The sequence below is a fragment of the Lithobates pipiens genome, unplaced genomic scaffold (assembly GCF_037356315.1).
Source record: "Lithobates pipiens isolate NorthernLeopardFrog02 unplaced genomic scaffold, aLitPip1_a1.2 Scaffold_13, whole genome shotgun sequence".
In the NCBI taxonomy this organism is placed as follows: Eukaryota; Metazoa; Chordata; class Amphibia; order Anura; family Ranidae; genus Lithobates; species Lithobates pipiens.
Window position 1 is genome coordinate 544,006,669 of NW_027507718.1, and position 72,089 is coordinate 544,078,757.

At 45.7% G+C, this 72,089-nt stretch overlaps 2 protein-coding genes and 1 non-coding gene across 3 annotated transcripts; 2 read left to right on the forward strand and 1 right to left on the reverse strand.

Annotated features, from left to right (window-relative positions):
* Positions 1-22,140: 22,140 nt before the first annotated feature.
* LOC143979931 (U1 spliceosomal RNA) lies at positions 22,141-22,304 on the reverse strand. The gene has a single exon (XR_013274142.1). It is a non-coding gene; the product is annotated as a U1 spliceosomal RNA (small nuclear RNA).
* Positions 22,305-27,413: 5,109 nt separating this feature from the next.
* LOC143976247 (olfactory receptor 5AR1-like) lies at positions 27,414-29,706 on the forward strand. The gene has a single exon (XM_077478657.1). The coding sequence runs from the start codon at positions 27,429-27,431 to the stop codon at positions 28,434-28,436; it is 1,008 nt and encodes a 335-aa protein (XP_077334783.1). The 5' UTR covers positions 27,414-27,428; the 3' UTR covers positions 28,437-29,706.
* Positions 29,707-47,735: 18,029 nt separating this feature from the next.
* Positions 47,736-53,389, forward strand: LOC143976248 (olfactory receptor 5AR1-like). The gene is made up of 2 exons (XM_077478658.1): positions 47,736-47,837; positions 52,229-53,389. The coding sequence occupies exon 2, from the start codon at positions 52,263-52,265 to the stop codon at positions 53,265-53,267; it is 1,005 nt and encodes a 334-aa protein (XP_077334784.1). The 5' UTR covers positions 47,736-47,837; positions 52,229-52,262; the 3' UTR covers positions 53,268-53,389.
* Positions 53,390-72,089: the final 18,700 nt, after the last annotated feature.

Sequence of the window (72,089 nt, forward strand, 5' to 3'; positions counted from 1 at the left end):
CCCGAGGTGTCCTCCTGGAAGGATGCTGCACCTCCCGAGGTGTCCTCCTGGAAGGATGCTGCACCTCCCGAGGTGTCCTCCTAGAGGGATGCTGCACCTCCCGAGGTGTCCTGGAAGGATGCTGCACCTCCCGAGGTGTCCTCCTAGAGGGATGCTGCACCTCCAGAGGTGTCCTCCTGGAAGGATGCTGCACCTCCCGAGTTGTCCTCCTGGAAGGATGCTGCACCTCCCGAGGTGTCCTCCTGGAAGGATGCTGCACCTCCCGAGGTGTCCTCCTAGAGGGATGCTGCACCTCCCGAGGTGTCATGGAAGGATGCTGCACCTCCCGAGGTGTCCTCCTAGAGGGATGCTGCACCTCCCGAGGTGTCCTGGAAGGATGCTGCACCTCCCGAGGTGTCCTCCTAGAGGAATGCTGCACCTCCCGAGGTGTCCTCCTGGAAGGATGCTGCACCTCCCGAGGTGTCCTCCTGGCGCCTGACCATGAACTCGGTGTTGCCTCTATATAAAAGTACTTATGCTGATCGCAACTGCCCTGGCAACCTTGACAAAATATGGTCGGGATGCCTGGGGCACAGAACTGATGTACAATCACTAAAATCTTACTTCATTTACTTAAATTTACTTAAAAATTTAAATCAAATTGAATGAAATTTTACTTAAAATGTATTTAATTTGGACTTGCCCCCAAATAGTGCTCCACTGATATGCTCTATTGATTGTCTAATCACTGTTTGAACTGAGTGAACTTAGTAGAGTATGTGAGGTCCCTCCTTTGTTCCCGGTCCTCCTCCCCCCCTTTTTCTCCCCCCCCCCCTTTTTCTCCTCCCCCTCTTTTTCTCCTCCTCCCCCCCCTCTTTTTCTCCTCCCCCCCTCTTTTTCTCCTCCCCCCCTCTTTTTCTCCTCCCCCCTCCCCTCTTTTTCTCCTCCTCCCCTCTTTTTCTCCTCCCCTCCCCTCTTTTTCTCCTCCTCCCCCCCTCCCCTCTTTTTCTCCTTCTCCTCCCCCCTCTTTTTCTCCTTCTCCTCCCCCCTCTTTTTCTCCTTCTCCCCCCCCCCTCTTTTTCTCCTTCTCCCCCCCCCCCTCTTTTTCTCCTTCTCCTCCCCCCCCTCTTTTTCTCCTTCTCCTCCCCATGACCTGCTGTCCTCTTATAACAAACTGTGAAACATGATTATTATTTTTTTTTTTTTCAAAATTTACTAACTATATGTACTATATATAAACTATGAAACATGGGGGGTTTTTTTCTTCTAAATTTTCCATTTTTTTCTTTGTTTAGAAAAAAAAAAAAAAAAATTTAAATCCCGGCTGTGATTAAATACCACCAAAAGAAAGCTCCATTTGTGTCAAAATAAATTATAAAAATTGAATTTGGGTACAGTGTTGTATGACGGCGTAATTGTTATTCAAAGTGCATCAGCGCTGAAAGCTGAAAATTGGTCTGGGCAGGAGGGGGAGTTTAAGTGCCCCCCCGGTAAGCAAGAGGTTAATCAGAGAAGCAACCAAGAGGCCCATGGTGACTCTGGAGGAACTGCAGAGATCCACAGCTCAGGGGGGAGAATCTGTCCACAGGGCAACTATTAGTCGTCTCTCCACAAATCTGCCCTTTATGGAAGAGTGACAAGAAGAAAGACATTGGAGAAAGAAAGTCATAAGAAGTCCTGTTTGCAGTTTGTGAGAAGCCATGTGGAGGACACAGCAAACATGTGGAAGAAGGTGCTCTGGTCAGATGAGACCAACATTTTACTTTTTGGCCTAAAAGCAAAACGCTATGTGTGGGGGGAAAACTAACACTGCCCATCCCCCTGAACACACCATCCCCACTGTGAAACATGGTGGTGGCAGCATCATGTTGTGGGGATGCTTTTCTCCAGCAGGGACAGGGAAGCTGGTCAGAGTTGATGGGAAGATGGATGCACCCTCTAGATGTGCAAAGCTGGTAGAGACACCCACCAAAAAGTCTTGCAGATGTAATTGCAGAGAAAGAGGGTTCTACAAAGTATTGACTCCGGGGGGCGCCATAAAAATGCCCCCCCACACTTTTCACATATTTATTTGTAAAAAAAAAAAAAATGTTGAAAACCATTTATCATTTTCCTTCCACTTCACAATTATGTGCCACTTTGTGTTGGTCTATCACATAAAATCCCAATAAAATACATTTACGTTTTTTGGTTGTAACATGAGAAAATGTCGAGGGGTATGAATACATTTTCAAAGGACTTTATCTAAGACTGGCCATCAGTGTTCATTTTTTTTATTACTAAAATTGCATTTTTGTTTTAGTCCCATTTTAGTCTTCTGCAATTGTTTTAGTCAACTAAATCTCCAGTACATTTCAGTAATTGCAATTTAGTTGTAGTCATAGTCTTTTGACTAAAATGGCATTTTAGTTTTAGTCGTATTTTAGTCATCTCAGTTGTTTTAGTTTTAGTCGTATTTTAGTCATCTCAGTTGTTTTAGTCGTATTTTAGTCATCTCAGTTGTTTTAGTTTTAGTCGTATTTTAGTCATCTCAATTGTTTTAGTTGACTAAAATAGTATTCATTTAGTCGACTAAAATGTTTTCGTCATTTTAGTCGACTAAATTAACGCCGCTGGCCATACACTAGAGCTGCGCGATTCTGGGAAAAAATGAGAATCACGATTCTTTTGCTTAGAATGAAGATCACGATTCTCTCACGATTCTCAAAAACTGAGAATAAATAAGAAAAAAATAAGGCCCACTACAGGGCCATGCTGAGAGTTGTAGTCTTTCCATAACACAGAATCAGCCATGATGGGAGTTACACTGCTCAGGACTATACACTAAGCGCTAGAGGGCCCGACTAAGGGTTGTCGTCCCCCCACAAAATGATTGTGCTGGGAGCTGCAGTCCTCCAGCATGACTGATTTTGGCTTATCAGGGACTACAACCCCCCAGCATGATTCTTGTTTATGGGGGACTACAACCCTTAGCATGCCCCTATGTGGGGGAGGGGGGACATATAGCACTGAGGACTGCAACTCCCCAGCATGACTTATTCTCTATGGGGGGGCTACAATTCCCAGCAGGGACCTGTGTATAGTAGTGAGGACTCCTCATTATTATACACAGGTCCCTGCTGGGAATTGTAGTCCCCCACAGAGAATAAGTCATGGTGGGGAGTTGCAGTCCTCAGTGTTATATGTCCCCCCCACATAGGGGCATGCTAAGGGTTGTAGTCCCCCCCATAAACCAGAATCATGCTGGGGGGTTATAGTCCCCCATAAGCCAAAATCAGTCATGCTGGGAGTTATAGTCCTCAGTACACCACCTCTTATAGGGTTTTATGGCAGTCAGTCTTCAGGTAGTTTATATTGCCCCATATAAGGACATACAGTAATGCTGGGGGTTGCAGTGCCCCATAATATAGAATCAGCCATGCTGGGGGTTGTAGTCCTCTGTACACCAGCCTCATTATTTAACAACTCACCCTATAGGGCCATACTGTAGCCCACTCCAGTCCTCAGTACTCTGTCACCACCCCCCTAGAATCATCCATGCTGGGAGTTGTAGACCAACATCGCAGTGCGCACGCCGCTCTCACTGCTGTTTCCCGGCCACCCATGCCCAGGCAGCAGCGCGCCGCATCACGAGCTCCGATGACTGACGTCAGTTCCGATATCCGCCATTTGCGTTCCACGCTGGTTACGTGGAACCGGCAGCGCTAAATCGAAAATCGCAGGTCATCCAGACTTTAGATCGCATGGGGGGGTGAATCGAGATCGCGATCTTTTCACGATTAATCGCGCACCTCTACAATACACGATTCTTTTTTTTTTCTGTTCAACCAGCAGGTTAAAAAAAGAAAAAGGAAAAAAATTTGATTGGGAATCCCTCCTGCTGAGGTATTGTATTCTGTCAGTAGGGAGCTTTCCCCCCGCCATCAGAACACATTGATCAGCGTTGTTGGCTATAGCTGGCAGCACTGATCCATCAGGGAAAACCTGACCGGCTGCTTTGTACAGAAGTCAACCAATAGATTAACTTCTGTTCAACCAGCTAGCCCATATGAAATTCATCCAGTTTCTCCTTTACACTTGTAAGCTAATTTATTTTTTATTATTATTTTTTTTTTTAAGTTCAACTTTCAGAACAAATTATGCACTAAAATACTGTGCACATGTCATTTACTGAAAGTGGTTGTAACCCCTTCCATATACCCAGTGCAGTGACTGGCCTCAGGTAATTTAAAGCGGGAGTCCACCGGGACTCCGCGTTTTTTTTTTTTTTTTTTTTAAAAGCCAGCAGCTACAAATACTGCAGCTGCTGACTTTTAAAATAGTGACACTTACCTGTCCAGCGCGCCCGCGATGTCGGCACCCGAAGCCGATCTCTCGATCGTCTCTCGGGTGCTGCCGCCACCATCTTGGGTATGGGAATCAGGAAGTGGAGCCTTTCGGCTTCATTTCCCGGTTCCCTACTGCGCATGCGCGAGTCGCGCTGCGCAATAAGGACGGTCCCCGCTGCCTCTGGGATCTGTGTGTTTCCCAGCAGGCAGCGGGGGACTTTCGGAAAGGGGCGTAATCTACGCCCCTTTCCGCAGAGAGCTATCCCGGAAGTGGGTGCAGATACCTGTACTGTACAGGTACCTGCACCCCCCCTCCCCCCTGAAAGGTGCCAATTGTGGCGCCGGAGGGGGGGGGGGGGGGTTTCCGATGAGCGGAAGGTCCACTTTAGGGTGGACCTCCGCTTTAAAGAGATGAAGACAAATCCTCCTACGTAAGTTGTACCTGTCTATCTGCAGTCATCTATTCTCTACAGCCATTCAAAGTGCAGCATTTATACAGCTTGTCTGAGCTTTTAGAATGCAGGGGGCGGGGAGCTGAAATGACACACCGCAGAGCTCAGTGAGGACTGTGCTGAGAGCTGATTGGAGGGAAGGGACACGTGACTTTCACGGAGCCAGAAATTTTTTTTAAAAATGATTTCCCGTGTTTTCTTAATTTTTTTTTCTCCTCCCCCCCCCCCCTTTTTTTTTTATTCTTTTTTTATTTCATTTTTTTTTTTTTTTCTCTTCGAAATTCATAGAGGAAGTAGCGATGTCTTGGGAGCACACAGAGAATATTGTACTACTGCTAATAGATTAAAGGTGATTAGTCTCAAAGAGACCAATAAATTATTGTTTGCAAACAACCAATTTATGAAAGCAAAATAACAATCTCTTTATATAGTCAGGAAGTCATCCAATTATTTCTGAGCAAAATAATTACCGGCGCTGTGCTCTCCTTCTAATATTATTACATCTTCCTCTGAGAACCATCACACAGCATGTTCTTCAGGGAATCACAGATCTCATTTAAAGAAACGCGTTTACGGAAACAACAACTTACAACCCAAACAATGTACACTTTTAATAAATTAAAAACGTCACTGTGTCAAATTCTAAATTTCTATTCTTAGTCATGTTTCAAACAACCCAAGCAGACGTATTAGGAGGGCTGTATTATAGCTGGGACACTGAAGACGCTATGAGAAAAGCAGCGGTGCCGATCAGCAATAGCCAAGAAAACCTTAATCCAGGGCATGAAAACACAGACCGACTAACCCGCTGATTAGATGCTGGCCCAGTGCCCAGCAGTTTATTTAAACACTTCTAACTGAGGCAGGTGTGCACCCCAGAGACCTGAGCTGCACTGCTGAGTAACAAATTTCAGATGGCGAAGGCCCAAGGCTGATTTCTACGCTTTTAAAGTACAACCATGTAGGGCCTCTTCTTCCACAATGAGAGAAGCTCTCCTCCATTTCAAATTGAACACCTTCCTATGACTGCTGGGTACCCTCTCATTCCACATCCATGCAAAGCACAGCTACCAATCACTATTTGGCCAGCAGATGCCTCCTGCTACACATAGCCAACATATAGGACTGCCAGGTGCACCCCCTTATTCCACTGCTAGCATCCATTATTTAACCAGGTGCCCCCTTTATTCTACAACAAGCCTGAACCATGACTAGGACCTCATATATGGCAGCCATATGCACCCCTCATTAAAAGGTTAGTTGACACCACTGTGTACTGTAGCTTACTGCTAAGATACCATTCCTTTATATAATATGTCCGTGTCACCCCTGCCCCTCTTTACCCTCTCCACGGGAGTGTCCTTCTCTGCCCCATTTACCCCTTCCATAGGCGTGTCCTTCTCTGCCCCCCTTTACCCACTGTGCCCTCTTTAGCCCTCCTTTACATCACCTTCCCCACAGTAGTGTCCTCCTCTGCCCCCCTTTTACCCCCTCACACAGTCATGTCCATCTTTACCTCCAACAAGAGTGTCGTCCTCTGCCCCCTTTTACCCCTCCTCAAGCAGTGTCCTCCCTTGCCCCCCTTACTTCCCCACACACACAACAGTGTCCTCTGCCTCCCATTACCCCCCACAGCAGTGTCCTGCTCTGCCCCTTTAACCCCCTCCCCCCCACAGGAGTGTCCCCCTTTACCACCCACCACAGCAGTGTCCTATGCCCCCCTTTAACACCCCAAGCAGTGTCCTCCCCTGCCCTCCCTTTACCACCCCAAGCAGTGTCCTCCTCTGCCCCCTTTACCCCCACAGCAGTGTCTTATGCCCCCATTAACCACCCAAAGCAGTGTCCTCCTCTGCCCCCCTTAACCCCCTCCCCCCACAGCAGTCTTCTCTTCTGCTCCCCTTTTACCATCCCCCACTGCAGTGTCCTCCTTTACCCCCTCACACAGTGGTGTCCGTCTTTGCCCGCTTTACCTCCAACAACTATGTCGTCCTCTGCCCCCTTTTACCCCTCCTCAAGCAGTGTCATCCTCTGCCCCCCTTTACTCCCCCCCACACACACACACAACTATGTCCTCCTCTGCCTCCCTCTACCCCCCCACAGCAGTTTTCTTACTTTGCCCCCCATTATCCCCCCAGCAGTGTCCTCCCCTGCCCCCCTTTACTCCCCCACACTAGTGTCTTCCTCTGCCCCCCCCCCTTTACTCCCACAGCAGTATCCTCCTCTGTCCCTCTTTACCACCTACCATAGCAATGTTCTCTTTACCCCCCCCCCCCCTCCACAGTAATGTTCTCCTCTGCCCCCTTTACCCCCTCACACAGTGGTGTTCATCTCTGCCCCCTTTTACCCCTCAAGCAGTGTCCTCCTTTAGCTCCTCACACACACACACAACAGTGTCCTCCTCTGCCCCCCTTTACCCCCACAGCAGTGTCCCATGTTCCCCTTTACCGCTGTAAGCCGTGTCCTCTGTCCCCCTTAACCCCCCCACAGGAGTGTCCCCCTTTACCACCCTCCACAGCAGTGTCCCCCTTTACCACCCTCCACATCAGTGTTATCTTCTGCGCCCCTTTACCTTCCCCCACAGCAGTTTCCTCCTTTGCCCCCCTTTACCCCCTCATACAGTGGTATCCATCTTTACCCCCCTTTACCTCTTACAACAGTGTCGTCCTCTGCCCCTTTTATCCCCTTCACAAGCAGTGTCATCCTATGCCCCTTTACCCCCCCCCCCCCACACACACAACAATATCTTCCTCTACCCCCCCCCCCACAGCAGTGTCCTTCTTTGCCCCCCATTACCCCTCACAGTAGTGTCCTCCCCTGCCCCCCTTTACCACCCCAAGCAGCTTCCTCCTCTGCCCCCCTTTACCACCCACCACAGCAGTGTCGGCGGCAGAGGGTGAGGAGAAAAAGCCGGCTCCTTAGTCCAGGTGGGACAGTGACTCGGTCCAAATTTCCACTACGGTCCACCATTTAGTGATGCTTGCTCTGTCATACAAAGGCCCACATGTATGTGTTCTCCAAGATCTTAGTTCTAGAAGCCAAGTAATGCAGAACCTACTTTTTCTTCAGTTATAATTCTCCATTTGCTGCGGAGCTAGAAGAGCTCACTTTGCCTTCTTTATCAGCTGATCCCCGGCAAAGCAATGGAGGCTGTACCTGGACCTCCCTGTCAGGAAGACACTGGACCGGCCCTGTGACTTGTGGGTACTGGCTTCTGTTGTGGAGCTCTCCAGACACTGTGAGACAAACTTTTGAGGGAAATTGAGATTTGAAAATGTAGAAGTTGAATGGCTTCGCTCCCATTGAGACATTTTCTAAGTGTAGCAAGGTCTCGGATCACCTTTGGTCTAATGAGAAACTCCAGAATTAGGGACAGCTGACATCCTTCTGCATAGAGTGGGTTACAAGGCATGGTGGGTGTAATGCAAGATCATGGGAGCAGACACTTCTTGAATGCAAAGAGATTTATTTTTTGAACAGAGCTGTAGGGGAGAGGGTTTAGGGCCAGGACACCCTTTAGTAGTTGCAATGTTAATTAGCAGACTTCGAGACTTCTATGGATGGACAGCCAGGCAGGACACCACATCTGCATGTGTAGGACTGCTGTCTCCTATGGCAACAGTCTTATAATAGTTTCTAACACAAATTGTAACAAACTTTTGTAAGTCCTCTACAATCACTTCTTGTAGATCTTCACTCCACTGAGCTCCCAGTCTCTCTCATTAGACTTGTTGATCCACTTCCACTGGATCTCCCGAGCTCTTCCAACCTTCTCATTGAGTATCTTACTCAAGTGTCACCCCACTGGCCTGCTCGGTCCCCGGCTTGGCACACAAGTCTGCTCTGCAAGCATCACCTCCGCTGGCTGGGTCCCTGGCTTGACACCTGCTGAAGTTTCCCAATTCTTCACCGTCCCCGGGTGGTGAAAATACTGCTCTGGTACTTGCTTCAGCTACTCACTGTGGTCCCTGGTAAAAAGGTGGTTGGTCCTTTACTAATGACAGCTTCCCCTCTACCTCCGACCACGACAGGCTCTTTGGCCAGCAGAACCGCCACTTATGGCTGGACTGCAAGCCACAGTCCCAACCCTACGCTGCTCTCTTGCTTCTGGATAGGCCCTCAAACAGCATAGCAGCCAGATGTCCCCGGGATAGGCCTCAGACTCCGGCCTAGCAACCCGGGGCGGCACAACACACGTCCACCCAGACAGCTGTCCATGTGGCACAGAACCCCAATCACCTGACCCCACCCAAAAAAATAGGCTCTCCCAACAGGCCAAGGGACTCAAGAAAATCCCTGCCCATTGACTGAGATACCCCAACTATTTATCTGTCCTTGCAATGCCCTTGTCTTATCTAATGTCACCAGATACCCGGCCAAATGGTGACTGAAGAGAGAAGTGCAACAATTCCTGAATTAGAGTGGAATCAATTGATCTCCTATCAATTGGCCAAGGCAACTATACCTGGCAGGTAAATTTATGAGCAACCCTGCCTAACCATCAGGGTGCTACATTAGCTATAAAATGAAAGACAGAAGCTGACTTTTTGCCTTTAGGTACTGGCACTTGTTGAAGAACCGTTTGTCAAATAAAAGGTCCACAGTTGGTGGATGTGGTCTTCAGATGTACTCCTACGCTGGATTTGGGGTAACTAAGCATTTTCTTTTGGCTATCACCTCCTACAACAGATAACCTTGGTCAACTTGTTTCAGTCGGCGGCTGCAGCCAATCACAGGGTACCTGGGCCAATCACAGCACCCTGTACCATGTCATTAGCTGTAGCCCATCACAGCATGTCAACAGTAAGCAACTGTGATGAATAAAAAACATTCATCACAGCTAAAACATTTGCACAGTGACCTATCAGCGATCACATGATGCACCAGCGCCTGGGTACCTGGTTCCGTGATCCGCTGTGTCCAGGTCATGAGATGCCGCAGCTGTGTGAGCCAGCTCACATGTGCATCATGACATAGCAGCAAGTCATGGTGCCTGCAGCTGCCGCCAGCTTGCACTAGGTTTACTGAGCGGGTTGGCAAGTGGTTAAACTAACATTGTTCAAAACAAAAAACATTTTTTTTCAGGTTTCAATCTATAGATGCCATAGAAAATAAAATCATTTTTGCAGGAGGGCGTGTCCTGGCTGCTGCTGAAGATGGCCGCTCGGCTGTGATTCTCCTCTGACACTCGGCTCTCTATGGCGGCTCCCAGCACTTCAGCCACTCGCAACCTCCCCACAAGGGACCTTATCTCACAGGGACATAACCGGGTTATAATATCTCTGAGACATGGAGGAATCCTCTCACCAACCCTTCTCAGCCCCCACCAGCAGATTGGGGTAAGAGAGCTGCAGATTTCCCTGCACATTTCCCTCACAAACATCCTTCTGCAAAAAAGCACCATTGGGCTGACCCCTCAGGCACACAAGCAGTACTTCAGGCAGAACACACAACATCTCTAGCAGCCTTCCCTGCCTCTGAGAACACCAACACTTCTCTCCCTCCAAATAGGTTTTCAAAATGAGCTGCGTCCCTCACTATCCCAGCTCACAAACAGAATTGATTGCACTGAGTGCCTAGAAAACTAGATTACTGAAGTAGTCAAAGTGCATGATGAGATGGTCGATGCACACGAGGAACAAGCTGAACAGGTATGCAAACTCCCAACTAAAGGTGGCAGACCTCGAAGACCGCTCGCGACGCAATAACATTAAAATAAGGGGGATCCCTGAAGCAGTCAAACCAAGTGACTTGATCCCATACCTGCAACAACTTTTCTAAAGCTAATTCTTGACCTGACCCCCAGAGACCTCCTCGTGGATAGGGCACACAGGATCCCAAAACCTGTCCACCAACCAGACACAGTTCCTAGGAATTCGTGACCATCACAGCAACTTTAAGAGGCTGCAATATCATCTACCGCTGGGGCTTTCCCACAAAGCTCCTAGTCACCTACCAAAACCAACAAATCACTATAACCACACCAAAAGATGGATACAGGAAGTTGCAAAATTGGGGCCTCTCCCCACCTCCTTCGCCCAACCTGCCGCAGAACAACGCAACTTAGAAATCCTGAATTTGTCAGTAACTCCACTGAAACAAAAATGCAGCAAACAGCGGTTAGTTCTGTCTGCCACTTTGTCTATTACCTCGGGGAATCGGCTGGCTCACATTAGGCATGTTACATGAGAGTTTGGGAAGTAGTGAGTATTCTTTCTAGACGTTCTTACTAGACTTACAGTCGTGTTTAATTCACACACCCCTAGCATGAAGTGTGCTACACACACAGCTTTGCATAACCATAACTGTTATCTCTATATTCCATGCAAGTTAATTGTGTGTTTTTGCCTTTCTCTGTCATCACATACTACTGTTGTGTTTTCTCAGTGAAAGTAGCACAAGTAGAGGTATCATCTGTCCCTCCCTACTCCTACATACCTAGAAGCATCTTGAGACTGCTGTGGTGATCCTTCTCCACTTCCACATTTCATTGCCAGTAGCTCACAACCATGTCAATACGAATTCCTACCATTAATGCAAAAGGCCTTAATTCTCCCTTTAAATGATCCAGATTATGGCGAGAAGCCTTATCCCAGAGAACGGACATTCTGTGTGTGCAAGAGACACACTTGCTACTATGCACAGTAAAGCTCCCACGTTTTCATCGGTTATACCCTCACACCTTCCATGCACATGCAGCTAAAAAAGTGCAGGGGTTAATGATTGCCATTTGGAATTCCATCTCTTTCCAACTCCAACACCTTGATGTCGACCCATCTGGCAGATAAATCATCCTAGATGGCATCTTTGACAATACACCATTGGTGGTTTTCAATATCTATGCACCCAATACCCTTCACAAAAAAATTGTTAAACAAACTTTGAGCAAATTGTCCCATTATCCAAAAGAACGAATAATGCTATGTGAGGATTTTAATGATGTAGCTGACCAAACAATTGACTCCTCTGTTCACAGAGGAATCAAGCCGACGGCCCTCTCTTCCCTCATGTGTATGGAAGACTTATTCGACCCCTGGCTCTGTCTTCATGAAGTGGAGAGGGATTACACATTTTATTCAGCAGCCCAAAAATCTTACTCTAGGATTGATCTCTTCCTGACACACAAAACCACCCTGCAATCCATTCCGCATTCTTACAGGCCGATATCACTGATAAACACGGACATCAAACTCTTGGCCAGAGTCCTAGCCACGTGATTTGCAAAAGTGCTATCAGGACTGATGCACCTTGATCAGTTGGGCTTCATTCCTGCTCAGTCAACAGAATGAATGTTAGACGGCTATTTCTAAACATACAGCTGCCGGTAGATAACCCTGGCAATAGGGCAGTGTTCTCACTTGATGCTGCCAAAGCTTTTGACATCGTCAAGTGGAGATATCAATTGGCGGTCCTGTGCAAATTTAAAGTTGGGAAATCCATTCTTGCCTGTATTCAATTGCTATACATGGCTCCCAATGCACACATTTGCATTAATGGGGGGTGATATCCGAGGCTCTTTCATTGCACAGGGGGACTAGGCAGGGATGTCCACTATCCCCCTTGCTCTTCGCCCTGTCACTGGAAACTCTGGCGGCCATGGTGAGGGCATCCCCTGAGGTGGTGGGCTTCCATAGAGGGGAGAGGGTAGACAAACTCTCCCTCTATTCTGATGATACCCTGATATACCTTAGAGATACTGTGGGATCCCTTGCAGCTGTCATGCAACTTATTGAATTATTTGGGCGGTATTTAGGCTTTGCCATTAACTGGCATGTCTTTGCTATTGCCATTGGATCCATTACCTGGTCCTCGCCCTCAAATAGCTTCACAGGTGGACCTTAAACCCATCCTGCAAAAAATTGAAGCAAAAGTGCACCAGTTGGTGTAGATTGCCCCTTTCTGTTACGGGTAGGACCAACCTCATTAAAATGGTCTGGGCCCCCCAGTTGCTGTATGTTGTTCTACACAATGCCCCTGTATGGATTCCAAAATATTGGTTTGAATGCATAGACTCATAGTACAGGGAACTGCTGTGGAAATATGGTGTAGCAGGGATTAAACTGACTACCTTACAATTTCCCAAAGACCAGGGAGGAATGGCGGTACCTCACTCGCTCACATACTTTAAGGCCGCCCAGTTGCAATATGTGACCGGCTGGGACTTCCCTATGGTGACGAATCCCTGAGAACCTTACTGGTACAATCCTTAGTGGAGTTATCGGCCTTGTCTCAGCTGGAAATGGGCCTGCCAGAAATACCTTCACACTGTCCCACGGTACAGAGTAGGACATCTAGATTACAGGTAGAAGATTCTACATTCCTGCAGGATAGTTTCTCCACCTCTGATAAGAAAGGGATTATATCCAGGATATATGCCCTGTTGTTGCATATTCACGCCCCAGATCTGCTACCCTGTAGAGTAAAATGGGAGATGAATGCGGGCCCCTTGGATGAAGATACATGGGAACAGATCTTGGTAAATGGCCCCCTGGTGTCAGTGTCAGCAGTACACAAATGGTCTCCCCTATTCATCCTTCACCGGGCATACCGTACACCGGTTCAACAACATAAGTGGGGCAGACGCGATTCTCCCATATGCCCGAAGTGCCAAACACATCAAGGTACCCTAATCCATATGCTATGGCGATGCCCCAAACTGGTCAGATATTGGCAAGATGTGGTCCAAAGGATAAATAACATATATCAGGTTCAACTTGACTTCAACCCAGTTACGTGTCTGTTGGGTGGACTGACGGAGGAGCTCTGCCATCTGTCCACTCATACAGCGCTCCTCAGGCTGCTGTACTTGGCTAGGAATCTGATAGCGAGATACTAGCTGTCTCTACATACGCCTACCTGTAGGCAATGGATACAACAAGTAAATCATATTCTCATACGAGAAAAAAATGCATACCTTCATAGAAATGCCCCTCAGAAATTTCAAAACATATGGCAAGAATGGTTGGGTGCACCAAGAGTAGCTCCCTCTCAGCTCATACTTACCAGGTTACTTCAAACTTGAGGAGGCCCTGTATGGCTGTACAGAATGTGGAGAAGACAATGGGCAGACTAATGCCGCGTACACACGAGCGGACTTTTCAACATCAAAGGTCCGACGGAACAATTCCGGCAGACCATTCGATCGTGTGTGGGCTGCAACGGACTTTTGATTCACAAAAGTCTGACAGACTTTAGAAATGGAACATGCTTCAAATTTTTCCGCCAGAACTCTGCCGGACCCAGAAATCCGCTCGTGTGTGTGCTAGTCTGACGGACTAAAACCGACGCTAGGGCAGCTATTGGCTACTGGCTATGAACTTCTTTATTCTAGTCCAGTCGTACGTCATCACGTTCCAATCCATCGGACTTTGGTGTGATTGTGTGTGGCCAAGACCGTTCATTCGGAAAGTCCGTCAGAACTCTGTCAGAACTCCGTCGAAAGTCTGCCGGACTTAAGTCCTGTCGTGTGTACGCGGCATAAGGATGTACAGTGGTGTGAAAAAGTGTTTGCCCCCTTCCTCATTTCCTGTTCCTTTGCATGTTTGTCACACTTAAAGCGGGAGTCCACCGGGACTCCGCGTTTTTTTTTTTTTTTTTTTTAAAAGCCAGCAGCTACAAATACTGCAGCTGCTGACTTTTAAATAGTGACACTTACCTGTCCAGCGCGCCCGCGATGTCGGCACCCGAAGCCGATCGCTCGCTCGGCTGCCGGGTCCCGCCGCCATCTTGGGTATGGGAATCAGGAAATGGAGCCTTTCGGCTTCATTTCCCGGTTCCCTACTGCGCATGCGCGAGCCGCGCGGCGCAATCCGGACGGTCCCCGCTGCCTCTGGGAGCTGTGTGTTTCCCAGCAGGCAGCGGGGCACTTGCTGAAGGGGGCGGGCGCTTGCGGAACGGGGGCGTAACGTACGCCCGTTCCGCAGAGAGCTAGCCCGGAAGTGGGTGCAGTTACCTGGATTATCCAGGTAACTGCACCCCCCTCCCCCCTGAAAGGTGCCGATTGTGGCGCCGGAGGGGGGGGGGATTCCGATGAGCGGAGGTCCATTTTAGGGTGGACCTCCGCTTTAAGTGTTTCGGAACATCAAACCAATTTAAACAATAGTCAAGGACAACACAAGTAAACACAAAATGCAATTTGTAAATGAAGGTGTTTATTATTAAAGGTGAAAAAAAATCCAAACCATCATGGCCCTGTGTGAAAAAGTGATTGCCCCCTAAACCTAATAACTGGTTGGGCCACCCTTAGCAGCAACAACTGCAACCAAGTGTTTGCGATAACGTGCAATGAGGCTTTTACAGCGTCCTGGAGGAATTTTGGCCCACTCATCTTTGCAGAATTGTCCTAATTCAGTTACATTAGAGGGTTTTCGAGCATGAACGGCCTTTTTAAGGTCATACCACAACATCTCAATAGGATTCAGGTCAGGACTTTGGCTAGGCCACTCCAAAGTCTTCATTTTGTTTTTCTTCAGCCATTCGGTGGTGGACTTGCTGGTGTGTTTAGGATCATTGTCCTGCTGCAGAACCCAAGTTGGTTTCAGCTTGAGTACACGAACAGATGGTCGGACATTCTCCTTCAGGATCTCTTGGTAGACAGCAGAATTCATAGTTCCTTTTATCGCGGCAAGTCTTCCAGGTCCTGAAGCAGCAAAACAGCCCCAGACCATCACACTACCACCACCATATTTTACTGTTGGTATAATGTTCTTTTTATGAAATGCAGTGTTCCTTCTACGCCAGATATACTTGGACACACACCTTCCAAAGAGTTCCACTTTTGTCTCATCGGTCCACAGAATGTTGTCCCAAAAGTCTTGGGGATCATCAAGATGTGTTGTGGAGAAATTGAGACGAGCTTTGATGTTCTTTTTGCTCAGCAGTGGTTTTCTCCTTGGAACTCTGCCATGCAGGCCATTTTTGCCCAGTCTTTTCCTGATGGTGGAGGCATGAACGCTGACCTTAACTGAGGCAAGTGAGGCCTGCAGTTCCTTGGACGTTGTTGTGGGGTCTTTTGTGACCTCTTGGATGAGTCGTCGCTGCGCTCTTGGGGTAATTTTGGGCGGCCGGCCACTCCTGGGAAGGTTCACCACTGTTCCATGTCTTCGCCATTTGTGGATAATGGCTCTCACTGTGGTTCGCTGGATTCCCAAAGCTTTGGAAATGGCTTTATAACCCTTTCCAGACTGATAGATCTCAATTACTTTCTTTCTCAATTGTTCCTGAATTTCTTTGGGTCTCGGCATGATGTGTAGCTTTTAAGGATCTTCTGGTGGACCTTACTGTGTCAAGCAGCTCCTATTTAAGTGATGCCTTGATTGTGAACAGGTGTGGCAATAATCAGGCCTGGGTGTGGCTAGAGAAATTGAACTCAGGTGTGGACAACCACAGTTATAGTATGTTTTAACAAGGGGGGCAATCACTTTTTCACACAGGGCCATGATGGTTTGGATTTTTTCACCTTTAATAATAAACACCTTAATTTACAAATTGCATTTTGTGTTTACTTGTGTTGTCCTTGACTATTGTTTAAATTGGTTTGATGTTCCGAAACACTTAAGTGTGACAAACATACAAAGGAACAGGAAATGAGGAAGGGGGCAAACACTTTTTCACACCACTGTATACCTTATAGGGATGGGATATGTGCACTGCAAGAGTTTTGGCTTGGAGAAAAAACCTTTTTTTTTTTTTTTCATTTTTTCTTTAAACGTTATGTGTTCTGTTTATGGGAGATTTAAACTCTAAGGCTCGGTTCACACAGGGGGGCGATGTGAGGCGACACGACTTGCCGCGCCGCGACCTGCCACGACCTCAGCGGCGACTTGCAAATGACTTCTGTATAGAAGTCAATGCAAGTCGCCCGAGGTCGCCCAAAAGTAGTACAGGAACCTTTTTTCTAAGTCGGAGCGACTCGAGTCGCTCCTCTTAGAACGGTTCCGTAGTACAGAACGGGGGCGACTTGTCAGGTCGCGGCACGGCAAGTCGTGTCGCCCCCTGTGTGAACGGAGCCTTATTGTACTTACCACTGTTTAGAAAGTGTTGATTTCCTGCAAACAAGTTCATTCTTTATGTAGAGTAAAACGTACCTCTGGATATCTAATATTTGCTTACGCAGTCTATACTTGAATGTATGCAATCTATATTTTCATGTACTATAAAACTTTTTCTGATTGAAATAACTAGAAGTAGAAACCTACTTTAACTGCAATGCGGGTTCTGTAACAAATGACTCGCTATTGTGAAATACACATAACTCCTACATAAGGGGCGTTTTCATCAAACTTGAGGCCATTGAGAAGCGAGCGCGAACCGAGACAGTAAACACATACATAGACCAAATTCGTAAATTAGAACAATCCAACAAATTATCACCCAACAACCCAGACACAAGTAGTCTGCGCAACCTTAGGGTAGAATTACATTCTTTTCTACAGGCTTGTTGGAATTGAACATGAATTAATGTTATATATCTAAAGTTTCTACACATCTGTTTGTACAACCAAGCTCAGTCAGATTGAAGGTATAGAGGAATGTGGCACCAAACAGAATCTGCAGAGCAAAAGCAATTCTCTTCAGCCCACCTGGTGTGCACGGAGCTTCAAATAGATTGATGACAATGATGGCTCCGGTCTGTCTGTGAGGACAAAAGATGGGCCTAATAAGGGGGAAGGGCGTCGGAAATCGAATCACAAGAGATGACCCCAGTCGGAGCAGTTGCAATTCATGGACAAACACTGCCCCCCAGAGGCCAATTATGGCAGGACGGTCAGAGATATTTAGCCTGGGGGAGGAGACGCCCCAGAGACACTGATTCGTCCACAGACAAAGGGGGGTGGGCAATGGGATGTGGTGTGGCTGAGGTGTGTTTATCAAAAAGGGAATGATTGAAGAGAGCTTCCTCTCTTTCCACCATGAGGACAGCCACGAGGATCTGCTAAGTATTGCTTATATTGTATTCTGATTGTATGCTATGTACTCTTGTAATTTCTATTGATACCTTATGCAAGCTTTCTTATTTCCTTGGGAAATAAATGAGATTTGACTGATTTTAGACCATGTGTTTGGTTTCATAGCTAATGGTTGTAGTATTGTGATATTGTCACGACCGTCCTGGCGTTCCGATCGCTCATGGGAGATCTGCCCGCAGAGGCCCGTCGTTGAGAACCCGTCGTTTCCCTTTAGCGCGTGTTAACGCGAACGGACGCCAGCGGGTGCGCGCTGGCACGATCGGGCGCACGCGGGTGCGCGATGTGGCGAACGAGCGCACGCGGGTGCGCGGGGTCACGAACGGGCGCACGGCCACCCGCGGGGGCACGCAGACTTGTCGTGCGACCGCTTTGGCGCCCTAAAGGTTTCTTAAGGACTCTGTCTCCGTTTCCCTCTTGCTGTCCAGTCTACAGCGTGTTCGGAGATTCTGTTACCAGTTACCTGTTGCCTTGATTCCTGTGACCCAGCTTGTTCTTGATCACGTTCGTTTTCTGCCTGCCACCGACTACCTGCCTGTCTGACCACGTCTCGGCCTCTACCCTTGTACTGTTGTTGCCCGCCTGCTGCCGACCCTGCCTGTACCCGACTCTGCTGTTACCCACCGATCCGTCCGGATCTGCCTGTGCCTGCTGCCTCCGCTGTCGGCCTCCTGCTGTTCCTGCCTTGATCTGCCAGTGCCTGCTGTCTCCGCTGACGGCCGTCTGCCTTGCCAGTCCACCTGCCTGTGCCTGCTGTCTCCTGCCGACTGCTGTCTGTGTTGCTGTTGGTTATCTGGACCTGCCTTCACTAGCCAGGCACTTGTGCCCCCTGAACTTTTGAATCTCTGTTACCACCTCCAGGGGTTCTCGAGCCAGGGTCTACGAGAGGCCGCTCCCTGCATTCCGGGCTCGCCTACCAGGTACGTGACAGATATTAACAATAGCATGTGCTCAGAGTGTTAATAGACTAACTAATATATAGGGACTAGACAAATTAATACAGAGCTGATAATAATAGTTTGTATTTATCAGTTACTTCAAGGCTACATTTGATTATCATATTAAACGGTTAAAAGTAAAATGGTATGCCATCTATTAAAAAGTCCTAGCCACGAGCATATCCTTGTTTATTCCCAAGCCAGTACACAAAGACCAGGTAGGCTTTGTTCCACGTCAGTAGGCCTCTGATGGCACCAGAAGAGTCATAAATCTCATACAATGGGCAGAACAACATAAAACGCTAATCTTATCGCTAGATGCAGAGATGGCATTTGACAAAGTACATTGGTCCTACATCAGAGCAGTACTACAAAAATGTAGATTCTCAGGAAATGTATATTCAGCCCTCCTAGCACTATTCTCCTCCCCCACAGCTAAAGTCTAAACTTTAGGACTAACGTCCGATCAGTTTGAAATCTCCAATGGCACTCGTCAGGAATACTCCCTCTCCCCACTAATATTTGCCCTCGTAATGGAACCTCTTTCTGAAGCCATTAGAATGCACCCTCGAATCTCTGGCATACAAATCGGAGATGTTGCACACAAAATAGGACTGTATGCAGACGATGTTATTGTAGCCATGACTAATCCCCTTCAATCCCTACCAGTGCTATATGACCTCCTAATGCTATTCGGTCATATATCTCTTTATAAAGTCAACTGTACTAAGTCCTCCATGATCCATAGGTTTAGACCAACACACAAAAAACTGTCTCATACGCGTCACCTTTTCCCTGGGTCCCATCCTCCACCTTTTACTACTTAGGAACACAAATAACAACCCCTTCCAGCAACATCCTTCGACTAAACTATGAAACCCTACTCAGCAAACTACAGAATCTCTGCTCTTCACTACGCTCAACAAGGGCCTCCTGGGCTGGGAAAATGGCACTAGTAAACATGTTCTTAATGCCTCATGTGCTGTACTTCCTCCGCACACTCCCGTGTCCATACTAACCACTCAATTGTCCTCGCTAATAAGGGTCATCAATACCTTCATATGGGACAGCAAAAATCCTAGAATAAAGCATTCCACTATTTGGTATCTGGTATCCCCTATATGCTATCTGGTACTCCCAAAACAGCTACATCCAAAGCTGGTTTGGGAGTACCAGATATTAAGCAATACTACAAAGCCATCCTCCTAACCCAAGCTAAACACTGGTGTTCCCTATCTGAACACCCCACATGGGTTCAAATCGAAGAAACTTCTTCGGGCCACTCTCCTAGTTCCCTTCTTACCGCTCTCTGGCTACACAATAAACCGTATTTTCTTAATACTTTAAGTGGCACGATCAAAAAATGGAACTCATGCTGCCATCTTGCCAAAGGACCGTCAGCACGAGTTTTGAAGTTCTTTCCTCTCTCCTTTCCTTTCTCCTCCCTGGAACATGTATGCGCAGACCTATTCACTTCAACATGGTCAGCAGCTGGAACTTCCATTCCAGAACCTCCACTCGCAATATCTGATTCCCAACAGTGAATTCTACAAATTCCAACGGATACGCCTCTCACCGCCGATATCCTACTTTAAAAAACAAAAACAAAAAAACTCATAACCTGATAAAGGGAATTCACACATCTACAAGCTGCTGAACTTTGCACAAAACCACACTAAACTACCCTCAGTGACCAAATGGGAAAATACCCTCAACTTTTCAGCAGATGTTACAGAATGGCACTATCCAGCAAAAGCACTACTTAAAAAACTCTAGATGCCTTAATCACTGGGAAACTACACAGAAAATCCTACACCACTGGTATCAGACACCGGTAAAACTTACCCGATTCTCTTCCCCACACTCTGCCACCTGCTGGAGAAGATGTGGGGAGATAGGATCCACCATCCACATCTGGTGGACTTGTCCAATAATTGTCGCTTTTTTGGAATAAGGTACAATCCCTCACTGGGAAAATTCCTGGAACCTGCAATATGCTTACCCCTCAACAAGCGCTATTTGGACTAGACCTAGACATGTGGCCGTACCCATACCATTCCATCCTTACGCATATTTTCATTGCAGCTAAGCTCTTGATAGCATGTAACTGGAACGGCAACCTCCCTCCTTCCAGTCAACAGCTACACTCAATCAGCACTTCCATCTGAAACAACATGTATGCAAAAGCACATCTTTCAGTACCTAAACTACTGGAAATTTGGGCCCCATGGACCAATCACTTTGCAAATATCAACAGCCCCTAAGCCCCTGTACACACGGTCGGACATTCTGACAACCAAATCCGTTGGATTTTGTCCAACGGATTTTGTCCAAAACTGTTGCATACACACGGTCGGACAAAGTTGTCGGACAATCCGATCGTTCAGAACGTGATGACGTTATTTCATTACGGCGGGACTACGTTCAGGCTAGTAGCCAATAGCTATGGTCTAGGAATTTGATCTGAGAATGCGTGGCACTTTGTCCGATCGGAGTTCTCTACACACGATCGGACAAAGTCCGATCGGATCATGTTGTCGGAAAATGTTATAGCCCAGCTCTAAAACTTTGTTGGTCGGATATTCCGACGGAAACAGTCGGATGGAGCCCACACACGGTCGGATTATCCGACAACACGGTCCGATCGGACATTTTCCGTCGGAATGTCCGACCGTGTGTACAAGGGCTTAGAGTATTTCATTAGATTCTCTGATGTAAAAATTTTACTCTATGAAAGTACAAGTTACATTTTTATTTTTTGCTGCCTTCAAATGAATTGTCACCCCACTAAGCTCCTGGACATTTCCCTAATACCTAGACCTGATGCGTTACTGCATAGTTGTTATAAGTTCATAATAGTCACCTATGGCACTGAACCACATGTTCCGTAAGACTCAAAACTGTCATTCTAACTGCCATATTATCTTTGTACTCTGAAAACCTGTGAAAATTTTTTTTTTCCAACACAATGTTGCCAAAACAAAATCAGCCCTTCACCCCAAAAATGTATGTTTCATCAGTTCCAGTTTCAGTCTTTTGTTTACCGGCTTCTACAAGCGTCTGATCACACCGATCTCGGTGTGATCAGATGCTTTGAAGGCCAGAGGAGAGATCTGGGGTCTAATTGACCCCAGATGAATCAGTAAAGAGCAGTGGGAACAGTTTGGGGGTGGCCAGTTCCTGTTCCAACATGACTGCGCACCAGTGAACAAAACAAGGTCCATAAAGACATGTTCCGCCTACCCCAACTAAGTCGGGGCATGAACAAGTCGGGGCAAGCGCGGGATCTGGGAAAGGTAGGGGTTTTAGGGTGGAGGAGTCATAAAGTTGAGATACACTTAGAGTTAGGGTTAAAGTTAGGGTTAGGGGGTTAGGGTTACGGTGGTTAGGGGGTTAGGCTTAGGGGGGGTTAGGGTGTTAGGGTTAGGGGGGGTTAGGGTTAGGGTTCTGTTAAGCTGTCTGTCTTTCAACCAGGAATAATCAGGTGAAAGCGCAAACACAGTCCCCCACTACCACAAATTATACAGGCGAGTTTCCTGCATTTGAGGAAATTGCAGGGGTCAGTACAGCCGGAGTGCAATGGCCGAGCCTCGCCCTGGGAGAACCACCTTCGTGATCATGGTGTCTCCCCTGCCAGGTAAGTGGAGGACTTGACTGTCCTGCACAGATCCTGACCTCAACCCGATAGAACACCTTTGGGATGAATTAGAGCGGAGACTACAAGCTAGGTCTTCTCCTCCCACAATCAGTGCCTGACCTCACAAATGCGCTTCTAGAAGAATGGTCAAACATTCCCATAGACACACTCCTAAACCTTGTGGACCGCCTTCCCAGAAGAGTTGAAGCTGTTATAGCTGCAAAGGGTGGGCCAACTCAATATTGAACCCTACGGACTAAGACTGGGATGCCATTAAAGTTCATATGCGTGTGAAGGCAGGCGTCCCAATACTTTTGGCAATATAGTGTATATGTGAGAAGTGTCAATAAATTGATCCCCAGGCCAGTTGTAAGTAATGACAATGTTATCACAAAAAGTCCACGAGCAATGTAGAGGTGTGATAGCTGAATTGGTTGCAGTGGGAATTCCCCTTTGTATAATAACGAGACAATCTCCTTTGGGAATTGTAACTGCTTAATGATCTGTTTGCCAATAAAAAAAGAAGAAATTATCAGATGTTACAGATCTGCCATCTGCTCCCCTTAATAATGAGTCCTGGATGGTTCTCCTTTTATTATAAAGCTACAGAATTTTCAGCAACTGTGTATAATGCCAAGCACTTAGTCCATTTACCAAGCAAACACAACAAAGGAGCACCTATGCAGAGATGTATAGCAAGGAACCATCAAAGAACAGGTATAACAGAGAGCAACAAAAAGGAAAGAAAGAGATTGTATAGATGATGTAGTGGGATTTATAGGGGAACTCCGGCCCAAATAATAGATGTATCAATCTCGAAAATGTAAAATGTTTAATTCTTACACCATCCTGAGCCTAACCCCCAAAGTCACTTATTGGACAATTACAGACCAACTAATAACAAGCTGCAGAGGGAGAAAACACTGAGACTGATCACACAAGACCCAATGTGTGTGTGTGTGTGGGGGGGGGGGGGGGTTTAACCACTCCAGTACCGTTCGTCGGGGCAGGGGGGGGGGGTTGAAATGGTTAAACTGAGAGGATGCAACAGCTACAGTCATCATCCAGGTTTTTTTTTTATAAAAACGATCCACCGGGCCCCCCCCCCCCACCCCTCGCACCACCTTTCCAGGCTCTTCTGTCCCACCGGGGAGCCAAGAACTGAAGTTGGCTCTCCATAGAGATGACTGAAGACTGGAATGCCCCCCCCCGATCATCTCTATGGTCTAAGACAGTGTTTCTCGACTCCAGTTCTCAAGGGGCCTCAACGGGTCGTGTTTCCAGGCTCTCCATTATTTTGCACAGGTGATTTGATCAATTTCACTGCCTTAGTAATTACCACATCCCTTTCATCCGAGGGGAATCCTGAAAACATGACATCGCTAAGTTAGTACAGCAATCTCTGTATTTTTATAAATTTTTTTGTTCAGCCCACTGAGTTGAACGAAAAAAAAAAAGAAAAATGTATGTGTGTACCAGGCTTAAGTGACAGTAGGCACCTTGTACCGAGCTATCTGCCTATGACAAGGGAGCCTGGCATGCATAATATATTTACAGTCCTGTCTAAAAATCTGCAAAACAGCGTTTAGGTCTTTTTAAATATTTTTTTCTTTTAATTAAAAAAAATAAAAATAAATACAGTATATTTTTAATTAAAAGAAAACAAATACAGTTTATTTTTAATAAAAATAAATACAGTATATTTTTAATGAAAAGAAAACAAATACAGTTTATTTTTAATTAAAAGAAAAAAAAACACAGTATATTTTTAATGAAAAGAAAACAAATACAGTTTATTTTTTATAAAAATAAAAATAAATACAGTATATTTTTAATTAAAAGAAAACAAATACAGTTTATTTTTAATTAAAAGAAAAAAAAAAGTTTATTTTTAATTAAAATTAAAAAAAATACAGTATTTTTTTAAGTATATACTGTACATCTCTTCTGTCTGTTGTTCTTGGTGTGGAATATTTTGTTCCCTAACCATATAATAGCTGGTCGTTTACATTTACCACCGAATATACAGTGTCTTGAAAAAGTATTCACAACCCTTGAAATGTTCAACATTTTGTCATGTTACAACCAAAAAGGTAAATGTATTTTATTGGGATTTGATGTGATAGACCAACACAAAGTGACACATAATTGTGAATTGTAAGGAAAATGATAAATGGTTTTCAAAATTTGTTACAAAATAACAGTGTGGGGGGCATTTGTATAGCGCCCCCCAGAGTCAATACTTTGTAGAGCCCCCTTTCTCTGCAATCACAGCTGCAAGTCTCTTTGGGGATGTCTCTACCAGCTTTGCACATATAGAGAGGGACATTGTTGCCCATTCTTCTTCTTTGCAGAATATCTCAAGCTCTGTCAGATTGGATGGAGAACGTCTGTGAACAGCAATTTTCAAGTCTTGCCACAGATTCTCAATTGGATTTAGGTCTGGACTTTGACTGGACCATTCTAACACATGAATATGCTTTGATGTAAACCATTCCATTGTAGCTCTGGCTGGATGTTTTCGGGTCGTTGTCCTGCTGGAAGGTGAACCTCCGCCCCAGTATCAAGTCTTTTGCAGACTCTAATAGGTTTTCTTCTAAGATTGTCCTGTATTTGGCTCCATCCATCTTCCCATCAACTCTGACCAGCTTCCCTGTCCCTGCTGAAGAAAAGCATCCCCACAACATGATGCTACCACCACCATGTTTCACGGTGGGGATGGTGTGTTCAGGGTGATGTGCAGTGTTAGTTTTCCACAACACATAGCATTTTGCTTTTAGGCCTAAAAGTTCAAATTTGGTCTCATCTGAGCAGATCACCTTCTTCCACATGTTTGCTGCCCCCTCCCCCACATGGCTTTTCACAAACTACAAACAGGACTTCTTATGACTTTCTTTCTCCAATGTCTTTCTTCTTGTCACTCTTCCATAAAGGGCCGATTTGTGGAGAGACGACTAATAGTTGTCCTGTGGACAGATTCTCCCCCCTGAGCTGTGGATCTCTGCAGCTCCTCCAGAGTTACCATGGACCTCTTGGCTCTTCTCTGATGAATGCTCTCCTTGCCCGGCCCGGTCAGTTTAGGTGGACGGCCATGTCTTGGTAGGTTTGCAGATGTGCCCATACTCTTTCCATTTTCAGATGATGGATTGAACAGAGCTCTGTGAAATGTACAAAGCTTGGGATATTCTTTTATAACCTAACCCCGCTTTAAACATCTCCACAACTTTATACCTGACATGTCTGGTGTGTTCCTTGGCCTCCATGATGCTGTTTGTTCACTAAGGTTCTCTAAAAAAAACCTCTGAGGGCTTCACAGAACAGTTGTATTTATATTGAGATTAAATTACACACAGGTGGTCTCTATTTACTAATTAGGTGACTTCTGAAGGCAATTGGTTCCACTAGATTTTAGTTAGGAGTATAACAGTAAAGGGGGCTGAATACATATTAACACCACACTTTTCAGATATTATTATAATTATTTTGTAAAAAAAAAATGAAAACCATTTATCATTTTCCTTCCACTTCACAATTATGTGCCACTTTGTGTTGGTCCATCACATAAAATCCTAATAAAATACATTTATGTTTTTGGTTATAACATGACAAAATGTGGAAAATTTCAAGGGGTAGGAATACCATTTCAAGGCACTGTAAATCAGAGTCAATGGCTTGGTATTTTGGACAGATATTTTATCTAAGAGAAATTCCCAAAACATGTCCTGTTGGGGGTACTTGAGGACCGGGTTGAGAACCACTGACTTAGAAGACATAGGAGACAAGAGAGGACAAGTTCAACTTTTAAAAGAAAAGTTAAAATAAAGCCCCGTACACACGATCAGAAATTCTGCCAGCAAAAGTTGGATTTGAGCCCTTGGTCAGAAATTCTGACTTTGTATATGCTCCATTGGACTTTTGTTGGCAGAATTCCAGCGAGCAAAAGATTGAGAGTAGGTTCTCTATTTTTCGATCGGAAAAAGTTCTGATCGTAACTTCTGATCGTCTGTAAAAATTCCAACTGGCAAAATTCCTCGGAAACAATTTGACGCATGCTCGGAAGGTGAACTTCATTTTCTGGGCTTGTCGTACTGTTGTACGTCACCGCGTTCTTGACGGTCAAAAGTTCAGTTTTATGTGACCGTGTGTATGCAAGCCAAGCTTGAGCGGAATCCCATCGGAAAAAACAACCAAGAAAATCCACTTGTGTGTACGGAGGCATTAGTGTAGAACTTCAACTCCCTAGATCTCTGGACCTGTTGAGCATTCACATGATGTTCTCGGTGAAGGCAACTTCTGCTGATGCATCTGTTTCATTCTATTTTCAATTTTAATGGTCAAGTTAGATGATAGGTTTTAAATAATATTTTAACTATGTTCTATTCATTTTAAATTCGAATGAATTCGACATGATTCGAAATTATTTCAACCGCATTCGAAATTATTTCAACTGCATTCGAAATTATTTCAACTGCATTCGACATTATTTCAACCACATTCGAAAATATTTTGTGACCCGACTTTAGGGCCATGTATGTCGGGGTGGATATGTTGTAGTGCTACTACTTTTTTGTTTGCATACCAAATTTGGGGTTTCTAGCTATAAGTGACCCCGAGATATGTGGCCCCAAATTTGGGTCGCAAAATGTTATGTTATTAGAGCAGAGAATGACATTTTGCGACCCGATTTTGGGGCCACATATCTCGGGGTCACTTATAGATAGAAACCCAAGATTTGGTATGCAAACACAATAGTACTAGCACTACAACATATCCAAATTTGGAGTTTCTAGCACTAAGTGACCTCGAGATACATGGCCCTAAAGTCGGGTCACAAAATATTTTCGAATGTGGTTGAAATAATGTCGAATCATGTTGAAATCATTTCAAATCCGGTAGAAATATTTTCGAATTTGGTTGAATGTGACCGATTTTTCGAATTCGGTAGAAAACTAAACGAAATCCGAAAACGAATTTAAGGAAGTTAACGAATATAACTAAACAAAATTAATGAATTAAGGAATTAAAACGAAACGAAACTAAACAAATTTTTTCCTTTTGCACATGTCTACCATTAAATACGTTTTTTTTTTTTTTTAGCATTTTGTAAATCCTCTTATAACGTTGAGGATGTTATGGCGTATGATAGCCCCATAACAAATCGGCCTCTTCTAGCAACGATGGGTCTGTACAACAAGACTGTTGTCTCGGAGTTCATACTGGTTGGATTAACAGAAGACTCCCGACTAAAATGTATTTTGTTTGCCATCTTTTTCTTTATTTACATCTTGACTCTGTTTCAGAATTTGGGACTTGTAGTACTCATCAGTGTGGACAGGAAACTCCATACTCCCATGTATAGTTTCTTGCGCCACTTATCGTTCCTTGACATCTGCTACTCTTCAACAATCATGATAAGGATGCTGAAAGACTTGGCCTCAAATAATACGTCCATATCAGTAGCTGGATGTGAACTTCAGATGCTGTCCTATATTGGGTTTGGAGTAACTGAGTGTTTTCTTCTGGCAGCCATGTCCTATGACAGATACGTGGCCATATGCCACCCACTGACCTACCTTCAAATAATGAGCAGGAAGACCATCCTGATCCTACTCGTGTTCTCCTACTTAGGAGGCTTGGTCAATGCCTTTGTTGAGACCGGCTTCTCACACTTTCATCTAGACTTCTGTGAAGAACGCCCATATATTTACCACTACTACTGTGACGTTATTGCGCTGATTCAGATTTCCTGTGGTGACACCAGAGTCAATCAAATGATCCTCTTCTCCTTTGCAGGTTTTACTGAGTTCTCATCTCTGTTGGTGATCCTCGTATCCTATATGTATATTTTTGTATCTGTCTTACGCATTCGTTCTTCTCAAGGACGGAAGAAGGCCTTCTCTACTTGTACTTCTCATTTGATGGTGGTGACTATATTTTACGGAACAGTCATGTTTATGTATCTCAGACCTTCATCTGCCTACAGCCCAGAGCAAGGCAAAGTGATTTCTGTATTTTTCACTATAGTCATTCCTTTTCTGAATCCTTTAATATACAGCCTGAGGAACCGTGACGTAAAAACTTCTGCCCAAAAAATGGGAATGACCTTACTAAAGAAAGTGAGAAGATTTGGTATACATTGACAGTTATATTGTGTCACTTCATCTTTAAAGCATGCACATTTACATATTTCATTGCCTTATTTGCCAATTAAATAATTGTTTTCAGTAGAGAAAATTGAGTGAAATTTTTCCTACTGCTCAACCAACCGCTCAACCATATCATATGCCGGCCACAATATTTTCTCCATTTCCAATATTCTCAGCTTGTAGCCGGGTAGTGGTTAATGCTGCCCCCAGCCGGGAGGGTTAGTGTTAAATATAATTCCCAGGTTTTTCATGTGGGTTCTTTTGGTTCCGACCCCTTGGTCCTATGTGCTATAAAAGGGATGAAGGGTCTGGACTCAAGGGGGCTGTCGGTTTGTCTTAGCCCCTGTACACACGGTCAGACATTTCGACAACCAAATCCGTCGGATTCTGTCCGTCGGATCTTGTCCGAAACTGTTGCATACACACGGTCGGACTAAGTTGTCGAAAAATCCGATCATTCAGAACGTGATGATGTAATTTTGTTACGATGGGACTACGTTCAGGCTAGTAGCCAATAGCTTTGATGTAGGAATTTGATCTGAGCATGCGTGGCACTTGGTCCGTTTAAAATTCTCTACACGTGATCGGAGTATGTCCGATCGAACCAGTTGGTCGGGAAATATTTCCAACAAGTTGGAAAATTGGGTCCGACGGATATTCCGACGGAATCAGTCCGATGCATACCACACACACAGTCGGATTATCCGACAACACAGTCCGATAAGAAACATTCCGACGGATTCTCCGACCGTGTGTACAAGGGCTTAGAAGTTCTGGGCCAAGTTGCAGACCAGTTCGTTGCCATTGCCGGAATCTGGATTCCCAGTGAGATGCTGAGAATTGAATTCTCGCTACCAAAGAGGATTGTAGGGACTTGCAGTCCTCTCTGAAGAAACCAAGCATGAACCAAGTATGGACCCTTTTCTGTGCAGGTATGCTGGGGAAGCCACAAGCCTGAAGTTAGGTACTAGGGATGTTAGGAAAAAAAATACATTTTTAATGTTGAACTGACATGGACATTCACTGTACTGTTCATTTAAGCACAAGAGACTCCATTTTGTTCTCGCTGCTGAAATGTGTTCTGTAACCTTCACCTAACACACAGAAACATCTTCAACTAAACACTCTCTACTCCCCCCTCCCTTCTCAATGTTTTACTTTTGCAATTGTTCTATTCGCTAGCTTTTAATAATATATTTCTATTTGTTAGCTTTTAATAACATATTTCTATTTGTTAGTTTTTAATAACATCTCACACCACCCCTTTCTTATCTATGGATAAAATAACATGTAATAATACATTTTGACACTGAACGGACATTTTAAACACAGTAATTGAGTCCTGGGAATCTGTTCCTGCAGCTGCAGTATTAACTTTATTTTAGAGTCCCAATCAGAAATTAGTCATAACAGTTTTGGCGAGCCAGCCAGGAGGTTGGCAGAGTTTCCAGAAGGAACCGCACTTTGATGGGGATCATCGGGAACGCAGACATCTAAATGCCGGCTAGGTAAGCTGTCTTTAAGCTTGCTATATTTCTGCCTTTCCCATGTATCCTATCTGTCAGTTCTCAAGGAAACCAGACTACTCTCTGACCTTTCTGGTTGGGTAACGTGTGTGTGTGTGAATGTGTTTGTGTCCCCCTTCATGGGTTGGACTGTGTGTGGATAGGGAGAATCCTCTGCAGTTCCCTGCGTTGACTCCTTGTGGGTAACCTGGGTCAGAGGTGCATCGTAGGGTCAGATAAAACTCACAGAGAGGAGAAGAGACGAGGAGGGTCTCTTAATGAGTGTTTTGTCTATTGTCATAAACCCCTTCTATCCACGTAGATAAGTGGAGACTTTTCTTGTAAATCTGCAGATTTTCTGTACTATTTGTTTTAGAGGCAAGAGTGTATAGGCACAAGTAGAGAAGACTGGCCAGTCATTATGGGCATTCAATGAAGTAAGGGAATGAAGGGAGAGAGGCCTTCAGAAAATGCCCAGCGCAAGATGAGCGCTAGAGAATATATGAACCGAAGGTACGGTTACGCCTATATTGAGCCCCTAGATAAATGGGTAGAATGGACAAAGGGAACAGCTAAACCTTTAAAATCTGAAGGGACATTTTAAACACAGTGATTGAGTCGTGTGAATCTGCAGTATTAACTTTATTTTAGAGTCCCAATAAGAAATTAGTCATAACAGTTACCCATGTTTATCATCATGTTAATCTATTCAAGCAAAGCATTTGAAACTTTGTCTTTGCCTGGCCTGAAGTTACTTAAAGTGGAAGTAAACTCCCCTATTGTTTTCAGCCAAGGAAGCTGCCATCTTTGCCTCTGTTTAATCTTCAACTGCTATGGTGCTGCACATGTGATTCGTTATGACACCAGCCATTGGATGGTTTGATAGTTTGGCTGAGAGCACAGCCAATGTACAGTTAGCATTCCCGGCATGCCTTTTTTTTAACTGTTTAAATCCATGGGTTTACTTCCACTTTAAGGGATGTAATGCAAGTAAATGGAGTTACAGCTTGGGTCACTACACACATTGGGGTATGAAGACATCCGTGTACGAGTTAATACAATATGAAGAAACAAGTGGTTACCAAGGGTAATGAAGGTTTCTCTATCCCAATCTCTGTCCTGGTCCAAATCATTTGGTGGAGGGGGGGATTATGGTGTGGGGTTGTTTTTAAGGGATTGAGCTGGCCAAATGATTTGGACCAGTGCAAAAAGCAAGGTCCATAAAGACATGGATGAGCGAATTTGGGGCGGAGGAACTTGTTGAGTCCTGACCTCAACCCGATAGAACACCATTGGGATGAATTAGAGGGGACACTGTGAACTAGGCCTTCTCATCCACACCAGTGCCTGACCTCACAAATGCTCTTCTGGAAGAACGGTCAAACATTTCCATAGACACACTTCTAAACCTTGTGGACGGCCTTCCCAGAAGAGTTGGAAAGAAGAAAGAAATGGCTGCACACCCAGAACTTCTGATTGCCTTTTAGTTTGTTTCACAAAAGTTAACACCAAAGACACCGAACTGTGGTCACGTAGACACATTTCACACTGTGTGGAACACGTCTATGTTACCACAGTTTGGTGTCTTTGTTGTTATCTTTGTGAAACAAAATTAAAAGAAATCGGAAGTTCTGGATGTGCAGCCATTTCTTTCTTCTTTCCAACTCTTCTGGGAAGGCCGTCCACAAGGTTTAGGAGGGTGTCTATGGGAATGTTTGACCATTCTTCCAGAAGAGCATTTGTGAGGTCAGGCACTGGTGTGGATGAGAAGGCCTAGTTCACAGTGTCCCCTCTAATTCATTCCAAAGGTGTTCTATCAGGTTGAGGTCAGGACAAGCAAGTTCCTTCACCACAAACTGGATTTGCAGCCATGTCTTTCTTCTTTCCAAGTTTCCCACAGAGTCGGGCTAGGGCTAGCACTCTGCAAGATACTCCAATCAGCCTTATCTCTATAAAGCTGGAGCAGCAGTTCTTTTTATTGTTCCTAGAAGAGTTCCTAGAAGAGTTGAAGCTGTTATAGCTGCAAAGGGTGGGCCAACCTTATATTGAACACTACGGACTAAGACTGGGATGCCATTAAAGTTCATGTGTGTGTAAAGGCAGGCGTCCCAATACTTTTGTTAATATAGTGTATCTCGGCGTGAACTCTGTCTTACATCTTGCTTTGTTCTGGGTTCTTTCTTCTTCTTCTAGTTCTTTGTGGATAATGTATGAAAGAAAGGATGTTGAGGATGTCTGTAAATGTAGTCTTATGATGTAACAATTGTCCAAGATGTGTGGGATGGTGGTTAAAAGCAGATGACTAGGAAAGGGTGTTTGGCTTTGTACCTTTTTCGGTTATGGGTTTTCTTTTGTTATTTTTAAAGACTTCAATTTAACACGTAAATGTAATTTTATCATTGTTATGTGACACATACAATGTTATCTCAGATAATCAGAATTTTCCGTTTCCCACTTGATATGTGCCCCAAAATAAAGAGGTGGAAAGGGGATTGGGACTTTGAATGAAGCACGTAGGTGTAGAGAATTCAGTTTATTATGTAAATTAACATACAAATGCATAATAAGGAGTAAGTGCATATCCAATACAATTCTAATAACTGGTACAATTCAGTACCATCTGGCGGCTAGATGGAGGAGTGTAATAGAACCGACGCCGGGCGGTTCTCCGCCTAGCCAAGGACGCCTCCCTCCTGCGTGTGATGGCCCTGCCCTTATAGGCTTCACCCAGGGACGTCGGATTCACTCTGGTTGTGTCGTTGCTCACTTCGGTTTACTACATGAATCGCCTTGGATCCCAGGACCCTATGAACTGATCACTGTCTAATGCCACGTACACACGACCGGACTTTTCGAGGGACTAGGTCCGACAGACTTTCGACGGAGTTCTGACAGAGTTCTGACGGACTTTCTGAATGAACGGACTTGGCCACACACAATCACACCAAAGCCCGATGGATTCGAACGTGATGACGTACGACCGGACTAGAATAAGGAAGTTCATAGCCAGTAGCCAATAGCTGCGTCGGTTTTTGTCCGTCGGACTAGCATACACACGAGCGGATTTCTCGGTAGGAACTGGGTCCGGCGGAGTTCCGGCGGAAAAATTTGAAACATGTTCCATTTCTAAAGTCTGTCGGATTTTTGCAAATCAAAAGTCTGCTGCAGCCCCACACACGATCGAATGGTCTGCCGGAATTGTTCCGTCGGACCTTTGATGTTGAAAAGTCCACTCGTGTGTACGCGGCATTACTGGTAATAAGAATTCACCTTTAGTTGCACTGCACTGCACGGTTAGATTGTTTGTTTTATTTAACCTTTCTTGGTGATGCGTTTATATCCTCATCACTTTTCACTTCTAATGCCGTGTACACACGACCGAACTTTCCGGCAGATTAGGTCCGATGGGATCAGTCCATCTGACAATCCGATTGTGTGTGGGCTAGTCGGATCGTTTAAAAAAAAAAAAATCAGATGAACATAGAAATAGAACGTGTTTCAAATCACTCCGACGGACTCAATTCCGACGGACTAAAATTGGGAAAACCGTTCGTCTGTGTGCTAGTCCGATGAACCAAAATACGATGCAAGGGCAGCTATTGGCTGAACCCTGAACACACCATTTTTCTTCAGCAGGGACAGGGAAGCTGGTCAGAGTTGATGGGAAGATGGATGGAGCCAAATACAGGACAATCTTAGAAGAAAACCTGTTAGCCCTTGTACACACGGTCGGAGAATCTGTCAGAATGTGTCCTATCGGACCGTGTTGTCGGATAATCCGACTGTGTGTGGTATGCATCGGACTGTTTCCATCGGAATATCCGTCGGACCAAATTTTCCAACTTGCTGGAAACATTTTCCGACAAACTGGTCTGATAAGACATACTCCAATCATGTGTCGAGAATTCCGATCGGACAAAGTGCCACGCATGCTCAGATCAAATTCCTACATCAAAGCTTATGGCTACTAGCCTGAACGTAGTCCCATCGTAACGAAATTACGTCATCATGTTCTGAAAGATCGGATTTTTCACCAACTTTGTCCAACCGTGTGTATGCAACAGTTTCGGACAAGATCCGATGGACAAAATCCGACGGAGAAAATCCGACAGATTTGGTTGTCGGAATCTCCGACCGTGTGTACAAGGGCTTAGAGTCTGCAAAAGACTTGGGACCGGGGCGGAGGGTCACCTTCCAGCAGGACAACGCCCCGAAACAGCCAGAGCTACAATAGAATGGTTTAGATCAAAGCATATTCATGAGTTAGAATGTCCCAGTCTCAGTCCCGACCTAAATCACATTGAGAATCTGTGGCAAGACTTGAAAATTGCTGTTCACAGACACTCTCCATCCAATCTGACAGAGCTTGAGATATGTTGCAAAGAAGAAGAATGGGCAAAAATGTCCCTCTCTAGATGTGCAAAGCTGGTAGAGACACCCCCAAAAAGACTTGCAGCTGTAATTACAGTGAAAGGGGGTTCTACAAAGTATTGACTCCGGGGGGGCGCCATACAAATGTACCCCCCACACTTTTCACATATTTATTTGTGAAAAAAATAATTTTTTATGTTTATTTTTTATTTTTAGTTTAACTTTCAGAACAAATTTTGCACTAAAATACTGTGTACATGTCATTTACTCAAAGTGATTGTAACCCCTTCCATATACCCAGTGCAGTGACTGGCCTCAGGTGATACACAGAGATTAAACAAATCCTCCTACATACGTTGTACCTGTTTATCTGCAGCCATCTATTCTCTACAGCCATTCAAAGTGCAGCATTTATACAGCTTGCTTGAGCTTTCAGAAAGCAGGGGGCGGGGAGCTGAAATGACACACCGCAGAGGTCAGTGAGGACTGTGCTGAGAGCTGATTGGAGGAAAGGGACACGTGACTTTCACAGAGCCACAAAATAAATCTTTTTTTTTTCCTTTCCTGTGTTTTCTTAATTATTTTTTTTCCTCTTTTTCATTTTTTTTTTCTTCCCCCTTCTTTTTTTTCTATTTTTTCCAAATCTTCTAAATTCATAGAGGAAGTAGCGATGTCTTGGGAGCACACAGAGAATATTGTACTACTGCTAATAAATTAAAGGTGATTAGTCTCAAAGAGACCAATAAATTATTGTTTGCAAACAACCAATTTATGAAGGAAAAATAACAATCTCTTTATATAGTCAGGAAGTCATCCAATTATTTCTGAGCAAAATAATTACCGGCGCTGTGCTCTCCTTCTAATATTATTACATCTTCCTCTGAGAACCATCACAGATCATGTTCTTCAGGGAATCACAGATCTCATTTAAAGAAACGCGTTTACGGAAACAACAACTTACAACCCAAACAATGTACACTTTTAATAAATTAAAAACGTCACTGTGTCAAATTCTACATTTCTATTCTTAGTCATGTTTCAAACAACCCAAGCAGACGTATTAGGAGGGCTGTATTATTGCTGGGATACTGAAGACACTATGAGAAAAGCAGCTGTCAATCAGCAATAGCCAAGAAAACCTTAAAACATTACCTTTATCCAGGGCATGAAAACACAGACCGACTAACCCGCTGATTAGATGCTGGCCCAGTGCCCAGCAGTTTATTTAAACACTTCTAGCTGAGGCAGGTGTGCACCCCAGAGACCTGAGCTGCACTGCTGAGTAACAAATTTCAGGTGGCGAAGGCCCAAGGCTGATTTCTACACTTTCAAAGTACAACCATTGTAGGGCCTCTTATTCCACAATCAGAGAAGCTCTCCCCCTTTTCAAGTTCAGCACCTTCATATGACTACTGGGTACCCTCTCATTCCACATCCATGCTACGCACAGCTGGCAATCACTATTTGGCCAGCAGATGCCTCCTGCTACACATAGCCAACATTTAGGACTGCCAGGTGCACCCCCTTATTCCACTGCTAGCATCCATTATTTAACCAGGTGCCCCCTTTATTCTACAACAAGCCTGAGCCTTGACTAGGACCTCATATATGGCAGCCACTTGCACCCCTCATTAAAATGTTAATTGACAGCACTGTGTACTGTAACTCACTGCTACGATACCAGTCCTTTATGTAGCGCCGGCTCCTGAAGAGCACGCGCTATGTGTTTTTCTCTATTTAAAGTTCCTAGAACCGCAGTTTGGTTTTGGGTTTAATTATACCAAATTGCGGTTTCAGTACCAGTCTAGCTGGATTGCACTGTGTTCTGCTTGGCCACAGGTGGCGCTGTCATCACTGGCAAGTGTGAGAACGCAGTTCAGCTGGGCGCATTGAGTGTCACTTTTCTCTGAAACAGCCCAGTGGGCGTGTCATCCTGCTGTGCATTCTGGGAGAGGGTACTTAAGGTACTGACATCACGTGCTTCTGGGTTCCGGTCCAGAAGATCTTTCTGTCTGTTTGGTCCTGGTCCCCCTGACCATCCCCCAGGGCCCTCATGACCTGGGGTGCGGATCCATCCAATTCCGAGTCTCAGGGCTGGCTAACCCGAGGCAAAGTAACTGGAGAGAGGATTCGGAGGTGGCCCGTGCCGTCTCATCTGTGGAGAGGCCCAGCAACTGAAGAAGCAACCAGGGGAGGACTCTTCAGGAGAAGGCCACGCTAAAGGCTGGCTTCTCAGAAAGAGCCTGGAGGCTTAGTTGAAAGACCCCAAGTGAATCTACACTCGTACGGTATCGCTGGGCCGGCTGCAAGATGCTGGTACCGTATGAGGGCTCTCTAAGTTGGTCTACATCCTTCAGTTACTACAAGTGTTCTACAACAAGTCTGTTGCAGAGACTTTACTACAAGTGTTCTACAACAAGTCTGTGGCAGAGACTTTATTCAACCGTTCCATATACAAGTCTGTGGCAGAGGCTTTGCTTTATCTGAACACTCTATCGGCTACTAGGCCTAGTGAGAGGAGGTCTATCCGGTGGCTGTGAGAATCCAGTTGTGAGTGGCTATTCTCTGGATTTCTATAGTCAGAGACTTCTTATTTTGAGTAGTTCCAAGAATACCTGGACTTTCTACCTAAACTCTCTAACCCTCATTGAGAGCCTGTGTTTTGTCTACCCTCTTTGCAAATAAAAATCCCAAAAGCGGATCCAGTGTCAGTTTCTACAATTCTTTGGGCCATCTACCTCAGGAAACCCCTAGACGTACACGAGGTCAAGAAGGTAGCGGTAAGGCCAGCAAATCAAGCCACTCCTTTGGGGGTCAGTGCTACATGTGGGGGCTCGGGTCTGGGATTTGCCCTTACCCCTTTCAAAGAAAGAACTGTACACGTGGTAACTACAGGGTAGAGGGTTGAATTTTTGGAACTGCACCATTTTGTGAAAAAATTATTGACATCCACTGTTGGCGCGTAAACTGTGGGCGGAGTTGGAAAAAGCCCGCGAGTTGCATGACCTGAGGAGCAAGTTGGAGGAGTTTTGCCTATTTCCTCTCCCTACACGAGGCACCGCGGGAGAGTGTCGTAGGAGAGAGAGGAAGGAGGTTGAGCTTTGTTGCGGAAGAGAAAAAGATGTTTAGAGTTCCGGGAACGTCACCCACCATGGGACCCAGAATGCCGTCTGTGGGGATCCCTGCGAGTGTGAGACTCTCAGGATCTGTATTGACCGATACGGGGATTCACCTGGCACCTCAAGGGTGTTTCATCCTGTACACATCGGGAGACATCGAGGCCCTGGGGATGCTATGTGGCAAGTGTGAAGGACTGATCACTTGCCACTCCGAGAGGAGGAAGGGAGCTGCTAGAGCTAACTTTCCATGCTACCAAGCTAATAAATAGTGGTTAGGACTGCCCTGTGTACTAGCAACAAATCATCTGCCAAGTACCTTGAATGGTTAACTTGGGCAGTTGCCGCTTCTGCCCTCCACCCAGTGCCTCCTCTCTGCTATGAGAATAACAGAGGCAGAGGGTGAGGAGAAAAAGCCAGCTCCTTAGTCCAGATGGGACAGTGACTCGGCCCAGATTTGCACTACGGTCCACCATTTAGTGATGCTTGCTCTGTCATACAAAGGCCCACATGTATGTGTTCTCCAAGATCTTAGTTCTAGAAGCCAAGTAATGCAGAACCTACTTTTTCTTCAGTTAAAATTCTCCATTTGCTGCGGAGCTAGAAGAGCTCACTTTGCCTTCTTAATCAGCTGATCCCTGGCATAGCAATGGAGGTGGTACCTGGACCTCACTGTCAGGAAGACACTGGGCCTAGTTGCAATGTTAATTAGCAGACTCAGAGACGTCTATAGATAGACAGCCATGCAGGGAAAGGCACCCACCAGAACACATCTGCATGTGTAAGATTGCTCTCTCCTATGGCAACAGTCTTATAACAGTTTCTAACACAAGTTGTAACAAACTTCTGTAAGTCCTCTACAATCACTTCTTGTAGATCTTCACTCCACTGAGCTCCCAGTCTCTCCCACTAGACTTGCTGATCCACTGCCACTGGATCTCCCGAGCTGTTCCAACCTTCTCACTGAATATCTTCCTCAATCGTCACCCCCACTTCCCTGGTGGGTCCCTAGCTTGGCACTCACATATGCTCCTCAAGCGTCACCCCACAGACCTGCTCGGTCCCTGGCTTGGCACACAAGGCTGCTCTGCAAGCGTCACCACCATTGGCTGGGTCCCTGGCTTGATACCTGCTAAAGTTTCAAAATTCTTCCCTGTCCCCGGTTGGTGAGAATACTGCTCCGGTACTTGCTTCAGCTACTCACTGTGGTCCCTGGCAACAAAGTGGTTAGTCCCTTATTGGCGACAGCTTTCCCTCTACCTCCGACCACGACGGGTTCTCTGGCCGGCAGAACCGTCACTTATGGTTGAACTGCAAGCCGCAGTCCCAACCCTGCACTGCTCTCTTGCTTCTGGATAGCCCCTCAGACACCCTAGCAGCCAGATGTCCCCGGGATAGGCCTCGGACTCTGGCCTAGCAACCCGGGGCAGCACAACACACGTCCATCCAGACAGTGGTCCAGGTGACACAGAACCCCGATCACCCGACCCCATCCAAATAAATAGGCTCTCCCAGGAAGCCAAGGAACTCAAGAAAATCCCTGCCCATTTGCTGAGATACTCCATCTATTCATAATCTGTCCTTGCAATGCCCTTGTCTTATCTAAAGTCACCAGATACCCGACCACCTAGTGACAGAAGAGAGAAGTGCAGAAATTCTAGAATTAGGGTGGAATCAATTGATCTCCTATCAATTGGCCAAGGCAACTATACCTGGCAGGTAAATGTACGAGCAACCCTGCCTAACCATCAGGGTGCTACATCAGCTATAAAATGAAAGAGAGAAGCTGACTTTTTGCCTTTGGGTAATGGCACTTGTTGAAGAACTGTTTGTCAAATAAAAGATCCATACCAGTTGGTGGATGTGGTCTTCAGATGTGCTCCCACGCTGGATTTGAGGTAACCAAGTATTTTCTTTTGGCTACCATGTCTTACAACAGATACCTTGGACAACTTTTTTTTCAATCGGCGGCTGCAGCCAATCACATGGTACCTGGGCCAATGACAGCACCCTGTACCATGTGATTAGCTATAGCCCATCACAGCATGTCAACAGTAAGCAAGCTGTGATGAACAAAAAACATTCATGACAGCTAAAACATTTGCTTATAACAGTGACCAATCATAGTGATCACACAATACCCCCGGCAGCTGGGTGCCGCGATCCGCTGTGTTCAGGTCACGAGATTCTGAAGCTGCGGGAGCCAGCTCACATGTGCATCGTGACGTACCAGCACATCATGGTGCCTGGAGCTGCCGCCAGCACTAGGTTTACTGAGTGGGTTGGCAAGTGGTTAAACTAACATTGTTAAAAAAAAACATAGAAACATTTTTTTTCAGGTTTCAATTTATAGATGCCATAGAAAATAAAATAATTTTTGCAAGGGGCATGTCCTGGCCGCTGCTGAAGATGGCCGATTGGCTGTGATTCTCCTCTGACAGTCGACTTTGTATGGTGGCTCACAGCACTTCAGCCACTTGCAACCTCCCCACAAGGGACCTTACCTCACAGGGACATAACCGGGTTATGTTCCGAAAGAAAAATAAGTCACCCTGACAGCACCGCCTCACTGACTTTTTCATGCAAGCAGACAAGCACAAGATGGCGCAGAGGAGAATGGCCGTTCTCCCCCTCCGCCTCCCTCACAGGCAGAAGATGCACTGAAATGTCTCTGAGACATAGAGGAATCCTCTCACCAACCCTCCTCAGCCCCACCAGCAGATCGGGGTAAGAGAGCTGTAGATTTTCCTGCACATTCCATTCACAAACATCCTTCTGCAAAAAAGCACCATTGGGCTGACCCCTCAGGCACACAAGCAGTACTTCAGGCAGAACACACAAGATTTCTAGCAGCCTTCCCTACCTCTGAGAACACCATAAAAGCCACGCTTCTCTCCCTCCAAATAGGTTTTCAAAATGAACTGCCTTCCTCACTATCCCAGCTCACAAGCAGAATTGATGAGATTGATGATCGCACTGAGCGCCTAAAAAAACTGATTACTGAAGTAGTCAAAGTGCATGATTAGATGGTCGATGCACACGAGGAACAAGCTGAACAGGTCCACAAATGCCAACTAAAGGTGGCGGATCTCGAAGACAGGTCGCAACGCAATAACATTAAAATAAGGGGGATCCCTGAAGCGGTCAAGCCAAGTGACCTGATCCCATACCTGCTACAACTTTTTCTGAAACTAATTCTTGACCTGACCCCCGGAGACCTCCTCATGGATAGGGCACACAGGATCCCAAAACCTGCCCACCTCCCAGACACAGTTTCTAGAGATGTCCTGAGGAGGATCAATTTTTACCACATTAAGGAGCGGCTCTTTCACAAGACGAGATCAGCCCACACCCTCCCTCAACTGTACACAGGAGTGCTTCTCTACCAAGATCTGTCGGCTGACGTTAAAGAGGAAGTAAACTCTGATGTTTCCCTGCAAAGGCAAAGCATAATGGGCTTACTATGCATCGCATAGTAGCCCATTATGTGTCACTTACCTGACACAGGAGCATGCGATGTCCCCAATTTCCTCGCCGACTGGAAGTGTCCATCTTTCTTCCGGGGTCACGGACTGCAGCTCTATGACTGGCCGGATTCGGGTGACGTCACTCCTGCGAATGCGTGCGGGATCCGCCAGTCATGGCATGTCCTTTAATGAAAACGGCACGCCGTGACCCTTCTAAAGTGCGCATGTGCCGAATACATAGGCGCATGCACAGAAGGAATCCTCTTACGGGGAATTGTAGGTTTAGGAGATATTTACAGCACCTACAGGTAAGCCTTAATCTAAGCTTACCTGTAGGTGAAAGTGTGTTGTAAGGGTTTACAACCACTTTAAGAGGCTGCAATACCATCTACCGCTTATACCAGAGTACGGACATTCTGTGTGTGCAAGAGACACACTTTATGCACGGTAAAGCTCCCCATGTCGTCATCGGTTATACCCCCACATCTTCCATGCACACACATCTAAAAAAGTGCAGAATTAATGATTGCCATTCGGAATTCCATCTCTTTCCAACTCCAACACCTTGATGCCGACCCATCTGACAGATATATCACCCTAGATGGCATCTTTGACAATACACCATTGGTGGTTGTCAATATCTACGCACCGAATACCCATCACAAAAATTTATTTAAACAAATTACGAGCAAATTGGCCCATTATCCAAAAGAACAAATAATACTATGTGGGGATTTTAATGATGTAGCTGACCAAACAATTGACTCCTCCAGTCACCGAGGAATCAGGCCAATGGACCGCTCTTCCCTCATGCGTATGGAAGATTTATTGGACCCCTGGCTGTGCCTGCATGGAGTGGAGAGGGATTACACATTTTATTCAGTAGCCCAAAAATCTTACTCTAGGATTGATCTCTTCCGAACACACAAAACCAGCCTGCAATCCATTCCGCAAGCTGATATAGGGCTAATAACATGATATGACCACGCACCAGTAACCATTACCCTTGCGCTTGATGGAAACCGGGTAAAACACACTCCCTGGCTCATGAACACATTCTCTCACAATCCAAGTTTCAGGAGGAGATCAAACTAGAAGTAGAAACCTACTTTAACTGCAACGCTGGTTCTGTAACAAATGACGCGCTATTGTGAAATGCACATAACTCCGACATAAGGGGTGTTTTCATCAAACTTGGGGCCAGGGAGAAGCGAGCGTGAACCAAGATAGTAAACACATACATAGACCAAATTTGTAAATTAGAACAATCCAACAAATTATCACCCAACAACCCAGACAAAACTTGTCTGTGCAACCTTAGGGAAGAATTACGTTCTTTTCTACAGGCTACATTTGATTAATATATTAAATGGTTAAAAGTAAAATGGTATGCTTTTGGGAACAAACCTGGTTCCCTTTTAACTAAACAAGTCAAACAAAAAGCAGTGGTGCCTAAAATGCCTTGTATGCGGACATCTAAAGGACAAAGTGTTGACTATCCTAAAGACATAGCGAACTGCTTTAGTCAATACTATGCATCCTTATACAACTCAAAAGTCTCCTCCTAAGATTCTGACCCAGACCCTGTGCAATTATCACAATTCCTTACAGTTACCCTCCCTTACCTCAGACCAACTAAAAAAGCTTAACGAGCCGTTCTCTGAGGCTTAAGTCTGAAGTCTTAAAAATAATATACTCTCTACCCTTACACAAGGCCCCTGGACCAGATGGATATTGCAACTAACATTTTAAAACATTTGCACACCTCCTGGCACCCCATCTAACCAACTCTTTTAACCACAATGTGCACTGGTGACATCCCTAAGGAGCCACTTCAGGCCCTTATCGTCACCATACCAAACCCTGGTAAACCTCATGATGATCCTGCCAACTATTGGCCCATTTCCCTCCTGAATTTGGATCTCAAAACGTATTAAAAAATCCTAGCCATATATAGCCGCCAAGAAAGGCCGTAGGCGGGCCTTCGGTCGTCCTCGGCAGCTTTCGCCCGCTCTCGGCTCTTCTCGGGGGTTTTCGGCCGCCTGAGAAGGGCCGAAAGCCGCCAAGAAATGCCAAAGGCGGCCGAAAGACGCAGAGAAAGGCCGAAGGCGGCCGTAAACCGCCGAGAAAGGCCGAAAGCCGCTGAGAAGGGCCGAAAGTGGCTATATATACATATCTGTGGGATGGCACAGTGGTGTAGTGGTTACCACTCTCACCTAGCAGTAAAAAGGGTTCGAATCCCCACCAAAACACTACCTGCCTGGAGCCTGCATGCTCTCCCTGTGCCCACGTGGGCCTCCTCCAGGTACTCCAGCTTCCTCCCACACTCCAAAGACATGCAGGTAGGTTAATTGGCTTCCATAATTGGCCCTAGTATTTGATTGGGTGCTCTTTGAGTGTAGGGACCAATGTGAGTGTGCAATGTACAGGGATAGGGACAATTGTAGACACTCACTCAGGTTGAGCTGGATGGACTGGTGTCTTTATTCAACCTTACTAACTATATCCTCATTTATTCCTAAGCTATTACACAAAGACAAGGTAGGCTTTGTTCCATGCCAGCAGGCCTCTGATGGCACCAGGGGATTCATGAATCTCATACAATGGGCAGAACAACATAAAACACCTTCTCTACTCCTATCGCTAGATGCAGAGAAGGCATTTGGCATTTGAGTAGATTGGTCCTACCTCAGAGGAGTATTACAAATATTTTGATCCTCGGGAAATGTATATTCAGCCCCCCTAGCACATTCTCCTCCCCCACAGCTAAAGTCTGGACTTCAGGAAAAACATCTGATCAGTTTAAGATCACCAATGGAACTCGTCAGGGATGCCCCCTCTCCCCACTAATATTGGCCTTGTAATGGAACCTCTTGCTGAAGCCATTAGAATGCACCTTCGAATGTCTGGCATATAAGTCAGAGATGTTGCACACAAAATAGGACTGTATGCAGATGATGTTATTGTAGCCATGACAAATCCCCTCCAATCCCTACCAGCACTATATTATCTCCTAATGCTATTCAGTTGTATATCTCTTTATAAAGTCAACTGTACTAAGTCCTCCATGATTGGGCTAGGATTAGACCAACACACAAAAAACTCTCTCTCACGCGTGTCGCCTTTTCCCTGGGTCCCATCCTCCACCTTTTTCTACTTAGGAACACAAATAACAACCCCTTCCAGCAACATCCTTCAACTAAACTATGAAGCCCTACTCAGCAAACTACAGAATCTCTGCTCTTCACTACGCTCATCAAGGGCCTCCTGGGCTAGGAAAATTGCACTAGTAAAAATGTTCTTAATGCCTCATGTGCTGTACTTCCTCCGCACACTCCCGTGTCCATACCAACCACTAAATTGTCCTTGCTAATAAGGGTCATCAATACCTTCATATGTAACAGCAAAAATCCTAGAATAAAGCATTCCACTATGTGCACAGCTACATCCAAAGCTGGTTTGGGAGTACCAGATATTAAGCAATACTACAAAGCCATCCTCCTAACCCAAGCTAAACACTGGTGGGTCCACACATGGGTTCAAATCAAAGAAACTTCTTTGGGCCACTCCCTAGATCCCTTCTTACCGCTTTCTAGCTACACAATAAACGGTATCATTCCTTTCTAAGTCCCACGATCAAAACCTGGAACTCATACTGCCAACTTGGCAAAGGACCGTTACCACGAGTTTTGAAGTTCTTTCCTCTCCTTTCCTCTCTCCTCCCTGGAACTTGTATGTACAGACCTATCCACCTCAACATGGTCAGCAGCTGGAATTTCCATTCCAGAACCTCCACTCGCAATATCAGATTCCCAACAGTGAATTCTACAAATTCCTTGAGATACGCCATTCCTCCGGATACGCCTCTCACCGCTGATATCCTACGTTTAAAAAAAAAAAAAAAACTCATACCCTGATGAAGGGATTTCACACATCTACAAGCTGCTGAACTTTGCACAAAACCACACTAAACTACTCTCAGTGACCAAATGGGAAAATACCCTCAACTTTTCAGCAGATGTTACAGCATGGCACTATGCAGCAAAAGCACCACTTAAAAACTCTAGATGCCTTAATCACTGGGAAACTACACAGAAAATCCTACACCACTGGTATCAGACACCAGCAAAACTTGCCCGATTCTCTTCTTCACACTCCTGCCACCTGCTGGAGAAGATGTGGGGAGATAGGATCCACCATCCACATCTGGTGGACTTTTCCAATAATTGTCCCTTTTTGGAATAAGGTCCAATCCCTCATTGGGAAAATTACTGGAACCTGCAATACGCTTACCCCTCAACAAGCGTCAAGTGGCCCTACCCATACCATTCCATCTTTATGCATATTTTAATTGCAGCTAAGCTCTTAATAGCACGTAACTGGAACGGCAACCTCCCTCCTTCCAGTCAACAGCTACACTCTACACTCAATCAGCACTTCCATCTGGAACACATGTATGCAAAAGCACATCTTTCAGTACCTAAACTACTGGAATTTTGGGCCCCATGGGCCAATCACTCCGTGAATATCACCAGCCCCTAAGAGCCGGTTCACATAGGGGTAACCTAGGATCCGACTTCAAGTCGCCCCAAGTCGCGCGGTTGAGAAAATAAATGGAAGTGAATGGAGCCGCCTTAATGTACACTACTGAAGTAGTAGCTCCGACTTCAGAAAAGGTTCCTGTACGACTTGAATCAGACTTTTAGGCAACTTGTACCCATTGATTTCAATGGAAGTTGCCTCCAAGTCTGATCCCCTGTCTTAACTGAAGCAACTTTCCAGGAAGTAAAAATGGTTTTCGAGGCAAACCCCTCCCTCCCACAGAGCTGATTATTATGTGATTGGCCACTGGCAAAGTCCCCTGTCCTGGAGGCAGCTTCAAGTTGCCTTGTAAGTTGCCTCAAGTCCTGCTGTGATTCATACTCAAGTCGTGTCCAAGTTGCCTCCCAAAGTCGCGCTGGAAGTCGTGTTGCCCCTTTGTGAACCGGCTCTTAGAGGATTCTCTGATGTAACGATTTTACTCTATGAAAGTACAAGTTACATTTTTATTTTTTGCTGCCTTCAAATGAATTGTCACCCCGCTAAATGGTCCTGGGTATTTCCCTGATACCTAGTACTTGATGCATCACTGCATAGTTGTTGTAAGTTCACAATTGTTACCTATGGCACATGTTCCGTAAGACTCAAAACTGTCATTCTAACTGCCATATTATATTTGTTCTCTGAAAACCTGTGAAAAAAAAATATATTTTTTCCAACACAATGTTGCGAAAACGAAATCAGCTCCCCCCCCAAAAAATTTATGTTTCGTCAGTTCCAGTTTCTGTCTTTTGTTTACCGGCTTTTACAAGCGTCCGATCACACTGATTTTTGGTGTGATCAGATGCTTTGAAGGCCAGAGGAGATATCTGGGGTATAACTGACCCCAGGGCCAGATTAAGAGTATCATGGGCCTGGTGCTGAGGATTTTGATGGACCCTATTATGGAAATAAATAAAATAAAAAATTCACACTGTATGCCCAAGAGAACCCATGTGAATGAGCCCTTACATTTTTGAATTATTTATTCCATTTTTGAATTATTTTTTAAATTTATTATTATTTGTTGCAGTTTTTTTTTATGTTTTTTAATTTTTTTTCACAATACTTTTTTTGGGAGAATGGAGCAGTAGAAGGTGATAATACTGCATACACAGGGGGGGGGGGGAGGAAGAGCAGGGGGAATCTAATGGACAGTCTGGGGTGATCAGTAGGGGGGGGGGGGCGCAATTACAAGTACCGATCTCCCTCTAGAGGAGGTGGAGTGGCTTTTAGCTGCTTCATGGAGAGTCATAGAGGGAGTGGTGATGGTGTCGTGGTGATGGTGCTTGTGATTGCCCCCCGCACCGATCACCCCTGACTTTCAGATTCCCTTTCCTGCAGGTGGTACAAGGAGCCTCTCATGCAGTGTAGTAACCAAATGGTCAGTCCATCCCTGCTGGGCCTATATTAAGGTAGGGGCCTGGAGCTGCAGCTCCAATAGCCCCTACGTTAATCTGGCCCTGACTGACCCCCCCGATGTATCAGTATAATTATTATTCAGGATTTATATAGCGCCAACAGTTTGCGCAGCGCTTTACAATATGAGGGCAGACACTACACTTACAATACAAATCAATACAGGAGGGATCAGGGGGCCCTGCTCGTTAGAGCTTACAATCTAGAATCAGTAAAGAGAAGGTGGGAACAGTTTGGGGATGTCCAGTTCCTGTTCCAACATGACTGCGCACCAGTGAACAAAACAAGGTCCATAAAGACATGGATGAGCGAGTTTGGGGTGGAGGAACTTGACTGGCCTGCGCAGATCCTGACCTCAACTAAGACTGGGATGCCATTTATGTGCGTGTGAAGGCAGGTGTCCCAGTACTTTTGTAACTAAGACTGGGATGCCATTCATGTGCGTGTGAAGGCAGGCGTCCCAGTACTTTTGTAACTAAGACTGGGATGCCATTAAAGTTCATGTGCATGTGTGAAGGCAGGCATCCCAATACTTTTGGAAATATAGTGTATATGTGAGAAGTGTCAATCACTTGACCCCCAGGCCAGTTCTAAGTAATGAAATGTTATTACAAAATGTCTATGAGCAATGTAGAGGTGTGATAGCTGAATGGGTTGCAGTGGGAATTCCCCTTTGTATAATAACGATACAATCTCCTTTGGGAATTTTAACTGCTTAATGATCTGTTTGCCAATAAAAAAAAAAAAAATTCTCAGATGTTACAGATCTGCCATCTGCTCCCCCTAATAATGAGTCCCGGATGGTTCTCCTTTTATTATAAAGCTATAGAATTTTCAGCAACCGTGTATAATGCCAAGCACTTAGTCCATTTACCAAGCAAACACAACAAAAGAGTGCCTATGCATAGAGATGCATAGCAAGGAACCATCAAAGAACAGGTATGATCACACAGGACCCAATGTGTGGGGGGGGGGGGGGGGTTTAACCACTTCAGTACCGTCCGTTAAGGGGGGTTGAAGAGGTAATCATGAGATGATTCCTGCAGCTACAGTCATCATCCAGGTTTTTTTTTTTTTTTTAAAGCGAACCACCGGGTTCCCCACCCCTCGCACCACCTTTCAAGGCTCTTCTGTCCCACCGGGAAGCCAAGAACTGAAGTTGGCTCTCCATAGAGATGACTGAAGACTGGAATGCCCCCCCCGATCATCTCTATGGTCTAAGACAGTGTTTCTCCACTCCAGTCCTCAAGGGGCCTCAACGGGTCCTGTTTCCAGGCTCTCCATTATTTTGCACAGGGGATTTGATCAATTTCACTGCCTTAGTAATTACCACATCCCTTTCATCCGAGGGGAATCCTGAAAACATGACATGGCTTAGTTAGTACAGCAATCTCTGTGTTTTTTTTTTTTTTTTTCGTTCAGCCCACTGAGTTGAACGATAAAAAATAAAAAATGTATGTGTGTACCAGGCTTAAGTGACAGTAGGCACAGGTCTCTTGTACGGATCTATCTGCCTATGACAAGGGAGCCTGGCATGCATAATATTATATTACAGTCCTGTCTAAAAATCCGCAAAACAGCGTTTTAGTTCTTTTAAAAAAAAAAATTATTTGAATTAAAAATATACTGTAAAAAAAAATTTTTAAGTATATATTTAAGTATATACTGTACATCTCTTCTGTCTGTTGTTCTCGGAGTGGAATATTTTGTTCCCTAACCATATAATAGCTGGTTATTTACATTTACCACCGAATATATAGTGCCTTGAAAAAGTATTTATACCCCTTGAAACGTTCCACATTTTCTCACGTTACAATCAAAAACGTAAATGTATTATACTGGGATTTTATGTGATAGACCAACACAAAGTGGCACATCAGTGTGAAGGGGAAGGAAAATGATAAATGGTTGTATTATAATTGTAACATTTGTTACAAATAAATATATGAAAAGTGTGGGGGGTACATTTGTATGGCGCCCCCCGGAGTCAATACTTTGTAGAACCCCCTTTCTCTGCAATTACAGCTGAAAGTCTTTTTGGGGGTGTCTCTACCAGCTTTGCACATCTAGAGAGGGACATTTCTGCCCCATTCTTCTTCTTCTTTGCAAAATATCTCAGGCTCTGTCAGATTGGATGGAGAGCGTCTGTGAACAGCAATTTTCAAGTCTTGCCACAGATTCTCAATTGGATTTAGGTCTGGACTTTGTCTGGGCCATTCTAACACATGAATATGCTTTGATCTAAACCATTTCATTGTAGCTCTGGCTGTTTGTTTCGGGGTCGTTGTCCTGCTGGAAGGTGAACCTCCGCCCCGGTCTCAAGTCTTTTGCAGACTCTGAGACTCGGTTCACACTGGGGCAACTTGTCAGGCGACTTCGCCGCCTGACAAGTCGTGCTCCATTCTGTACAATGGAACCGTTCTAACAGGTCGCTCCGACTTAGAAAAAGGTTCCTGTACTACTTTTGGGGCGACTATAGGCGACTTGCATTGACTTCTATACAGAAGTCATTTTGCAAGCTGCCGCTGAAGTCGGATGCAGGTCGCCTGAGGCAGTCGCAATGCAAATCGTGCTGCCTCAGTGGGAACCGACCCTAAAGCCCCATACACACTATTAGTTTTTCTGTTGAGTTTTTCCTTCAGGTTTACCAAAACCATATAATATGAGGTCAAACCTTAGGAGTTTCAATTTGTATGTAATCAGGCAGGCCCTTGCACTACATGGTTTTGGTAAATCTGAAGGAAAAACACAGCAGAAAAACTGATAGTGTATATGGGGCATAACAGGTTTTCTTCTAACGCCGCATACACACGTTGGACTTTCCTGCAGACTTGGTTCGGCGGACCGGAATCCGTCAGACAATTAGATCGTGTGTGGGCTCCAGCGGATTTTTTTTCCCCAAAAGTCAGACGGACCTAGAAATAAAACATATTTCAAATCTATCCAACGGACTCAAGTTCAACGGACTAAAAATCGGGAAAACCCTTTGTCTGTATGCTGGTCCGACGGACCAAATACGACGCAAGGGCAGCTATTGGCTACTGGCTACTGAACTTTCTTGTTTAGTTGCGTTTACTTCATCACGTTCAAAACAAATGGACTTTCGAATGGACTTAGTCCGGTCGTGTGTGGCCAAGTCTGTTTCATTCAGAAAGTCTGTCGGACCTCCGCCAAAAGTCCGTCGGGAAGACCGTCAGACCTAGTCCATCGGAAAGTCCGGTCGTGTGTGCGCGGGAAAAGATTGTCCTGTATTTGGCTCCATCCATCTTCTCATCAACTCTGAGCAGCTTCCCTGTCCCTGCTGAAGAAAAGCATCCCCACCACATGATGCTGCCACCACCATATTTCACGGTGGGGATGGTGTATTCAGGGGGATGTGCAGTGTTAGTTTCCCCCACACATAGTGTTTTGCTTTTAGGCCAAAAAGTAAAATTTTGGTCTCATCTGACCAGATCACCTTCTTCCACATGTTTGCTGTGTCCCCCACATGGCTTCTCACAAACTGCAAACAGGACTTCTTATGACTTTCTTTCTCCAATGTCTTTCTTCTTGTCACTCTTCCATAAAGGGCAGATTTGTGGAGAGACGACTAATAGTTGTCCTGTGGACAGATTCTCCCCCCTGAGCTGTGGATCTCTGCAGCTCCTCCAGAGTTACCATGGACCTCTTGGCTCTTCTCTGATGAATGCTCTCCTTGGTCAGTTTAGGTGGACGGCCATGTCTTGGTAGGTTTGCAGTTGTGCCCATACTCTTTCCATTTTCCGATGATGGATTGAACAGAGCTCCGTGAGATGTTCAAAGCTTGGAATATTCTTTTATAACCTAACCCTGCTTTAAACTTCTCCACAACTTGACCTGTCTGGTGTGTTCCTCGGTCTTCATGATGCTGTTTGTTCACTAAGGTTCTCTAACAAACCTCTGAAGGCAATTGGTTCCACTAGATTTTAGTTAGGGGTATCAGAGTAAAGGGGGCTAAATACAAATGTACACCACACTTTTCAGATATTTATTTGTAAAAAAAAAAAAAAAAAAAATTGAAAACCATTTATAATGTTCCTTCCACTTCACAATTATGTGCCACTTTGTGTTGGTCTATCACATAAAATCCCAATAAAATACATTTACGTTTTTTTGGTTATAAAATGACAAAATGTGGAAAATTTCAAGGGGTATGAATACTTTTTCAAGGCACTGTAAATCAGAGTCAATGGCTTGGCATTTTGGACAGCTATATTATCTAATGACGCGTATACATGATCAGAACAGTGGTGTAGTGGTTAGCACTCTCACCTAGCAGTAAGCAGGGTCACTGGTTCAAATCCCAACCACGACACTACCTGCCTGGAGTTTGTATGTTCTCCCTGTGCCTGTGTGGGTTTCCTCCCACACTCCAAAGACATGCAGGTAGGTTAATTGGCTTCTGTCCAAAATTGGCCCTAGTATATGAATGGGAACCTTGGATTGTGGGCTCCTTGAGGGTAGGGACCAATGTGAGTGTGCAATGTACAGGGATGGGGACAATTTTAGACACTCACTTAGGAACTGGATGGACTGGTGTCTTTATTCAACCTTAGAAACGATGAAACTATGGAATTCCGGCCAGAAAAACACCGATGAGAGCTTTTCATTGGAAAATGCGACCCGTGTGTACGCTCCATCGGAATTTAGTTGTCCGAATTCCCGCCAGCCAAAAATTGATAGCATGTTCTCAATTTTCCAGACGGAAAAACTTTCTATCGGTAATTCCGATCGCGTGTAATGCAATTCCGACACGCCAAAAATCACGCATTGCTCAGATTCAACTACGAGACCGAAGCTATTGGCTACTGGCTATTCAACTTCCTTTTTCTAGTCACGTCATACGTCACCACGTTATAAATGATCGGAATTTGGTGTGACCGTGTGTAGGCAAGACAGCTTGAGCTGAATTCCGTCGGGAAATCATCAGAGCTTTTTCTGACGAGAATTCCGATTGTGTGTACGCGGCATTAGAGAAATTCCCAAAACATGGCCTGTTGGGGGTACTCGAGGACAGGGTTGAGGACCACTGACCTAGAAGACATAGGAGACAAGAGAGGACAGGGCCAAGTTCAACTTTTAAAAGAAAAGTCAAAATAAGTGTATAACCTCAGCTCCCTAGATCTCTGGACCTGTTGAGCGTTCACATGTTCTTCTCAGTGAAGGCAACTTCTGCTGATACATCTGTTTCATTCTATGTTCAATTTTAATTGTCAAGTTAGATGATAGGTTTTAAATACGATTTTAACTATGTTCTATTCATTTTAACTAATGTCCATTAAATACGTTTTGTTTTGTTTTTTCCTTTTTAGCATTTTGTAAATCCTCTTATAACGTTGAGATGTTATGGCGTATGATAGCCCCGTAACAAATCGGCCTCTTCTTCTAGCAACGATGGGTCTGTACAACAAGACTGTTGTCTCGGAGTTCATACTGGTTGGATTAACAGAACATTCCAGACTCAAATGTATTTTGTTTGTCATCTTTTTCTTTATTTACATCTTGACTCTGTTTCAGAATTTGGGACTTGTAGTACTCATCAGTATTGACAGGAAACTCCATACTCCCATGTATAGTTTCTTGCGCCACTTATCGTTCCTTGACATCTGCTACACTTCAACCATCATGATAAGGATGCTGAAAGACTTGGTCTCCTATAATACGTCCATATCAGTAGCTGGATGTGAACTTCAGATGCTGTCCTATATTGGGTTTGGAGTAACTCAGTGTTTTATTCTGGCAGCCATGTCCTGTGACAGATACGTGGCCATATGCCACCCACTGACCTACCTTCAAATAATGAGCAGGAAGACCATCCTGATCCTACTTGTCTTCTCCTACTTAGGAGGCTTGGTCATTGCCTTTGTTGAGACCGGCTTCTCACACTTCCATCTAGACTTCTGTGAAGAACGCCCATATATTTACCACTACTACTGTGACATTATTGCTGTGATTCAGATTTCCTGTGGTGACACCAGAGTCAATGAAATGATCGTCTTCTCCTTAGCAGGTTTTACTGAGTTCTCGTCTCTGTTGGTGATCCTCGTGTCCTATATGTATATTTTTGTATCTGTCTTACGTTCTTCTCTAGGACGCAAGAAGGCCTTCTCTACTTGTGCTTCTCATTTGATGGTGGTGACTATATTTTACGGAACAGTCATGTTTATGTATCTCAGACCTCCATCTGCCTACAGCCCAGAGCAAGGCAAAGTGATTTCTGTATTTTTCACTATAGTCATTCCTTTTCTGAATCCTTTAATATACAGCCTGAGGAACCGTGACGTAAAAAATTCTGCCAAAAAAATGGGAATTTCCTTACTAAAGAGAGTGGGAATATTTGGTATACATTGACAGTAATATTGTGTCACTTCATCTTTAAAGCATGCACACTTATATATTTCATTGCCTTATTTGCCAATTAAATAATTGTTTTCAGTAGAGAAAATTGAGTGAAATTTTTCCTACTGCTCAACCACCCGCTCAACCATATCATATGCCGGCCACAATGTTTTCTCCATTTCAAATATTCTCAGCTTGTAGCCGGGTAGTGGTTAATGCTGCCCCCAGCCGGGAGGGTTAAGCCTCATACACACGATAGGACTTTGTACAAACTTTCCTGTGGATTTTTGTACAAAGGGCGTTGGCCGAGAACTTGTATTGCATACACACAGCAGGACTTTTTCAGCCAACTTTCACCAAATCACATGATTTTTCTGCTCTTTACCGCCACCTTTGGTCAACATCTGTATTGTTGGCTGATCTTTTGAATTGGTTCTGAGCATGCCTGTTTGTACTTTGTACAAAGGTCCTATGGTTTTCTGTACACATGATACTTTGCTCCATCAGACTTTTGTTGCCAGAAAGTTTGTCCGTTCGCACAGCCAACAAAAGTCAGATGAAAACCAAAAAAGTTTGTCTGATGGAGCGTACACAAGGTCGGATGTTGCTCCAAAACAGCTAATTTGCATGTTTTTTGACAAAAAGTCTGATCGTGTGTATGGGTCTTTAGTATTAATTGTGTTTCCCAGGTTTTTCATGTGGGTTCTCTTGGTTCCGATCCCTTGGTCCTATGTGCTATAAAAGGGATGGAGGTCCAAACTCAGGGGGGCTGTTGGCTGTCGTTCTATCTAATGCCCCGTACACACGATCAGATTTTCCGATGGGAAATGTTGGATGTGAGCTTGTTGGCTAAAAGTCCGACCGTGTGTACGCTCCATCGAATATTTGTTGTCGGACTTTCCGCCAACAAATGTTTGCTAGCAGGTTTCTCAAATTTTCTGCCAACAAAACGTTGTTGTCGGCATTTCCGATCGCGTGCACACAAGTCCGTTGCACAAAAGTTCACGCGTGCTCGGAATCAAGCAGAAGAAGCCGCACTGGCTATTGAACTTCCTTTTTCTAGGCTTGTCGTACGTCTTGTGTGTCACCATGTTCCCACGTTCGTAATTGTTGGCCAACATTTGTGGGACCGTGTGTATGCAAGACAAGTTGGAGCCAACAATCTTCAAACAAAAATCCAGGGTTTTGTTGTCAAAAAGTCCGATCGTGTGTACGGGGCATTAGAAGTTCTGGGCCATTTCGCAGACCAGTTCGCTGCCATTGTCGGAATCTGGATTCCCAGTGTGATGCCGAGCTTTGAGTTCTCGCTACCAAAGAGGATTGTTGGGACTTGCAGTCCTCCCTGAAGAAACCAAACATGGACTCTGCCAAGTATGGACTCTTTCTTGTTCAGGTATGCTGGGGCAGCCACAAGCCTGAAGGTAGGGACTAGGAATGTTAGGGAAAAGACTGCACTTTATGTTGAACTGTTACCCATGTCTGTCATCATGTTTATTCAATTTATTCAAGCAAAGCATTTGAAACTTTGCCTTTGCCTGACCTGAAGTTACTCAAGGTAATGCATGTAAATGGAACATGTAGTTACAGCTCGGGTCACTACACACATTGGGGTATGAAGACATCCGTGTACGAGTTAATACAATATGAAGACACAAGTGATTACCAAGGGTAATGAAGGTTTCTCTATCCAAATCTCTATCCTGGTCCAAATCATTTGGTGGAGGGGGGATTATGGTGTGGGGTTGTTTTTCAGGGGTTGGGCTTGGCCAAATGATTTGGACCAGAGCACAAAGCAAGGTCCATAAAGACATGGATGAGCAAGTTTGGGATGGAGGAACTTGACTGGCCTACACAGAGTCCTGACCTCAACCCAATAGAACACCTTTGGGATGAATTAGAGGGGACACTGTGAGCCAGGCCTTCTCATCAACATCAGTGCCTGACCTCACAAATGCACTTCTGGAAGAATGGTCCAGCATTCCCATAGACACCCTCCTAAACCTTGTAGACAGCCTTCCAGAAGAGTTGAAGCTGTTATAGCTGCAAAGGGTGGGCCATCTCAATATTGATGCCTACAGACTAAGACTGGGATGCCATTAAAGTTTATGTGTGTGTAAAGGCATCCCAATACTTTTGGTAATATAGTGCCTGGAGTTCAGCTTTGAGCATGGCCAGTGTTGCAACAGTCACTTGATCCCAGATAGAGAGGAGACTGGGAGATGGATCATTTGAGGTGGCAAGATGGCTGTTTAGGATAAAATGGCTTCATTATAAAAATATGAATCTGAGCTTGTTTCTTCATCTTACACATACACTGGCATATTGAAAAAATAATTCTAATGACCACCGAAACATATGATTTATATTTGGAGAACCTGTGGCAAAGCAAGTTCCTGGAAACCCCTACAGACGGCTATTTCTTGAATTAATATCCAAAAGCCACAAACAATAAACATCTTTCAATGGTGACTTCTTGATGAACCCTAATCACAAGACGATTAAACTCTATGCTTGCTGTAGATCTTATTAATCTTATTGGTAATTTTATATCCAAACGCAACCTACCTTACATACGTCATGTTGTGCATTTGGTCTGAAGAGCCAAAAAATAGGATTTTTTATAAACAGCTTACCTGTAAAAATCCTTTTCTTGAGATTACATCACGGGACACAGAGCTCTGTCCATTACATCATGGGTTAGATATGCCTCGTTTTCACTGAGCGGATCGGTTCGGATTGGTTCAGGTTGGTTCGGTACGGTACGCTATTTTGAGTCTTTCCATTATGAAAGTGGCCCACACAACCGAACCATATCGCACCATTCATGGTCCTGCTTCAGATGTAGGGCCATAGAAAATGGTACGTTATGGTTAGGGCGGAGCTACTGGCATCACACAATACATTCCACTGATTGGTGGACAGAAAAAACGTCAGTGCTCATGTCAAAGGCATTTTTTCTAAACCCCGTATGGCCCCTGGTGGTCCGACTTGCAATAGAAACGCTCACCAGAATAGGCCAGACCATTCTAACCCTTCCAAACTGTACTAACCCGAACCCGAACCGAAACAAGGCATTAGTCACCTTCAGGTGTTGGACACTGGCAACCCTAATTGTAAGGAGAGTTCCTTCCCTATATAACCCCTCCCATCTGGAAAGTACCTCAGTTTTGTAGAAAAGCAATAAGTATAAGTATATGCAAATATATACATAAATCCTGAAGAGGGGTGGGGAGCTCTGTGTCCCATGATGTAATCTCAAGAAAAGGATTTTATAGGTAAGCTGTTTTAAAAAAATACTATTTTTTTTTTTAATTCTTTATTTCTTTGCAAAAATACAAAATATAAGTTGTTAATGAAAATTACATATACAAAATACTTTCTAATAGCCACATATTCCAATAAACATCAACAAGAGGAAAAACAAAAAAACAAAAAAAAAAATCCACATTATATTCTTGCCGTTTTTACAAACAAAACAATATTAATATAATATTAATATTAATACAATATCGATTCCCCCTAGCGGGCCTCTTCCCTCTCCCTTTTCAAGGAGAAAAAAAAAAGAGGGAGCAGTTGGAGGATAGGGAAGAGGGAGACAGGGGGTGGAAGCCGACCCGCCCAACGAAGGGTAAGGTTTACATCACTTAACCATTTGGTCTAATCCTCAGCTTCCTCTCCAATCAACCCCTTCCCCTCCTCCAAATGTAAAAATATTTCCCATGGGGCCCAGACTTGCACTATAGTTTCCCTTTCCTCCAGAGGCATGGGGATCAAATTCTCCATGATCCCAATTTTCCTTACTTTGTTTAACCATTGCGAAATTCGCGGTGCCCCTGTTTCCTTCCAGCAGGTGGCGATGCAGCTTTTAGCTGCATTCACCAGATGACATAACAATGAGTTCTTGTATATCTCTGATGGAATATATGTACATTGTAATAGAAGAAAGGCCGGGTCTTCCTCAAGATAATATTCAGTAAACAATTGAGAGATTTTGCGAACCTTTTCCCAAAACCGTTTAATTACTGGGCAAAACCAAAAAATATGGGCAATAGTGCCTCTCTCCTTACCACACCTCCAACATCTTAAAAAAATCCTATTTTGGTTTTCATACATCACGGGACACAGAGCTCTATTCATTATATCATGGGACATCCCATAGCAATACCCAAATTGAGAGGAGGGAGATACAGATCAGAAAAGACTGCCATTGGACGTGAGGACCTATACTGCTGCCTGCAGTACACTGCGCCCAAAAGCGGTATCCTCATGCCTTCTTACATCCACCTGATAAAATCTACTGAATGTATGGACCGAAAGACCAAGTTGCAGCCTTACAGATCTGAGCCATGGAGGCCCGATGATGCACTGCCCATGTAGTACTAACTGCTCTAGTCGAGTGCGCCTTAACATGAAAAGTAGGAATCTTCTTTTCTGATCCTATGGAACTATCAAGGCATCTGAACCTTGTGCTAGCGGGTCCTTTGTTCTTGATAAAAAGATGTCCAGTTTGTTGTTGAACCTGAAGGCTAGTAGGTCTACATCCGGGGTACCCCATCTCTGGCATATTGCCTGAAATATGGCGCGGTGTAGCGACCATTCTTCTGGGTCCAGCTGCTGGCGGCTAAAAAAATTCCACTTTCCAATTTTCCACTCCTGGAATAAAGACTGCAGACAGACAAGGAATATGTTTCTCTGCCCAAGTAAGAATGTGACTCATCTCCCTCTGGGCACTCAGACTCCTGGTTCCGCCTTGGTGATTGATATAGGCAACTGATGTGGCACTGTTGGACTGAACTCAGACAGGACAGCCTTGTAGCCTGTATGTCCAGGTCTTCAGAGCCAGATGGACTGCCCAAATTTCCAGAATGTTGATGGGTAAAGACCCTTTGGTTCTGGACCATTTGCCTTGGATCAAAGCTTCTTCCAGAACTGCTTCCCAGCCTGAGAGGCTGGCATCTGTAGTTACAACTTTCCAAAAAATTGGAACAAAAGACTTTCCATTCTGTACTTTCTTGTCTAGTAACCACCAATTGAGGCTCTGGCGCACTGATGGTAACAGACACATTGGAAGATCCAAGGCTTGAACCCTTTTGTTCCAGGCAGACAGAATGCTGTTCTGCAAAGGCCTTGAGTGGAACTGGGTGTAAGGAACAGTCTCGAATGAGGCTACCATCTTCCCCAATAATCCCATACAGGGACGAATGGAAGGATTTTTCCTGGCCTTGACTAGTCAGACCAAATCATTTATGGCTTTGGCTTTTGCCTTGGGCAAGAATACCCTGCTTTGGACTGTGTCTATGTCCATGCCCAAATATTCCAGCCTTCGTAGGGGCCGTAATAGTGATTTTTCCATGTTGAGGACCCAGCCTAGGTACTCCAAGTATCTTACTGTGCTGAGCACATTGTGCTTTAAGCATGCCATGGACTGTTCTAACAGTAGTAGATCGTCTAGATAGGCTGTTACTGCTATGCCCTGATCCCTTAGTTTTGCCAGGGGTGGAGCTAGAACCTTTGTAAATACTCGAGGCGCCGTAGATAGACCGAAAGGGAGGGCCACAAATCAAAAGTGGCGCTGCTCTACCGCAAACCTTAAGAACTTCTGGTGAGCGGGAAAAATTGGCACATGTAGATATGCATCTTTGATGTCTATTGATGCCAGGAATTGTCCACCCTGAAGGGTGGAAACCACTGAGCGGATAGACTCCATGCGGAACGAGCGAATGTTTAACCACTTGGGTACCGCGCTATTGCCGAATGACGGCATTAGCGCGGACCTAGATTTCCGGGACTACGTCTATTGACGTCGTCCCGGTTACGAGCGGCCTGCGCGCCCCCTGAGGGGCGCGCGCGGCGCGCTCTGTGATCGGCGAGGCTATGAGACTCGCCTGATCACCGATCCGTGCAAGGGGTCGATCCCGACCCCTTATCACGTGATCAGCTGTCAGCCAATGACAGCTGATCATGTGATAGAATGGAGCCGGTAATCGGCTATTATTCCTCCTCGCGCTGACAGCGCGAGGAGAAAAAAAAAAAGCCGATCACCGGCGGCCGTGATCGGGACATCAGTCCCGATCACGGCCAGCAATGCAAGGCACCACATGCCACCTGCCAGTGCCCACCTGCCTCCCGCAGTGCCATCCTGAAGTATAACTAAAAGTAAAAGTAAGTGCCCCCCGTCTGTGCCCATAGTGCCCACAGTGCCACCCACAGTGCCACCCACAGTGCCACCCCACAGTGCCACCCACAGTGCCACCCAATCTGCCTCAAAGGTGCTGCACCCCAGTGCCACCCATCAGTGCCCAGCAGTGCCGCCCATCAGTGCCCAGCAGTGCCGCCCATCAGTGCCCAGCAGTGCCACCTATCAGAGCCACCTATCAGTGCCACCTATCAGTGCCCATCAGTCCCATCTATCTGTGGTACCTATCAGTGCCCATCCGTGCCACTTATCCGTGCCACCCATCCGTGCCATCTTATCTGTGCCCATCTTTGCCCATCAGTGCCGCCTTATCTGTGCCCATCGGTGCCGCCTTATCTGTGCCTATTAGTGCCGCCTTAACTATGCCTATCAGTGCCCACCAGTGCAGCCTATCAGTGCCCACCAATGCAGCCTATCAGTGCCCACCAATGCAGCCCATCAGTGCCCACCAATGCAGCCTATCAGTGCCGCCTTATCAGCGCACTTCAATGAAGGAGAAAAATGACCCGTTTGCAAAATTTTATAACAAACTATTAAAACATGATTTTTTTTTTTTTGCATCTTTTTTTGTTTGTTTAGCAAAAAATAAAACTCCGAGCTGTAACTAAATACCACCAAAAGAAAGCTCTATTTGTGGGAAAAAAATGATAAAAATTTCATTTGGGTACAGTGTTGTATGCCCGCGTAATTGTCATTCAAAGTGCATCAGCGCTGAAAGCTGAAAATTGGTCTGGGACTGAGGGGGGTTTAAGTGCCCAGTAAGCAAGTGGTTAAGAACTGATTTAGGTCCTTTAGATCCAGAATGGGTTCAACATCTTTTGGCTTCAGGACTGTAAAGAGGTTTGAGTATCTCTTGTTAAAAAAAGAGGTTTGAGTAAAACCCTGAGCCTTGCTCCTCTGGAGCCACCTCTGTGATCACCCCTTGAGATAACAGGTGATCCAAAGCCAGAAACAAGGGTCTAATTTCCCTGGGTCCTTGGGAACACTTGACCAAAGAAGACAGGATGGTGGGAAATTCCAGCTTGTACCCGAGAGATACAGTGGAAGATACCTATTTGTCCTGAACCTCTTTCTGCCAAATGCCCGCAAAACACCGAAGCCTTCCCCCCACCTGGCCGAGCGGGGGCGCCCCTTCACAAGGAGGCTTTGGGATTCTGTTTAGCAGGTCTTTGACCCAAAGACTTCTTTTGCCCATGGGCTTGGCCTTGGACCTTTCCTCTTGAACTGGACTGGGAAGGCCGTCGCCACTGCCTAGAAGCCGAGGTACTCGGGGGTGGGAAAAGAGAACGTTTATCTTTCTTTTTAACCGGCAATAAGGTGGTCCCCATGAAATGGGAATCCAGCTAAATATCTTTTGCATGAGGCTTCAGCTGCCCAATGTTTAAGCCAAAGGGACCTACACATGTGTACCACCACTAGTGTAAGGTGGGATGCTTACTGGACAGAATCCATAATAGCATCTACTGCAAAACATAAGGCCCTGGAAGAGCTGCATAGTCTTGAACTTGCTCAACAGGAAGAAAATTAACCACTTGCTTCACCCGCTCCTTCAAATATTGACACATACCAACTGCACCAGCCAAGGCAAAAGAGGATTTAAGTAATGATTCCAGCTTCTTGTCAGCTGGATCTTTAAACCCCTGAACATTGTCCACAGAACAAGTTAGGCTTTTATTCACACAAGAAACAGCCACATCTATTGCTTGCAAACTTCATTTCTTGGTGAATTTTTCCTCCAGATGGACCCTGGCCAGCTCTATGGTAAACTGCCATAGAGCCGTGGAAGTGTGGGGTGGGAGGGTGGGGGATGTCCCCTCCCACCATTTGTACTCTGCCCATCGAATGCTGCCACTCTGCCATCCAATGCTGCCACTCTGACCCCCCTGCCCACTCGCCGTCTGCCCAGCACTTACCCTGTCTCGGTGGGGCAGCGGGTCATGGCGATGAGCGATGTCCTCCATTAGTCTCCTTCCATCCTTTCCCATCAGGCATCTAATTACAGCCCCTGTCGTTTCAGCCAATCAGGTGACGGGTAACAGACCCGAGCACCTGATTGGCGGAGAGGCCGTTCAGTGTTAGGACAGCGAATATTCATTCTCTGTCCCAACACACCTGGGTGAACTGCCAGTGCCAAGCATGGCGCTATCAGGTCACCTTTTTTGACACCTATTAGAGCCTATGACTCTAATCAGGTGCTTCAAAAACACCCCCGCTGCTGTAATTCAGGTGCCTGGCACCCAAAAAAGGGCCGGGCCCCTGAATAGGGGGTGGCAGCGGCTGCCGTGGATAGATTCATGCAATGCATGAATCTATTCACTGGTCATAGAGGGGGTGGCTGGAGAGAGGGGGCGGTGCCTGTGCACCCTTATGGGCGCACTGCCACTGCACAACATGCACCTGACCTTACTCTTTACCCCCCCCCCCCCCGAAACTTTCCTTCCAATCTCTACCTTTACCAAACCATAACCACCTAAATATGCAAAATATTGACATTTTTATTTGAAGATTATATAAATTTTAATAACTCCTAGCAGTGTGCACTTTGAACTGAGGACTCTTAGCAAAAATAAATTGTTCCCAAATTTAAATGGGAGCAAAATGTTCCCATCCCCTTCTTCCTACTTATCTGTCAGGGCTGGTCTCAGCCCTTCCTTCTCTGAGCTGGCTGCCCAGCTGTCGGCTAATTGCCAGCTCCCATCTCTCTCCACAGTGACTCAGCTGTTGTTGATCCTGCTCGTCAGTCCTGCCTACTTAAGTCGTCCAGCCCAGAGGATCTCTGCCTTCGCCTTGGTCAACATCTCCTGCGTTCCTGTTTAAAGACTGGATTTGCTGACATCCCTTCTGGCTCCAGATCCTGCTGGCTGTTCCACTACATGGATACCTGACTTCTGGCTTGGTTGACTATCCATTCCGGTTACTGAGCTTTGGCTATGTTTTGACTACGTTTGTTCTTTTTACTTTTATTATTAGACAAGTGTGATTTAACTGTACTTCTGTCTCCGTCTGATTTAATGGTTTCTGACATTATCCTGCCTAACCTGTATACAAAACATCAGTATACTTACATATTTTTAATTCACTTTGGTCCGTTCACATGATCTTGCAGCTCCGGCCCTCCTGTGTCAGCAAGTGGCTACTGCAGGGGAGAAGAGGAAGTGTCAACAACGTCAGGGACATGGGAGTCTATGAGTAATGTCACAGCCCCCAGAATTTAAAGTCATTGTCAAGCACTCCCTTATACATAGCTGCAGGATCATGTGACCAGACAGGCGCTGCCAAGGATGTTGTGCTGCCCATGCGGAGGCCTGCCCAGTTGGCCTCTTACTCCTTCCCCCCATTGTTAGCTTTGCTATCAGCAGGACTAGGATCCTGATTTGGTCCCTCCCTTTCTTGCAGGACCCCTGCCGGTACTGGTGGATGAGGGATCTGGCTGGGCGCTGCGGACAAGGTGTGTGTCCTGTCATCGGGGTGTTTACACCCATGCCCAGCTGATGTGTAGGCAGGGGCAGTCCATATTCTTCACTGCATGTGGCGCTCAACCGCAGTGGCAATGCAGATGGGAGAGGAAGTTAAAAGAAGATGGGTTTATCTATGATTTCTGGTTGGATGCACCATGTGACCCACATGACCCTGGTGGTCATCTTAGGGCAACTTAGCCTATTTATAGCGGAGCTCCATTTAGAAAAGGAAGTTCCGGTTGTTTACACCCCCCCATTGCCACATTTGTACCTGGTTTTGACCCCCCATCTTTCCCCGTAAACATCACAGGTCCCATAAGACTACAGGACCATTCACAAGGTACAGCGCAGCTCATGCATGCGCAGTAGCAAACTGGCCGTTTCCCTTATTTGCTATGGCAATGCCTGCACCTGAAGCTGATTGAATAATTCTGCACCCAAAGCCAATTGAAAAATACAGTATTTGTAGCTGCTTTGAATTTTTTAGGGGGAGCCTGGAGCTCCTCCTTAAGAATCTGGGTTTGGTGCGCTTTATGCAAGTGTACAGGCTAGGGACTGGCTCCCGATCTGACATGGATAGTGACAGCGGTAGGGAAAGGTTCCGCTACAGTAAGGAGCGAGTAGGGACCATGTCTACCCTAGCCTGGGCCTCTTTAGCCCTAATGGTGACCTTCAGAGTTAGAGACAGCTGACATCTTTCTGTATAGAGTGAGTTACAAGGCATGGAGAGTGTAATGCAAGGTAAATTGATGGGTGCCAGACACTTCTTGAATGCAAAGAGATTTATTGTGTCTTGAATAGAACTGTGGGAGAGAAGGTTAGGGCAAGGACACTCTTAGGTAGATGCAAAGATAATTAGCAGACTCCGAGACTTCTATAGGTAGACAGCTCAGGTAAAGGCCTCCAGCCGGACACCACTTCTGTACAGGTAGGATCACTTTTGTCCTATGGCACCAATCTCGTAGCTGTTACTAATGGTAATGGTATTCAGCTATTTGCAACACAAACAGTCTTCTTTACCCCACACTCACTCACTGTGGGTCTTCACCCAACAAGCTCCCAGTCTCTCTCACTAGACTTCAGATCCACTAGCAACTGGATCCCCTGAGCTCTTTCACTGTAGCACTCAAAGGTTCCCACTGGAGTCCTCTTCCACTCCTCCATGACGACATCACAGAGCTGGTGGATGTTGGAGACCTTGCACTCCTCCACCTTCCATTTGAGGATGTCCCACAGATGATCAATAGGGTTTAGGTCTGGAGACATGCTTGGCCAGTCCATCACCTTTACCCTCAGCTTCTTTATCAAGGCAGTGGTGGTGTTGGAGGTGTGTTTGGGGTGGTTATCATGTTGGAATACTGCCCTGCGGCCCAGTCTCTGAAGGGAGGGGATCATGCTCTACTTCAGTATGTCACAGTACATGTTGGCATTCATGGTCCCCTCAATAAACTAAACTCCCCAGTGCCGGCAGCACTCATGCAGCCCCAGACCATGACACCCCCACCACCATGCTTGACTGTAGACAAGACACACTTGTCTTTGTCCTCCTCACCTGGTTGCCCCCACACACGCTTGTCACTATCTGACACCAAATAAGTTTATCTTGGTCTCATCAGGACATGTGATAAATAGTGGACATTGATTGGGACGTTTAACGAAGCCATGGCCTGGTAAGGTTATGTATTTCAATCCCAAGGGACTTTAAATGAAACCATGGCCTGATAAGGTCATACGTTTCCAGCCCTATAAGCCCTTGTACACACGGGTCGGAAATTCTTGACAACAAAATCCGTTGGATTTTGTCCGAAACTGTTGCATACACACAGTCGGACAAAGTTGTCGGAAAATCCGATCGTTCAGAACGTGATGACGTAATTTCTTTACGACGGGACTACGTTCAGGCTAGTAGCCAATAGCTTTGGTCTAGGAATTTGATCTGAGCATGCGTGGCACTTTGTCCAATCGGAATTCTCTACACATGATCGGACAAAGTCCAATTGGTTCATGTTGTCGGAAAATTTTATAGCCCAGCTGGAAAACTTGGTCCGTCGGATACTCCGACGGAAACAGTCCGATGGAGCCCACACACTGTCGGATTATCCGACAACACGGTCCTATCGGACATTGTCCATCGGAATGTCCGATCGTGTGTACAAGGGCTTACATTCAAAAAAAAGGGGGGGACAAGGGGGAAGGGAGGGACATTGGGACTTTACATGAAGTACGTGGTAGCAAAAGAGCAAAAGGTGAACTAATAGGAATTTTATTAATCGTTGCAGTTGGATTTACAAAAATTAGGTTGCAATGATAAACAAGGTAATAAACAATAAATGATAATAGTAATAATAGTAGTAGTGGTAAAACATGGTAATAACATGAATATCAAAAAGTATAATAATAAAACTCCAAAGTTCACCGCAGCAAAATGAGATAAAAGCATATGTGGCATAATGCCTGCAGGACCAATGTCTCCGTGCATCAATTAGGGTAATATACAGTAACTTCAGAATCTGAATTTATTTGATAGAAGAGGCCTTTGTACCACTCATCAGGAGCAAAGCACGTGTTAAATCTATAATAAAGGAGTAATATGATATTCAGCAGTAGGGTAATATAAATCAAAATAATAAGAAACATGAACGAGGATGGGGTAAACAGATAACCCACACCTAGTGCATGCTTACTCACCCAGGTAAATGCACTGATGGTATGGTAGGCGGGTGCTGCAAGCCATCCATACAGTGGCGTAACTAGAACCTTCAGGGCCCCGATGCAAGAAACCATGAAGGGCCCCCCTGAACCCCAGCCAGGGCCCTTCCCTCCGAGTCCGGCGGTGGAACTCCAGGGCATGGTCACAGGTATGACCTTTGTGAGCCCTGTAGTTCCACCACTGGTATCAGTAGTTTTTATTTATTTATTTTTTTACATTTTTAGCTGCCCCATTGGGGGACTGTCCCTAGGCAGGATTGGGTCCCCGTCCCCAGAAGAGATGAGGTCCTTTTCTCCAGGGCAGATGAAGTTACTGCCCCCAGGTGAGAAGGGGTCCCTGTCCCCACGGGAGGTGGGGGTCCCTGTCCCCATGTGAGAAGGGGTCCCTGTCCCCAGGGGGATATGGAGGGGGTATGTAATAGTGTGTGCTAGCTGCCTATGCTGCTGCCGGCCATATGTAGAGGGGGCTGCATGGGCCCCCTGCATTACAGGGCCCAGTTGCGGTCGCGACTGCTGCACCCCTTATAGTTACGCCCCTGCGTCCATATACACCTCCAACCCGGGAGCCGTGGTGGGCAGCCCAAAGGAGATAGCCCAAAGGGCAGGAGCCCGGATAGGCATAGAATCACCACGAGGCATTTCTATGGAGAAGGTGAAAAATTAAAAGCATCGGTGGAATTGCAAGGTGTGGAGAAAGTGAAGGGATAGAGAGGGATAATTAAAGAAGCTAATTATGAAGAGAAAGAGGGAGTACAAAGATAAGGGATCACCAAGCAAGAGAGTGGGGGCACCTAAATGACTGTGAGAATAAGGGTGGAACAATGAGTGAACTACCATGAACATCTACTGAGTGAAATTAGGAAACCGGTGACACAGTGATTGGGAGTGCAAAGTTGCCTGTTGAGGGTGGGGATACAGTGAAAAAGTAGGAAAATAGAGTCAAGAAACTGCATGGGATCCGGTGTGTGGAGAGCCTCGAGTAACCATACCTCCCGGAGAGCCGCCCCTATGAGCATTACCACGAGTCGTCCCACCACCGTCACGCCGCACGGCAGAGTGGGGGGAGAAGGAGTGCCGCCAGCCAGATAGCACGTACCTCCAGTCTGGTGGCTCCAACGTACCCCCGTGATGCCAGCAGTTGTGATAACCGACTGCAAGGACGTAGCAGCGGTAATAAGACGCTGCACATCCTGCGTGAATTGCATGACGTCGACGCACAGTGCATCGTATCCACCCACCAGGCGCCGGATGACGCAGGGGATGGGAGGAGACTAGCAGTGTGCGTCACAGCTCCCGGGAAATGGAGATGGAAGCCGGACGGCACAGCAACCCATCCACACAAAGCACCAGCAAAGCAACAGACGAGAGCAGCAGGGCCAAAAGAGACTATAGGTTGTACACGGCTGAATACCTATAAATATGGTAATAGACAATTAAAATAATTAAAAAGGTAAATAAAGTAAATGAATATCATGGAAGGGACTGGCCAAGGTCATTAGTAGCAGAGAAATACTAAAATTAAGCTGATGAAGCATTACCACGTACTTCCATCCCTGGTTCATGTGATAAATAGTGGACATTGATTGGGACTTTTAATGAAGTCATGGCCTGGTAAGGTCATGTATTTCAAACCCAAGGGACTTTAAATCAAGCCATGGGCTGGTAAGGTCATACGTTTCCATCCCTATTACATAAAAAAAAAGGGGGAAACAAGGCGGAAGGGAGGGCCATTGGGACTTTATATGAAGTACGTGGTAGCAAAAGAGCAAAAGGTGAACTAATAGGAATTTTATTAATCGTTGTAGTTTGATTTACAAAAATTAGGTTGCAATGATAAACAAGGTAATAAACAATACCACAGGATATGGTTCCAGTAATCCATGTCCTTAGTCCGCTTGTCTTCAGCAAACTGCGGTCTTTCTTGTGCATCATCTTTAGAAGAGGCTTCCTTCTGGGATAACAGCAATGGAGACAGATTTGATGCAGTGTGCGGCGTATGGTCTGAGCACTGACAGGCTGACCCCCCACCCCTACAACCTCTGCAGAAATTCCGGCAGCACTCATACGTCTATTTCCCAAAGACAACCTCTGGATATGACGCTGAGCACGTGACCTCAACTTCTTTGGTGGACCATGGCGAGGCCTGTTCTGAGTGGAACCTGTCCTGTTATACCGCTGTATGGTCTCGGCCACCGTGCTGCAGCTCAGTTTCAGGGACTTGGCAATCTTCCTATAGCCTAGGCCAGTGAAAACGAACCTTGACATCCCAGATGTTTTGGAACTACATTTCCCATAATGCTCTTGCACTCTGCAGTGTAGTTGAGCATCATGGGAAATGGGAAATGTAACTCCAAAACATCTGGGGTGCCGAGGTTCGCCATCACTGGCCTAGGCCATCTTTATGTAGAGCAACAATTCTTTTTTTTTTCAGATCCTCGGAGACTTCTTTGCCATGAGGTGCCATGTTGAACTTCCAGTGATCAGTATGAGAGAGTGAGAGCGATAACACCAAATTTACCACACCTGCTCCCCATTCACACCTGAGACCTGGTAACACTAAGGCATCACATGACACTGGGGGAGGAAAAATGGCTAATTGGGCCCAATTTAGATATTTTCACTGAAGAAGTGTACTCACTTTTGTTGCCAGCGGTTTAGACATTAATGGCTGTGTGTTGAGTTATTTTCAGGGGACATCAAATTTACACTGTTATACAAGCTGTACACTCACTACTTTACATTGTAGACAAGTGTCATTTCTTCAGTGTTGTCACATGACAAGATATAATAAAATATTTACAAAAGTGTACGGGGTGTACTCACTTTTGTGAGATACTGTATACATAACTCAACATTAACAGACCCCTACAATTCTACTCAACTCAGTATCTTCCCCAAGCGTCACCCCCGCTTCCCTGCTGGGTCCCTGGCTTGGCACTCACAGATACTCTTTAAGCTTCACCTCTGCTGACAAGATAGGTCCCTGGCTTGGCACTCCGCAAGCGTCACCTCTACTGTCCAACTGGGTCCCTGACTTGCCACTTGCTGAAGTTTTCCCACTTCTTCACCGTCCCCGGTTGGCGGGAAGTCTGCCCTGGTACTGGCCTCAGCTTACTCAACGTGGTCTACGGTAGCAAGGTCTATGGTCCCTTAGTGGTGACAGCTTTCCCTCTACCTCCGACCATGACTTGCTCCCCGGCTGGTGGAACCGTTACTTCTTGTTGGACTACAAGCCCACAGTCCCAACCCTACGCTGCTTCTCCGGCTTCTGGATAGGCCCTCAGATAGCCTAGCAGCCAGATGTCCCTGGGATAGGCCTTCGTATTCTGGCCTAGCAGCCTGGGGTAATACAACACATGTCCATCCAGGCAGCCGTCCAGGTGGCACAGAACCCAGTAGGCCAAGGGACCCAAGAACATCCCTGCCAATTGGCTGAGATTCCCCATTCATTCCTAATCTGTTCTTGTAATGCCCTTGTCTTATCTAATGTCACCAGATACCCGGCCACCTAGCGACAGAAGAGAGAAGAGAAGCAATTCCAGAATTAGGGCAAAATCAATTGATCTTCTAACAATTGGCCAAGGCAACTATCACTTGGCAAATAAATTTAATAGCAACCCCGCCTAAATATCAGGGTGCTAAACTACCTTTTCAGGAATCTTCCAGTTCGGGTCAAACCAGCCAGGCCACACTTCATTCCTCGAGGCAGACGCTGTCCACAGTCTTCTACCTTCTGTCAGTTCTGTGCAACCAATACTAATTTATTCATCAGTTTAGGCAGCAATATATTCTTCTACATATTTTTGGTTAAAAAATAATAAAAATCGCAATAGGCGTATATTGATTGGTTTGCGCAACAGTTATGGCATCTAAAAACTATGGGATAGATTTAGGGACTTTTATTTTATTTTTTTATTGTTTCTACTGGTTATGACATCGATCTGCGATTTTTAGCAGGACTGTGACATTGCGGCGGCCAAATCTGACCCCAAATGACACATTTTGGGGACCAGTGACATTTTTAGATTGATCAGTGCTATAAAAATGCACTGATTAATGTAAAAATTACACTGGCAGGGAAAGGGTTAACACTAAGGGGCGATCAAGGGGTTAACCCAGTGTGTTATAACTGTGGGGGTGGGGGGGAGTGGGCTTACTGGGACATGACAGAGATCACTTCCCGATCACTGGGAACAGTAGATCTCTGTCATGTCTCCTGTAAGAATGGGGATCCGCCTTGTTTAAAAAGGCAGATCCCCATTCTGCCACTGTCATCGAGTCTGCCTCTTACATTGAGTCTGCCAGACCCGCGGGCATGCTCCCGCAGCGTGCAGCAGGCGCGAGAGCGTGAGCCTGCTCGCAAATGCGCATGCGAGAGCCAAAGTACAATGACGGCGGTTCGTGCAGGGGAGCCAACCTGTACAACTGCAGCCGGGCACTCGTTACCTTGCTAATCGTGGACCTCAATGATTGGGCGAAACGCGTTGGGCCATGGCTTCTGATTGAGAGAACTGAGGCTGCTTTTACTTTATATTGACATGGCTGGATAGGTGTGTGACTGCATGAATAACATTCTATCCTCATGATATTTTGGGCACTTATCTGTTTATATTAAGTGCTCTTTTTTAGCAACCTCTTTGCAGTGACATACACTATACATATAGCATTACTTCTTTTCAATTAAATTTAAAATTTAATTAATTGTTTGTAGCGGTACCCCCGTAGGGGCTGCTAAGTGTTGTGGCCCACCTGTCACCCTGCCCAGGCGGCATTCACTTCCAGACACTCCAAGACAATGAACAGTCCGTCAGCTTTGTTTTTGTATTTTATTGAGGTTAATTAACTTAGATGGGGTAAGGGAAATATAGGATGCCCAGTGGAAATAATAGCGATTTGCTTGGGACAACTATATACATTTCAGTAGGTTCTCTCCATTTCTCCTCCTGCACATCGCTTCCTCTCTAATGTTCCAGGCACAGCTAGCACAATGGGGTTAGGCCTGACTCTGACTCAGCCAGGCCCTTAGCAACAGCCATTTGCAGGCAGGGACCCTGGGCCCCTATAGTGTAGCAGATAGAAAGTTAGTGGTGCTAGCTGTCCTATCTCTGGTTACTAAGCCCAATAACCCATCTTCAGGCCCTGGCAGCCCTCCTGGCTGCAGCTGCCCTTCTCAACTGCCCATCACAACACAGCCCACTCCACTGGCTCTGCACCCATCCCAGACTGCATGCTCCCAGTTCTCTCAGGCGTGCCTCCCCAGTCCTCCTGACTGTGCTAGCCACTCACCAGACCTCCTGGTTGCAACCAGTTGTTCCTCTCCTTGAAGACTTGCCCGGCAATGCTCTCTCCTGCTGTCCTCTTTGCTCCTCCTGTCCAAGACGCCTTCATGGTTTCTTAAAGGGCCTTGTCTGCACCCACCCCCCCCTCCCCCGATCCAGGTTGGGGATTGGTCAGGGATCTTTAGAACACCCCAGGTATCTCCTCCTCTCAATCTAGTACCTTCCAGAAGCCTCTAGAAAGAAGAGGGAGGTCTTAGTGATGCTGCCTGTGAGTCACCAGCTGCTATCCTGAGCCACTCCCAACCCAGCTGCCAGCCAGGACTGCCTAAATTTGCCTACCCTAAGACAAAGAAAATACTACTCTAGCACCGACCCTACCTAGAGGGTGCTACATGTTGTTATGTAATGCACTTCAGTTTGTTCAACTAAAAAACAAGCATATTTATTTAGCATAGTATTCCGCCCCCTTTTTTCTACTCTTATTTCCTTATCATACACAGGACTTTATATAACTTTCATCTGCCTCGCCCTGAGATCCTCCAATTGCATGTGGGCTCTGTTCTTCTCTTGGCTTCCTGGATTACTTTGATGTTGGAATCCTTGATGCTCTCCTGGTTCACATTGATGGTGTACAGTAGCAGTCCCCCATCCTCCCTGCCACCAAGGACTGGCCATGTGGAAGCAAACCCCTCCATGACCCTGGGGGGTGGGACGGGGTGGTTGTGCTTGCAGACTATAACTTTGGGGGTAAGGGTGGTGCAGCTTGTCACCTTGTTGGGAGAAAGGGGGTGGTGTGGGGTGTTGAGGGTGCAGGCTGTCACCTCATGGGGGGACGGGATGCAGCCTGGGTCTTGCTGGTGTTGTATGAGATCCGTTTTCTGGCTCTCCCTGGTTCAGAGAGGGAAGTGAGTAGTGGTGCTAGGAGTAGGGGAGTGGGTCCCTTCTGATGGGTTGGAGGGTGGCATTGAAGGTTGCGCTGTCTTTCTCTGCCCGCCACCAACCCCCACCGCGCGGCCCAGCTCCCAGCATGCCAGGGACCGGCAACTTGTCCACAGCCAGGGGGTTGGAGACCTCTGGTGTACAGCACAGTATGTGTTTATCTGTGATTGTACTGTTTATGATTATTATCATCTACATGAAGTACATTGTGTACTTATTCAACAATTTCACTTAGTATGTTTTAAGATTTCTG

Bases quoted from the DNA above. Each gene is read 5' to 3' on its own strand.
- LOC143976247 (XM_077478657.1), top strand. From the start codon at position 27,429: ATGGCGTATGATAGCCCCATAACAAATCGGCCTCTTCTAGCAACGATG.
- LOC143976248 (XM_077478658.1), top strand. From the start codon at position 52,263: ATGGCGTATGATAGCCCCGTAACAAATCGGCCTCTTCTTCTAGCAACG.